General features: G+C 39.0%; 4 protein-coding genes and 1 pseudogene across 6 annotated transcripts; 2 read left to right on the top strand and 3 right to left on the bottom strand.

Annotated features, from left to right (window-relative positions):
* Positions 1–1,962: 1,962 nt before the first annotated feature.
* On the bottom strand, positions 1,963–3,440 carry LOC128094297 (olfactory receptor 51G2-like). Its single transcript, XM_052712566.1, has one exon. It carries the CDS (start codon positions 3,323–3,325, stop codon positions 2,363–2,365), a length of 963 nt encoding a protein of 320 aa, XP_052568526.1. The 5' UTR covers positions 3,326–3,440; the 3' UTR covers positions 1,963–2,362.
* Positions 3,441–16,653: 13,213 nt separating this feature from the next.
* Positions 16,654–35,762, bottom strand: LOC128094636 (olfactory receptor 51E2). 3 transcript variants are annotated; one of them, XM_052713103.1, is made up of 3 exons: positions 28,899–29,006; positions 22,136–22,226; positions 16,654–19,003 (listed from the first exon to the last, which is right to left on the bottom strand). In XM_052713103.1, the coding sequence occupies exons 2-3, from the start codon at positions 22,152–22,154 to the stop codon at positions 17,991–17,993; spliced, it is 1,032 nt and encodes a 343-aa protein (XP_052569063.1). In that variant the 5' UTR covers positions 22,155–22,226; positions 28,899–29,006; the 3' UTR covers positions 16,654–17,990. The 3 variants fall into 3 exon arrangements, with proteins under 3 accessions (XP_052569063.1, XP_052569066.1, XP_052569065.1); XM_052713106.1 differs by lacking the exons at positions 22,136–22,226; positions 28,899–29,006 and adding an exon at positions 35,614–35,762; XM_052713105.1 differs by lacking the exons at positions 22,136–22,226; positions 28,899–29,006 and adding an exon at positions 22,246–22,358.
* Positions 29,594–31,136, bottom strand: LOC128094637 (olfactory receptor 51F2-like). The gene has a single exon (XM_052713107.1). It carries the CDS (start codon positions 30,548–30,550, stop codon positions 29,606–29,608), a length of 945 nt encoding a protein of 314 aa, XP_052569067.1. The 5' UTR covers positions 30,551–31,136; the 3' UTR covers positions 29,594–29,605.
* A 9,250-nt stretch (positions 35,763–45,012) lies between the features above and the next one.
* On the top strand, positions 45,013–47,397 carry LOC128123907 (olfactory receptor 51F2-like). Its single transcript, XM_052760183.1, is given in 3 exon segments — positions 45,013–45,027; positions 46,114–46,304; positions 46,650–47,397. Coding segments are annotated over 3 exon segments (954 nt in total).
* Positions 47,398–55,087: 7,690 nt separating this feature from the next.
* LOC128123906 (olfactory receptor 51F2-like) lies at positions 55,088–57,205 on the top strand (annotated as a pseudogene).
* The last annotated feature ends 14,884 nt before the right edge of the window (positions 57,206–72,089 follow it).

The raw sequence follows: 72,089 nt of genomic DNA, 5'->3' as shown, positions 1-72,089 counted from the left end.
AATACCTGCTAGGTACATAGACACAAATTAAGAAAATCAACCTCACTGACTTAGAATTGGTTAAAGAGTGGTCACTATTATAATATAAAGCAGATGATATGAAATTCTGTATGAAGGGGCCAAGGTATTTTTAGAATCCCATTTTAATTTCAGAATGGAGCTTGACCTGGGGGCAGACCATAGTTCATGCTTAAAAACTGGTACACACGCTTGAGACAGACTGAGAGTTCTACTTATAGGAGCCCTGCTTCTAGTTCTACCTTCTGCCCCTTGACTCTTTTCTAGTCATATTTAATCACTTGTTCTCCTGTGTAGGCAGAGGACTTTCCCCTTAAGTCTCCTCCCACTTCCATTTCTCTACTTATCCAAGCGAGTTCAAAATCATCATCTACCAAATATACATTTTTCTTTTTTCAGGAGCCCAGTTAGAGCACAGAAAATTCCAAAAGTTCCAAAATATACTATTTCCCTCCTTCCAACCATAGCTAGTATCAGTAGCCCTTTGCTTGCGCCCCATTTCCTGGCTTATTCTTCCCTCTACTCCAATGGACTGTGAGATTCTCAAAGGCAAAAATGAGTTCTTTTTCATATCTGAGACCTTAGAAACTTAAAAATAGGCATAAATAAAACTTTTGCTTTAAGCCTAACTTTTTAATATGTGGGTCAGGACCCCATATGAGTTGACATAACCAAGTGTTGGGGATGTGGAAATTTTAGTGACAGTAGTTAAGTTTCTGAGTTATCAGTGAACAAAAAAAAAATTCAAAATGAAACAAATAACAAATTTGAGGAGTTTCTGAAAGCAACAGCCCATGCTGCACCACATGACTTCATGGCTGGCTTGGTTCTGAACACACCACATGTGCACCTTTTATTGCACATGCTATCATTCAACACATCCTAATGAAACAGTTTGGCTTAGTTTTGAATCTACCTTTTTTTTTTGCTGTACACACAAAATTTTCTTCTCTTACAGAAACATAATGCTTCTATTACAGAAAAGAAAACTTTTAAATATTTTTCTACCATCATTATTCATCATGAAAATATAATATTAGCATATCTTTGGACTGTATAATGATAGAATTATTTATAATACTTCTGAGTTACTGACTTCAGTTTAGTGAAAACTGTATAATGCTCTCTTGGAGTGAGGACCAAACCTTCAACAACTTCTGAAATGACTGTAAGTATACTTACTGCCATTTTATCCTATGTATTTATAAAGCAATGTTCTCAGCAGTGGTCTTACAAAACAGAGATGTCACTCAACTCTGAAATTTTTTTTTCCCCCGGACAGGGTTTCTCTGCGTAGCTTTGGCGACTTTCCTGGAACTCATTCTGTAACCCAGGCTGGCCTTGAACTCACAGAGATCTGCCTGCCTCTGCCTCCCAAGTTCTGGGATTAAAGGCGTGCTCCATCACTCCCCGGTTTCAATTCTGAAAAAATTTAAAGATACTTTACAACCTGCAGTATGAAATACTCAGTTGAAACTTAATTATGTGAAAAATATCATTAATATGCAAATTTGCTGTCAGTTTAATTATTGATAAAATTTTATGCTTAACATAGAATGTTTTAAAATAAAAATTTTCATGATTTATTTCCAATAAATATTTAGTTTCAATACTTACTTTGTATACATGCATGCCCACAATTGTGTAAAGATTTCTCAAGTGAAAAAGGGTCAGTATAGAATAAATTCAGAGAAGATTGTTGTAATAAATAAATCAATGATTATTTGCAGTTATTAGAAAGGAAAATCTTTATTGGCATTTACAACATATTGTGATAAATATTATTTAGTGTATAATAATCCTAGCAATATTGTATAACATAATTATTTACATCTAACCACAGAAAGGACACAACAATAAACAGATAAAAAACTTATTCTTCTGCTTACCCAGAACTCTGTACATACTTTAAACAATGTACCCATTATATCACATTTAATAGACTGTTTTTCTATTTAGACATTTTGGATATGTACTGAAATTTAAGGTCTACAAAGCAAAGGCAACATGTCCTTTTTTTCTGTTGCTGGAATCTAAAGTAGGGCTAGAAAACATTGACTTTAAGAAAATATGTGTGACATAAATGAGGTAACAAATGGACAAAACATATTTTCAGATCAGAGAATGTAACTCAGTGGTAGAGGGCCGGCATAACATGTTAGAAGCATTAGAAATGATCCCTAGCACCATAGAAAACAATTATAGAAATAATTTTACCACAGTCTTACACTTTTTATTGTTGATGCCCATAATGAAGCTATTGGTATGACTTGATCCACCAAGTATGTTGTTTTTGTTTCCCAACCATTTCGCAGGCTCCAAGTCCCATAAACATCCAGTGTCATCATGTCTGATCTTTTCTTCTTAGTACACTGAACATGGCCTCCCTGATGGGCTTGGACTTGACACTGTAGATGATGGGGTTGAGCACAGGAGGCACCACAAGGTACACATATGCTACAAGGGCGTGAACAATGTGGGGCAGGTGCTTACCAAAACGATGGATCATGGACACACCTATGACTGGAATGTAAAAGACCAGGACAGCCAAGATATGGGAAATACATGTATTGAGGGCTCGGACACGCTCCCTGGGAGAGGCTAGCCCCATCACTGTGTGAAGAATCAGTGCATAGGACATAACAATAAGCAAAGAGTCTACACCCACTGTGGACAGAACCACATAGAGTCCATACAGGATATTGACAGTAATGTCAGCACAGGCCAGCTTCATGACATCAGCATGGAAGCAGAATGAATGAGACAGGAGGATCTTACCAGGACAATAGTTCAGTCGCTTCAGCAAGAAGGGCACTGGGAATAGCGACAGAGTGGCTCGAGCTACAATGATAGCCCCAATCCTGATGATGACATTATTAGTGAGGACAGATGCATAGCGAAGTGGGTTGGAGATAGCCACAAAGCGGTCAAATGACATGGCCAAGAGTACTGAAGACTCCACCACAGAGAAGGAGTGTAGGAAGAACATTTGTATTAGGCAGGTGTAGAAACTGATCAAACGATAGTCAAACCAGAGCACAGCCAGGGTGGAAGGCATAGTGGACAAGCTGAGGCCCACATCACTTAGGGCCAGCATGGACAGGAAGTAGTACATGGGCTGGTGTAAGCTATGGGTCCTCTTCACAGCCAGGAGGATGAGGCAGTTTCCAGTGAGTGCCACAGTGTACATGGAGGAGAAGGGGATGGAGATCCAGCCATGGATGGCTTCTAGTCCTTGGATGCCAGTCATGAGGAAATACTGTGGCTGGAAGAAGGAGATGTTGATGAAGGACTGGGAAGGGAGCATCCTTGGAGACAGTTAAGGGCTCTAGGAAGATGTGATCTGTTCAATCTCTGAAGAAACCTAAGTAGAATGATGAAGTTAATGCAAACACTTCTGGTGTAATACCTATTGATATGGGTTCAAGCATAAACACTACAGATATGAAGCAGATTTAGAAATGTAGTGCATCTAAAAGAAAAAAAAATTCCAAAGAAGGAAAATAGGACTGGTAAGATGGCTCAGGGAGTAAAGATGCTTGTTGCCAAGCCTGATGACCTTGTCCTCAGATCCAATCTGGTGGAAGCAGAGACTAACACTGTCAATCTGACCTCTGATCTCATATCTATGCTATGGTCTACCTCTCTCACACTAAGTAAATTAATAATGTCAAATATAAGGAAACTATAAATTCAACCCAGTGAGTACCAAAGTAATAGTTTAGTGTGAGAAGCAGTATTCTCTTCACAATTGAACCTGGCAATGAAGATTGTAAGAGCCAGAACATCAGGGAGTCTGCTATTAAAGTCTCTGTTAGAAATAGCTGCATAAATAGGACAGGAACAATGGTGACAACAATGGACATGTACATGTGGAAGGGGGAAATTTCATGGGGTCCCACCTCCAGGCCAAGAACTCCAGGCAACTAGTGATTACTAGGAGAGGAAGAATGATCACCTCCGTGGATGAGCCCACTTACTGGTTGTTCAATATGAAGTGGTCAACTCTGAAACCACATGCACACAAATAATAAAAACAGACTCAGCCAGTTGTATTTAAATACTTTTGCATACTTATACACACATGCATACACGTACCAGTAATAATCAAAGAAAAGGCTATGTGAGCATTGTGAGGGATGGGTAGGATTCAAGGGAAGGCACTTGGGAGGGGCTGGAGGGAGGAAAGTGGGGAATGGAAGTCATGCAATTCTATTGTAATTAAAATCTATCAAAATTAAAAAGAAAAAAGCCATTACTCATAGGAGTCCAAAAAATATGAAAGAAAATTCTGTATTACATTTTTCTAAATAGTTTGAAAGCAAAAGAGTAGATAACATCTGACAGAGGGCTGATCTCCAAGATATATAAAAAACTCAAGAAACTAGACATCAATATAACGAACAATCCAATTAAAAATGGGATTAGAGCTAAACAGAGAATTCTCAAAGGGAGAATTTCAAATGGCCGAGAAATATTTAAGGGATTGCTCAGCATCCTTAGTCATCAGGGAGATGCAAATCAAAATGACTTTGAGATACCATCTCACACCTGTCAGAATGGCTAAGATCAAAAGCACTGCAGACAGCTTATATTGGAGAGGATGTGGAGCAAGGGGAACACTCCTCCACTGTTGGTGTGCAGCCACTTTGGAAATCAGTGTGGTGGTTTCTCAGAAATTTGGGAATCAATCTTCTTCAAGACCCAGCTATACCACTCTTAGGCACATACCCAAGGAATGCTCAATCATAACACAAAGACACATGCTCAACTATGTTCATAGCAGTATTATTCATAATAGCCAGAACCTGGAAACAACCTAGATGCCCTTCAACTAAAGAATGGATTAAGAAAATGTGGTCCATAAACACAATAGAGTACTACTCAGCAGAGAAAAACAATGACAACATGAAATTTGCAGGCAAATGGATGGAACTAGAAAGTATCAACCTGAGTGAGGTAACCAAGACTCAGAAGGACAATGTACATACATACATGGTATGTACCCAGTCATAAGTGGATACTAGATGTAAAGCAAAGGATAACCAGACAACATCCCACAACTCCAGAGAAGCTAGCTAACAAGGAAGACCCAAAGAGGGACACATGAACTTCCTTGGGAAGGGGAAATAGATGAGATCTCCATGAGTAAAATGAGGAGACTGGGTGGGCAATGGAGGATGGGGGATAGGGAATGAGACCATAAGGGAATGGGATTGTTGAGCTGGAACAGGGATGGAGTGGGAGAGCAATGAAAGAAATACCATGATAGAGGGAGACATCATGGGGATAGAGAGAAACTCGGTCCTAGGGAAGTTCCCAGGAATCCCCAAGGATGACCCCAGCTTGGACTACTAGAAATAGTGGAGAAGGAGCCTGAACTGAACTGGCTTACCCCAGTGACCAGATCGGTGAATACCCTAACTGTCATTACAGAGCTTTTCTCCAGTGACTGATGGAAGTAGATGCAGAGATCCACAGCCAAACACTAGGCAGAGCTCCAGGAATCCAGTTAGAGAGAAGAGGGATTCTATGAGCAAGAGCATCAAGATCGTGATGGGGAAACTGCAGAGATGATCAAACCAAACTAGTGGGAACTCATGAAAGTTGGATCAATGGCTGTGGAGCCTGCATGGGACTGAACTAGGCCCTCTGAATGGTGAGACAAGTGTGTAGCTTGATCTGCTTGGGGGGCCCCTGGCGGTAGGATCAAAATCCATCCCTGGTGCATGAGTGGGCTTTTTGGAGCCCACTACCTATGATGGGACATCATGCAGCTTTGAGGCAGGGGGAAGGGCTTGGACTTGCCCCTATTGGATGTGCCTCCCAATGAGAGGCCTTGTCTTCTTGTTGGGGGGACTGGGGAGTGGGTTGTGAGGGAAAGGCTGAGTGGGGCAGGAGGAGGGAAAAGGGGAATCTTTGATTGGTGTGTAAAATGAATGAAAAAATTTTCTTAATAAAGAAAAGATTAAGACAACTGTCACAAACAAAAGAGAATGGATCAGTCTGAGCTAGTAGAGTGTAAAAATAATTTGATGATAAAGAAATTTTAAAATCAAAATGGCAGATGAAAGAAAAGATTGATATAAATAGCAAAGTTGTATGAGGCCAAAAAAACTTTCTGTTAAAAAAAGCCTACAGTTAAAAGAATTAATTAAAAAAGAATAATTTAAGTTAAATTGAAATAATTAGCCTGGAGACTATACGATGCATTAAACAATGGAATTGTAAATACAATCTTTTGAACCGAATTAAGTAAAAAGGGAAAACGGAAGTGTATTTCAATGCATAATAAAATATTTTATGAAAAACTAAAAAAGGATATATGAAAGTACTTATCATGTGCCAGGAAATAAATACCAATGGAAAGGCCGATGTAGATTATACTAGGTGTGATAGATTATGTTAGAAGAATAAGAAAAAATTCTAGAGGTACCTTCTTAGTACCAGCAATCCTCCAAATGGGAAAATGTCTGACTTGAATAAGAACCCTCTCATGTCTACTAGTCTACTAGACCACATGCACCAAAGACCACTGTGCACAGAGAGCTGTGAAAATGAATGCATGCTACACATTTTAATATACGTATAATATTGCTCAGGTAGAAAAGGGAGGAAAACATGTTGAAATAAGACAGTTTTTGTTATTTCTAATATAAGCTAAAATTACAGGATACACATTTTTGGATTTGTCCAGGCCTTTGGGAGCCAAGATTTTGGAGGTAAGAAAAAAATGATAGCTGAAATGAAACAACTTATTCCAAGTAGTGTCTTAACCAGGAATGACAGAATAAATTAATGAATAGAAAACAAAAGCAAACAAGACTGACCCAATAGTGAGGAACATCCTGATGGCTGGATACATGCTTTGAAAACTGGTTGGCTTTGGAACTTACGATGAAAATATAACAAATGAATCTGGACATTGTTCAGTACTAGACAACATAGAACTAGTAAAAAAAACAACTGGGGTTATTTAACAAGGACAAAAGCAAACCAGTCATTTGCCACATAGTGTGAACTGGGTATCAGTGAGACTGAGAACTGTAATGTGTTAAATCACATTCTATGTGTGTTTTCTATGTTTCCTCACTATGGTGCTGTTGCTTATTCTGTGTCTTTTGTCCTAAAACAAAAACAATGCTTTCTCTTTATGAATGTTTCAAAACAATAGAGCTAAAGAGATTTTCTTTTTTACAAATATAGTGAAATGATGGGAAACCACTAAGGGCCAACAAAATAAAGAAAATGATATTTTGTAAAAATATTAATTCTGATTCATAATTAACTTTGAATTTGGAGAAAATAAAGGAAAGAGCAGGAAATCAGGCTTGCTAAGACAACATCAGACACAGAAAAATTTCAATTATGGCTGAACAATGACAGACTAAATTTCTCTCACAAATTAATGATAAGAAAACAGAGAAAGAATAGATGCCATCTCTTCCTTTTAATTCTATTTGTAAAGCCTGTAGAATTAAAGCAGCACGTTTTGTATAGTCAGCTAAGTAGAGTGTGTGGACCGCCCTAAGATTTTGTTTTGAGGAAACCAAACACAACAAATGAACAAACAAGTATACTTTTAAAGCAAACTTGAATCTACCAGGCTGAACTGAATCCCCAGGGGAGTCCTTGCCCTGGAGGAGATGGGAATGGGGCGTGGATGGGGGAGGGTGGGGGGTGGGTGGGAAGAGGGAGGACAGGGGAATCTGTGGCTGATATGTAAAATTAAATTAATTATATATAAAAAAAGCAAACTTGGGGTGGTGTAAATCAATCCTAGTTACATTTTATGGGGATGCTCTATTTTGGCATGGTTATAATAGTGCAGCTATGTTTTAATATAAGTAGATATTTTAAAATATAAATTGATTCCAAAATAATTGGAGGGTGAAGAGTAGCCATGAGCTTATAAAAAATACTGTAACTGGATTTGAAGATTCCTGGGGTCTCTTTCCTTAATTTAGAGTTATTTATGAACTTCCATTATACACATTACAAAACTAAACACAGTTCTGTAATTTTAAATAAAAAACGAAATGTGGAAATTTATATAAAATATTCATCTCACTTTCTCCAAAATTTCAATTAAGTGGCAATAAACTATGAAGTTATCACAGTGACAGAAGAGCAGGATGGTCTATAAGGACCATGAAAATTGTTGTTTATGGTAAAAATAGGAAGAGACTAAGAAAATGGCAGAGACAGTTTGATTTTTTTTTGAAACAGTTCACCAGATTCAAGAGAACTAAGAAGTTAGCATAGATAAAAAGAAAAGTGAGGAGATTGGCAGCAGAGTGATTATATAGGAGGATTTGCAGGCTCTGTCTTAGGTACGCCATCTTCCCTTGCAGGTAGTTCTGCAAAGAAGGTTCAGAAGACCCAGAGAGGACAGAGAAACGAGAGGACAACACTGAAAACTGGCAAGTTGAGAAGAGCTGAGACTGCCTAGTTCTCTTTCCCTCCTTGATCAGAGAGTCCTAGCAGCTAGTTTGATTCTGCATCAACCGCTAGGCATGCTGGAGGCCTTCCCAGCTGGAAGAGTATAAGCAGGAATGTCTATGGAAAAAAGCCAGTGCTGACAAGGACAGTGGAGAGGATGGATGGTAAGTGCTCAGACACACTTGTCATCCACTCCCTCTCTTCAGATAATCCTGGAAATATAGTGTGAGTTTCCAATTCACATCTGAGTTATAAACTCTAGGACTTTGGCTAATCAGTCTACCAGTTTCTACTGTTTCTAGGTCCAGAAGATTTCTCTTTCCTTGGTACCAACCCCACTTGCACTCATACCATCATATGAGGTTGAGATACAGCAGCCAACAATGTGGGAAGTGAAGAAAAAGCCATCCTGGGGCCCAGGTACTCACTCTGGCTGTTGTTCCAGGCTGTTCTGTGTACAGCAGAGAGACTGAGATTTATCTTCCTGCAGAGGCAGTTGTGGCAGCAGCCTCTGTCTCCAGGGAAGATGAGAGTCACAGAGGAGTCCTTCCACTCAGGTCCTCGGGGAGTGGGAAAGCTGGAGCTTGCATTGACATCCAGAGAAAGGGAGGGAGTTCTGGGTCATAGACTTCACAACAACCCATGAATTTGAGTTGATTTCAGAGACTAGTAGCATCCATGGCCCATTTGAATTTGAAATCCTTCCAGGATAAAATTCCTGAAGCATCCTTTGGGCCAGTACACAGGATGAGTCCTGTAGAATTTCCCTGATTTTGCATAGAGTAGGAATAAGGAACAATGGGATTGGAGCCCAGTGGTGGCCAAACCAAGGGTAAGGGCACCTGGGAAAGTTTACAGGAAGTAGACATGGACCGATTTCTAAACAGCCCAGACTGTGCTGAGCTCTCAGCTCTTATTCTAAAAGGACCAGGAGTGAGATTTTGAATCTCCTAAGTGGTTCTGCTGACATTCTTGTCTGAGGACTGACCTAATTGATAAGGAAAGTACAACAATGGCAAAATTTGGGCAATGCAGAAAGCATGACTTGAAAGCCAGTCAGGCTTGGATTTAAATGCTTCTATTTCTCACCACATATGGGCTCTCTCCCCAATCTGTCTCAGTTGTTAGAGAACTCTATGCCAGCATTACTCTAAGGTCTTTTGTAAATACACGGGGCTGTGAACTCCTTCATATAGGAATATTGGGCATATTCAGTCCTTAAAAATTTAATCCTCACAAACCATAACAAACCAAGTTAAAAAAAAAATGGGTAAGAGTCTTCACTAGACATTTCTCAGAATCCCTGCAAATGGGCAATGAGTACATGAGAGGATGCTCAGTATCACTGATCATCAGGGAAATTTAAACAACAATGAGATGATACCTCCTACCTGTTAGTTATTATAAAAATAATAAAATGATAAATTAAAGAGATGGCAAATGTCAGTGAGGAATCAGAAAGAAAGGGATTGTTGTATCTATTGGTGCAAATGTAAAATGATGCATTCATTATCGAAAACAGCATGGTGTTTTCTCCACAAATTAGAAAAAAATCCAACTATTGTATGAACTATCAATCCCACTACTGGACACGTAGCCAAAGGGAATGAGATCAGTTCCAGAAGAGTTATCTGCATGGCCATGTTCTTTACAGGGTCACTCATAATAGACATGACACTGTATGTGTCCATCAGCAGATGAATGGATTACAAAAATGTAACATTCTCTCTCTCTCTGGAATATTATTCAGCTCTAAAGTGAGAAAATGTGCCATTGGAATAGCATGGGTGATCATAGAGTGTGACATAAACAAGACATAGAAAAAACAGACACTAAAAGATCTCATTTATATGTACAATATAAAAACACTAAACTCATAGAAGTGTATGAAACTGACAACAAAATAGCAAGTTCACGCCTCCAGGATACTGAGGGCTGGAGGTGAGAGTTCAAAGGGTACAATGTTTAGACTATGTAGGATCCGTAAACTCTGTAAATGTCATCTACAATATGGTGACCATAGTTAGTTATTATGTATCATCCTCTTGAAATTGCTGGAGAGTAGACCTGAAATGTCCTTATCACAAAAATGGCAACTATGTGAGAAGACTGATGTGTTGATTGGCTCCTGCCAACCATCTCCCAATAGATCCATATATCAGAACACGGATTTTTCGCCATACACACGTATAGTTTTTGTCAGTTATTTCCCAATAAAGCTGGAAAGTACTGTTTTGTAAGCCTTATCACCTGATTTATTTTTAAACCACTTAAAATCTTGGCAATTTTCTTTCTTATTCCAGTCATTTCTGTGGGGACCAATTCTGAGCAGGCTCTGGTCACCTTAATTCACTCTTATAAGGCATCATTCCCTGTACCCCATGATTTCCACCTGTCTTCTCCTTTAATAATACAGCATGAGCGGTCCATGGAGAGTCACTGGATATTCAGGCATAGACTACTTACCAGTGCTTGGAGCTAATGTTTAGTAGGACCCAAAAGGGAAAACTATCCTCTTCCATCCACAAAGCATCATATTCTGAACCAAACTTTAGGGAGTCCTGCAAGATCTAACAATTCTTGTCTATGGAGTGAAGAACTCCAGATCACATTTTATTTAGTTCTTTCTTTTCTCTGTTTCAGTCTTGCTGTGGCTCCTCCTTGGTCACTGGAATGGACTGATGTCCACAGTGTATCAGCTTTGGCTTTGGAGAAACAGCTCATGCTCTGGCAATGAAGCCTCTCTCAGGGGCAGAATTATGTCATTGTTTTATGGCTCTCTGGTCTCCCTCTGGTTTCTCTATTTGCCTAACTTTAATCTGGCTTCAGCTTAAATATCACTGTCTCTCCACCCTCCAAACTGTTTTCCCTTTCCCTGGCGTGGCCGCTGACCTTTTAAAAGCTCATTTTAGACTCATATTATGGACTCAGTGTTCATAACTTTCATTTATACCTGATATTTACATAGTTCATTTTCATATTTCATGTTTTGGGCCATGGGATGCTGTATAAACGATTTGTGAATATTCATCTTTAATGTCATTCAAGATGTATGCAAAAAATATATCATATGTGCTTGAAAATGTTTTAATGAAACACATTATTATGTATACTGAGTATATGCTATTTTTAAAAAAGAAAAAATGAGAAATGAGTACTGGGTATGAACTATGCACAAGCTGTAAGAATTGGTGATATTGTCAGAAATAATTCCAGATATGTGATAGGAAGCTTGTATGTTATGTGTAAATCCTCTCCTCCCACAACACTAAAAATAACCCAGGGAATTCTATTCCCAGTAAGAAACACATTATTTTCACTCATTTCTAGTCAAGCCTGTCTAGGATAAATGATACAACTCAGAGATGGGGATTACATAAAATCACGGAAGGATGCGAGCTTCTCTGTCCTAAGGCAAACTTGTGTTATGGCTCTCAAGGGGACTGGCTACCTAAATGAGTGCCCTCCACTGTCAGGCCAACATAAACATGGCTGGGAACAGGGCAGTTCTTTTATGGTTATCCGTCCCTGGAGACCCTGCTTGCTGGGAAAGACACTCTCACTATAGTGACTGTTTGCTTGAGAGTCCCGGCTTCAGTGGCCTCTCACAGAAGGAACAGCCTGGGGCCACATGCCAGCGGACCAGGCTCCTCAAACGCAGAAGGCTTTCCAGGTAATGGGAACAGAAAGACAAACACTCTCCCAGGATCCTGATTTGTGCGGCTAAGCTATAGTAGTGGCCATTGTCCCTCCCTTTAATTTGCCATCTTTTGAAATGCAACCACAATTTCCTGGGACAGCTTTGGAAGCTGGCCTGCTAGCCCATCTCCAGTGAACATGTCGGGCCCTTGGACTCCTTCTCTAGCCCATTGAAATCCCATCCCCCTCACTCAGTGTGCTCTCTTCCGTTTCCCATCCTCCACCTAGTGTTTGCATGGTGCGTGAGGGGACTGGAAAAAGAGTGGGGAACGGACAGAGGAGGAGTGAGAAACAGAAGAGAGATGGAGAACTTGCAAGTCTGGTTTTTTTTAAACTTTTATTTTATAATTTGTGTGTATGAGTTTTTTGCCTATTTACTTCATGTGTACTCGTTGCCTGCAGAGGGCAGCAAAGAGCATTAGATCCTTTGGAACTGGAATTACAGACCGTTCGGAGGGGCTGTGGAAGTGCCAGGAATTGAACCTGAGTCCCCTGGAAGAGCAGGCAGTGTTCTTAACTGCTCAGCTACCTCTCCTCCCCTCAACAAGTCCTGTTTTTAAATCTGAAGCTTTCAGGCTAATATCAGCAAGTGAGTGGCACTCTGGGGGCTGAGACAGGAGGTTGGTTACGTACATAGAACTTTGCTTGCTGTGGCTCCAATGTGCGTTCTTATTCCTTTACTTCATTGTTATGCAACGAAATTTTTTACCTGTTCTCCTCCTATTATAATATGACAAGTACTGAATACCGTGTTAAGTGTTGGCCAAGGATTATTGTATTTAATTCTCATGAAAGCACTACAAGTTGAGTATGATCATCAACTCTGTAAAAAAGAAAGGAGCCAGTGCAACGACTGAATTGACCTGACGAATCACACAGCAGCTGCTCTTTCTATTGGGATCAATGTCCACTTAGAGGGCCTTTCAATGTTTCCTGTGGTGGAAAAATTCTGTTGCTGGGAGCAGTTTTGAATTTTTAGAAAGAGCCATAATTGGTAGGAACAGAATGCAGGAGATTAAGTTGAGAAATGCCATGTTTGGGCAAAGAACAGGTGCAGGCACAGGGAAAGGGTTGGCCTCTCATGTAGGCCAGAGTGCACCTTCTACGAGTGTCCTGTATTGGTGCTGGGCCCTCAGGAATTCTCTAAGGCTTGTTAATGATATTAATAGAAGAGCATGTTTGAAATGCGGCAGGAATTTAGAGATTATCCTATCCAGTTGCAGTCCTTCACTGAAGAGATACATGAATTAGGGAAGATCACTCATTCAGTGTCAGAAATGCAAAGTATAGGTCAGAGCCCCCAAATTCCTACCCATGGTTCTCTAGTACCTTTGGGGTTCAGTAAGGCTATGTTTGTGCTTTCACCACATTCTTCTTGTTCATCCTCTGATGGAACAAAATAAGAGACAGAAGAGTAGGAAGTTCTTTTTTCTGCTCTCTGTCTATGTCTCTCCATCTCTGTCTCTGTCTCTCTCTCTTTTTCGTACCGTGTCCCATATAATTTGTAGATTCATACTCAGTGTGTAATGGAGGATGACACTGGTCTCTGGGTGCTCCATCCTCCATCTCCAAAGTACTGGGATTACAGTGTGCACCACCATGACCACCTGAGTATAATTCTTCAAAACACCCCAAAGTCTGTGATTGACAATACTGTAATGCATATTTACAAGTGTCCCAGTGGTAGCTCTTATGTCAAATGCTCTTACCACAACAGGAAAACAACAGCAACAAGGAGAGCTGGGAAAAAAGTCTTGGAGGTGATGGATACATTTGTTGTATTGATTGTGATGACAATGTCTAGAGTGTGGACTGACATAAAGTTGTGCGCATTGCTGTTCCTTTTTGTGTTTTAATCATACATAAATGAGTTAGGTAAAGAGAAGGCATCTTATGTCACCATCCCTTGAAAACAGATGAAACAAAGGAGCCCTGTAGAGAGTGGGTTGACGCAGTAACCTCAGGTTAGACTGGCATCACCTTCTTATTCCCTTCCTTCCACAAGAGACACAGAATCTTTGAAAACCAATGAGCTTGCACTTGTGTCTGGATCCTCATTGAGGTTTGAAAGGCAGGTGTTATCCTGTCATGTTTCCAACAGAAAAGCAGGGGGCCAAAAGGGAAATGGCTTAACTAAAACACTTCTGGAAGAAGTCATCTCTCAGGACCCTTTATCACACACATAGGTCAGTCTATGCCTGCCTGGTCAGGCTACGGTCCTCCATTGCAGGGCCGGGAAGTGTAGAAGGGGAGGCAGGGACTTCAGAGGGATCTTGCTTTAAGCCTGGACTCCACCTTTTATTATATTGTGACTTGAGGAAGTTTGAATCACTAACCCCTTATTTTCTACTTGGAAAAATGGTCCTCTTAATTACTCTTGGATTTATTATAGTAGAGGATCATAGTAAGTCCCCAGTAAGTGCTACTTTTAAACATAATATAAAAAACCCAACTCACAGGCTTCTCAAACCTTTACCTTCTTTCCTTGACTCAGTCCTATGTGTCCCACATCACACCTCGGTCCACCTCTTACTTCACCTGTAGGTGTGACAGATACTTTCATTCATTCAATTTCTAATCTCAACTAGGCACCTTTTGGTGCTTTTCTACTTTAAGGATTCCCTCAAAGTACACACTGAAAATACCAGGGTCAGCCTTCAATAAAATAGGTGTCTCCCCAAGGCATATTCTAAAAGACAGTCAAATGCCCGTTATCCATAGTAGTGACCATGGTAACAACTATACGGAATATTCTGCCTCCAGTGTCGCTCTTTGCTCTCTCTTCTTGTTTTCTAGGACCACATCTGACTCTACTTCACTTGAGTCTATGTTTCAGATTGTTCTTTGCATACTCAGCTCAAGATACCAGGTATGTCTTACATAAGACACTGCCTCATGTGTATGTGATTCTCATATGCTTGTAGATTTTGCTGAAGACCCCAGCTAAAGACTACCAGAGCATACCCATTACACAAGTAATGTATGGAGTCACTCACTTGTGGTAGCTAAGGAGAACACATCAATGTTTTAAAAGAAGAGAGGGGATAGCATTTTTAGTGTGTGGGTTCCTATCTGTTATTCATATGGTGCTTTTAAAGGCAGAGCTTGTTCAGGAGTCACATCCTTAGAATATGTGAGTCCATGCAGCTAGAGATCAGTCTGGTAACACATGCATGGAAGGAACTAGTTTTTACAAAACTTTGAGCTTAGATAGATTGAATGCCTATTAAAAATTAGGCTGCTACAGTTAATTTCCTTTTATATTTCACATGCTAACATGTTTATGGTTTTGCTTTCAGTTTTTGGCTTTCCCTTCAGTTTAACTGCCTACAGGAATACTTTGCCTTTGTATTAGCTTTTCAGGTCTCCGTTAGGCAAGACTCTCTAGATGGGGGCTGGAGAGAGGGCTCAGCAGTAAAGAGCACTGACTACTCTTCCAGAGAACTGGGGTTCAATAACTGATACCCACATGTATCTTATCTGCAACTCCTGTTCCAGGGGATCAGACATCCTCTTCTGGTCTCTGAAGGCATTGAATATATGTGGTGCATAGGCATATATGAAGGCAAAATATCCATACACATAAAATAAAGAAATGAAAAAATCTTCAGAGATGATAATGGATGAATAGATAAAGAAAGACTGATAGACATAGACATGGAATAATGGAAAGACATAATGGAAAGAGAAAATGGGATTTATATTAGGGAATTGGCTTATGTGATTATGGCAGCTTGTCAATCCAAAATCTACAGGGTGGGCTTCTAGACTGGAAGTCCAAGAAGGAGTCAACATGACAGTTCAGGGCAGTGTATGCTACAGAGTTCCTTCTTGCCCAGGGGAGTTTAGTCTTTTTTTTATTTCAAAATTCATTGATTTAAATGTTAATATCACTCAAAAATATCACACCATCATGGAGATACCTAGAAAAATGTATGTTCAAATATCTGGAGGTCATATCTCAACAAAGCTGACATAAAATGTCAGTCATAACAATGTCAAATGATTCCTTCTCATCACATGATTGCCATTTTATTACTGTAATCAGAAAGATCTTGTCTAACTATCACACAATATTCATAGAAAGAGCAACCAAGTTCTCTTGGAATTTTTTGTTTCTGCCTTTTGACCTTGGAAATGAAGCCTATTGAAAAGTCATAGGTAGAAAAAAATGCAAAGAAAGTACATAACTTACCCAAAGGTGTGCAATGACAGAAAAATCTTGCTGCCCCTGCTGTTGGCTTCTCTTTAGGTTATCTGACCAGTTACAAGTACAAGTACTAGCTTTCCTGAGAGCTCTGAAAGGCTGTAACATGGGCCTGTTATAACCACAGCAAACTACTGGAGTTTTGGTCTTTTGGTACTTCAGACCCAACATTATCCCTTTGGAGCTATTTTTTTTTAAAACCGTAATAATATATTTTCTTTAACCTAACATAGCCAAACTTTTTAAAAATTACATTAATGATATGTAATTGACAACAAAATATTTTACAGTAATTAAAATGGTTGTTTATTGTGGCAGATACATACTACATAAATTTCATCATTTTAAGCATTAAGTGTACACTGAATATATTAACATTATTCTGTAGGTATCATTACTTTTTCTAGAACCTTTTAATCATCCCACTCAATACAAAAGGAATGTTCTACAGGAGATAAGTTCATTCAACATCTTTTCAGTTGTGCAAGCCACACCTGGCAGGCCCTTTGCACTGAAGGTAAAGAAGACTGGGGGAGCTCTCATATCTCTCAACATTACTTTCTAGGATTCTATGGACATAAAAACGGTAGGAATAACACTGAACACTTTAAGATAAATTATTATGCTGTTTGACACCTAAGTCAAGACTCAGACACCATCATATGTTACACATTCAAAAGAGTTGACAGATACAGGACACAATACAAAGAAGACAAAATCAATCATGGATATGTAAGAGACTAAAAGATTAAAAGCTCCTCCTTTCATCTGAGAAGAAGCAGGCTACTCTGCCACAGAGAACAGTTTGCTGTCCTCAACTAGGACAGGGCTAATCACTTAGCTCAAACACAAAGACATCCATGTTCGCACACAGCAGAGAGAAAACAGGATTTGTAACAAGCAGAGGAAATAGATGGCAGATGTTAAACAGGAAGCAATATAACATAGTAGTAAAGCAAATGTATTCAATTATCAAATTTAATTTAAAATCTTGGCACAGCACATACAAGAAACTTTCTTTGCTCATTAAAGCCTCTATCACATATTGTGATGGGCAAAAATGGTACCTGCTCTGGAAAAAGGATGAGATCACAGAAAGGCTGAAAAACACTTACCATGGGACCTGGAACATGTTAAGCATACATGATACATTCATAAGCATTACTGTTTAGGGCTTGGATATGTTTCTAGGTAATGAATAATAAACTTGAAGTGGATGAGGCAAGCCTTGGTTACTCTACTGTCAGCTTCATGTTCTGCATTTTAGAAGTTACACATAACTGAACAATAGCTTCACGACAAAGAGAGTAGGAATAAGACAAAGTCATATTTGAACATATTTCATCCAAGTCACAAACTTGATCAGTTAGTTTAAATCACAAATTCTATTTGCTTTATTTAATATTATCAACGTGTCTCATTTTATAGCAAAGTCTTTAAACCACACAATATTCATTGATATAGATTATTTCACATTATATCCATGATGAAGATAAACCATACTTTAGTTCACCATCCCATCCAGGGAAAAGCACTAATGTGCTTATGGGTGACTGGAATTAAGCAGGTATGATGAAATTACTATATTAAGCTATCTAGGACAAGGGTGATGGAATCGTAAGGGTCACGTGTTTCCTTCATCTTCAATGTCCTTGTCACAGCTGATCTTGAGCATAGCCAGCACCCGTGTTCTGATCTGCTTGGTCTTAGCACCATAGATGATGGGATTGATCACAGGAGGCAGCAGCAGGTAGACATCTCCCATGAGAACATGCACAATGGGGTCTAGGCTGTTTCCAAAACGGTGTACCACTGACAGGCCAATGAGTGGTACATAGAAAGCCAGAACCACACCAATGTGTGACACACAGGTCCCAAATGCCTTAGCTCGTTCTGACTTGGAAGGCAGTTGCAAAACTGTTCGTATAATCAGAAAATAGGACAAGGAGATGAACATGACATCTACACCCATGACTAGCAGAATGGCAGTTAGACCATAGACTACATTGGGCAATGTGTCTGTATAGGCCAACTTCATCACATCCTGATGGACACAATAGGAATGGGAGAGCACATTGGAGCTACAGAAGGCCAGCCGCTTGATCAGCAGTGGGAGTGGGAAAAAGAATAGGGATCCCCGGACCAGAGCCACCATGCCGATTTGGACTGTCACTGTATTGTTGAGCACAGCAGCATGACGCAGTGGGTGGCAGATGGCCACATAACGGTCAAAGGCCATGGCCAGCAGGATGGTAGATTCAACTGCCGAGAGAGCATGAATGAAGAACATCTGGGCAAGACAGGCATCAAAAGTAATCTCCCGGGAATCAAACCAAAAGAGGGCGAGGATCTTGGGCATGGTAGATGTGGACAAAGCCAGATCAATAGCTGCCAACATGCAGAGAAAAAGGTACATGGGTGCATGCAGGCTCCGCTCCGTCCTCACAATGAACACCACGATGCAGTTTCCAAACAACGCCACAGCATACATGGAAAGCAGGGGGAAGCCAAACCAAAAGTGAGCTCCCTCCAGTCCTGGGATACCAATAAGCACGAAGGTGGCATGTGTGAAGTTGCAGGAGCTCATCGCTGATACCAAGTAGGGAGGACTGGAGAGGGTGAGGTCACACTGGCAGCCTGCAAGGGCATGGAGCAGAATCAGAGAGTCCCCTGGAACTTTGTGTGTATTAGCAATCCCCCTTCTCAGTCTACCTCCAACCACACCCCAGCTCTTTCATGAGCTACACGCCTCTCTTTTCCAAGGAAAGTAGTGTGAATGCTCCAAATTCATTTATTACTCACCATTACTAATCATTTATTTCAAAATAAAGCTTTGCTAGAAAAATACTTATCCCCAAAGTCCAGATTTCCTCAGACTCTCCTTTTGTCTCTACCTGGATATTAGGCACTCTCCATTTCATAAAATTACTGCATTAACTCTCTTTTCAGATAGAGATATCATCCTTCCCTCTTCCTCCCCTTCTCTTCCCTGTTGCCCCCTCCCACTTTGCTTTCGTCTATCTTTATTTCTACTTTTCTTCCTTTGCTGTTATTCTTTTTCTGTCAATTCAAATTTCAGAAATATTTACTTGAATGGCCTGTTAAGCACAATACTATCTGTGAGATGAAGACCTGAGACTCATTCCTTTTGACCTCCACAAGGCTTGCTTGGGGTAGGAGACGGATAAATAACAAATACATTAGAGCATTGTGATAAAGCTAGCATAAGAAATTCATTGACTGCAGGGAATGACAAAGACAGAGGAGCCGTCCTAGAAAATATGGTCTTTACATTTCAGTCTTGAAGCATGAGCAGAATTAGGTAGATGGAAGAGACAACAAAGGATCTTCCAAGGTAGGGGGAATAGAAAATATTTTTCAAACAAAACAAAACAAAAACAAAAAAGAAAAAAGAAACTTATCTGGACTCATAAAACCAAAGGCACCAGCTCCCTGTAACTATCTCTTTGCAGATGGAGGTGCTGGCAACATCCATCACCTCCAGTGGACCCTAGCTACTAGATATGTTCCCTCTGACACCTTTTTCCATTGTTCCCAGTCAGTGGCCCACTCTATGCCTGGGAGTCACCACCAATGGTATCTTCTTTTGTCCCAAAGAGAGCTTGAGGGGTAAGCCTTGATTTGGGGAGCAGTATCACTGATTTTTTACCATAATATTCTGAGGATTTCCCTTGGGATCTGTGCCAATAAGTCATTCATGTCCAGGGAGGAATTTCTTCTCCTTGCTTTCTGGAGCCCCATGTTGCTGTGTTTCAATCCCATACCCCACCCAGTAACCTGAGCACTCATGTCAAACTCTTTTTCTGTCAAGCTCCCTAATGGCCTATTTTTAGAACTGGATAACTTCAGGAGTTACAGGCGAGGCTATGAGAATCAGGGGCTTTGATGCTTACAAGTAAATGATACAGGTGTCTTTGTTGACAGTATCCAGAATATCCTGATTAATTTGTTTATCTCTCCCAGGATTCTTTGCTCCTTCTAATCAAGGCCTTTAATACAGCTTGGCGATGCCCTTCAACTTCTCCTTAATGGAGAGAGTTTGGAGAACCGATGCTTTAAATCACAATAAAATAAGAACTAAGAAATTTAAAACTGGAATTTCCTGATCTTGGATGAGCAAAGGCAAACAGAGTAAGGATTCAAAGGTTATAAAACCCATATCACTGATGTCGGTTTTCTCCACCCTTAGGTCTTGGGCAGGTAAAAAAAGAACAGCATTTCCTCCCTGACAGATATCGAATTCTAAACCTAGCTACCTGATACTGTCAGAGACAATTACATTCTTCAGTGAGATAGATGCAAGAGAGTGGGATGAGTGTCCCAACAGGAGCTGTGAGCCCAGCCTGAGTTCAACACACATCATTCATCCCTCACAGGGCTCCTGTAGTCCAGATACTACTCTGCCTGAGGAGCTGCACCCCAAGCTGGGCTCTCTGGTTTATCAAGGTCTCAGTTTGTGACCTCTGATATTTTCTTGTCCTGATTTGTCTAGATCTCTGTCAAAACACCCACTCCCCATTGTCACATCTCCCTCCCAGTGTGCACAAACAGGAAAGTCCTGTGTGTTTTTATTTCCATCTTAAATCCAACCCCCATCTTTGTATCTATTATAAGCAGCTTGTGGGAGAGAATGCAAATGTCCCAACAAATGACTCTGTGTGGTATAGGGCAAAGCAGAACAACCTTCCCTGGAGAAAGACCACCTTACTTGACCACTGTACCCAAGAGAAATGGGGACAAATATGAAAAGAAGGCAGGTTGGAGATGTACCAAGGGGCAAAAAGTCACGTTTCACATTCTCAAGGGCTTCTGTGGCTCTGACATATTTAAAGGCCCTCTCACCCACAGTCAGTGCCTTCCTAATCCACCTCTCTGCATAGCACCTGTCCAGCCTTGCTGGTGCTTAAAGCACAGAACCAGTTTCTGTTCGATTTTGTGTTATTTTAAAGGAGGTAAAACTATTTTTCTAGGCTACATGACAGTAAAAAGTCTACAAAACACTAATACAAACAGTAAAATAGCAAGATTGTCGCATTGGTAGCAGTTTACAAAGCTCAATATTTCCATACAATAATAATGAAGTATCGGAAAATGCTCTTCCAAAAACCTTTTATTCATAATAGCATCAATGATTATGAATTTAATCAAAACTGGTAGAAAATTTATACATTGTGATCTACAAACTATTACTGAGAGAAATTAAATACAATATCTAACAAATGGAATGATGTACAGTGTTCGTGGATTAGAACACAAGACTGTATTGAGTACAGCTTTTCTTTAAGATGAGATGCAGACTTATATAGTTGCTACTGAAGTTTCTTTAAGCTGTTTAAACATCAGTTTTTAAAGTTAGCATACAAAGTAAAAGTGTTTACCATGACATTTTCATGGAACTATATTATTGTACATTGTTCTTATTCAGCTCTCACCACCCTCTTGCTGGTCCCCTTTACACCCTCAAATATTTCCTCCTTCTGCTTTATGTCATATGGACGACATAACCCCCTTCCCTCTTTCTTATTTTAAAATCTCCTTCCTCTTCTCTGATAGTCTCCTTTCTATTTTCTACACACACACACACACACACACACACACACACAGATTCTGCATACGACAGCAAAGTAATATTTGTCATTTTGAGTCTAGTTTACTTTACTTGACACAATGATCTCCAGTTCTATCCATTTTCCCGTAAATGGCACTATTTCACTCTTTATAGTTGAGCATTATTCTGTTATATATCACCTGCTTTCCCGTAGATCATCAGCTAAGGCACTGGGGCTTGTCTTGTAATGAAGTGTGTGGGGTCTGCAAGGTCCCTCAGGGTGCCAGACGCCTGGTAAGAGAGCACTCACCTGAGAATGGTACAGCTCAAGGAAGGCAGCTGGATCTGGCTTTCACTTTCAGGATCAGGTCTCTTTATAATGCTACTCAGTAGGCTCAGGGAACAGGGTGTGGGAATAACAGCTGATGCTCTAGGGATCTGGCAGACAGAGGAATAAAATGCTCATGTCCACTCGTGTGCTGCTCTCACAGGCTTCCTGCTTTTCCTGTCTAGGGAAACAATCTCAAAGGGCCAAGGTTACTGCCACTATTCCTGCAATGACACATGTGAGTTTCTTGACAACAAACACGTGTTTCCACTCCTCCGAGCTGATCTAATTTCCACAGTCAGCCACAAGGTTAGTGTTTCCTCGTTATCTGATCTGTTAGACACAGCAGGCAAAATGTAGGAATAGTCACGATCCTTGAACTGTTGGTGTTCACATTGACCTTAAATCCTAAGTAGGTACACTAAAGTGTAGTTCCATAACTCAAAATAGGTTCATTCATGTCTCCATAGCTCTCTCCTACTTCTCTTGCAGTTTAAACATAGCCCCTGATATAATGAAGTCACTTCTTTTTATACCTGTGACTCTTTGGTCTATATTATCATATACTGATAAAGTCAGATGCAGAATCTCATGTATTATTTATTCATTCACATTCAACAAGTGTTTGTCAAGAGCCTGTAATTTCATAAGCAAAATAGAGACAATTCCCAGGGTTATGAAGTATACTTTCTGATTAGAGTGGCTGAAATGAAATTAAACTAACGTATAAACTAAATAGAATGCTAGATAGTCATAAGGAGAAAAAAATGAAGAGGATAAAGAACATGTTAATATCAGGAGGAGGGACTTGAAGCCTCAGATGAAGCTGCCTGGAGGAGATATTGGAGAGATAAATGAGGGATACACCCACGGAATTATCTGGGGAAGAGTGTTTTGGGAAGAAGCATCAGAGATGGCAAATAAATTTCCTAAGGAACAAGTATGTCCAGCACCTAAGAACAAGGCAGGCAGTGTATTCCAGTGCAGAGAAGAGGGGGAGAGAGGGTGGAACGAAGGAAGACTCTGAACTACCTATATAGGAGCTTGTAGCACTTGACAATAAATTTACGTTCTTCCCTTAGATCTCAGTGAGCTGAAGATCCTTATACAGAGCTACATATAATCCTACAGACTAGTCTTCTCTAATTGTCTCCACCGCATGGACTTGTTTTTATTGATCCATCATTGCCCATTCTGGTCTTTCTTTCATTGTTTCTTTTTAGTGACTTCATACTTCAAGCCTTTAAAAATCTAGCTAAAGCATCATCATATTCTTCAAGAAGTGGTTTCTCTAAGCCCTCTGATATTTCTTCTCCAGTGCCATATGCCCTCCTTCATACCCATACAGGTATGTCTATCTTTGATTGACATTTATCTTGCCTTGTCTCCTATTCTTTCTAGGTTTGCCTCACAGATCAGTCTTACCTTGTTATTGTTACTCTAAAAACAGAAACATAGGGGGCTGGAGAGATGGCTCTGAGGTTAAGAGCACTGCTTGCTCTTCCAAAGGTCCTGAGTTCAATTCCCAGCAACCACATGGTGGCTCACAACCATCTGTAATGAGATCTGGTGCCCTCTTCTGGCCTGCAGGGATATGTGCAGACAGCACACTGTATACATAATAAAATAAATCTTAAAAAAAAACCAAAACAGAAACATAATTGTTGTCTTGTTAATTAAGTAGCAAGACTTATTACACACCTATAGTGAGGGATGTGCTCATTCACTTACTGTGTAAAAGCATGTTCTCTCAATACTGGTTTTTTACTGAACTTAGGTGATACAGAGATGAATATGGTCAAATCACTACCCTAAGATGCTAAAATAACATCTACACACTCTTGACATAATATGGAATAATAGCAAATACCAGTGATTTTTAATGAGGACTTGAATAGGGACATTCATTAATCAAGAGTGGGTCCAAGAAAGAGTTTTTAAAAATTCAATTTAATATGTATGGGTATTTGTCTGCATGTATGTCTTTGTGCCATGTGTCTGCAGATCCCAGAAGAGGACATCAAGTCTTCCTGGAACTAGAGTTACAGATGGTTGTAAACTGCAGTGTGGGTGCTGGGAATTAAACCTTAGTCCTTTGAAGAACATCCAGTATTCTTGCCTGTTGAGCCATCTCTCCAGCCCTCAAGAAGAGGTTTTTTAAAGCAAAGATAAATCATAGAAGGAAACAGAATTCTCTAAGTAGAGTGGTGTTTCTGGAGTGATATAAAAAGAAAAGAGAAATTGAGAAGGCAAATAGATAAGAGTTAATGATAAGCTGTGGACTCCAGGCTTCATTCTGTTGGAGTTAGGAGAAGAATGCATAGTTCATATCAAGGACATCATAACTATGTATGTATATTAAATTGCATTTGTAGAAATTGTTTGAAGGATGCATTTCAGGATTAGATTGTTTTGAATTTAAACTTTAGATGTATACTTTTCCCTCATCTCCCATAGTCAATTCTTCAACTCATCTTGTCTAATTTTCCTTCTAAATATAATACCCGTGTCACTGTAATTACTCTGGTTTCTAGGAAAGTCTCTAACTCACAGTGGAGAACCAACATGGTCAGAGCATAACATTTGCTCTGCAAATTACCCATTCTCAGTGTCAAGTTGCCCATTTATAGTTATGGAAGTTTACAAGTTTCCAGGGTGGTTGGGCAATAGGATTGTTCACAAGTTAGTGTATAGATGTAAGCAGAAGTGTTATGAAAATCTGAGTGTCTGGCTTTTAAGATTGAGATTCCTTCTTATCCCCCTAAAATTTTATTTCTCATTAGGAGATTGAAATGGAATAAATAGATAGGGATGGAGATGGGGGGAGCTGAAATGGAGGATCAAATGGAGAGGGGAAGGGGATGAGGGGATTGTGGGAAGGAGTACAGGGAGAGATACCTAAAATTAAGTGACATTTGAGGGGTAGTATGGAAACCTAATATAGTAGAAACTTCCTAAAATAGATGCATATATGAAGGTGATGTAGATGAAATTGCCAAACAATGGGGGAGACAGAGTCCCATTTGGTCACAATTAATAAAATAATAAAGAAAATATATTTATTTATTTTTTTGAGATTATAATATAATTACATCATTTCTCTCTTCAAACTCTCCCATATACTATTCCTTGCTCTCTTTCAAATTCATGGCCCTCTTTCATTAACTGTTGCATATTTCTATGTATATCTATATTTGTAAATGCATAAATCCAACCAGCTCAATCTGTACTCTGTTACTTGCTATGTATATTTTCAGGATTGATTACTCAGCATTGGCTAACCAATTGATGTGTTCTTCTCCAATTCTGTTTTTTTTTCAAGATGGGGTTTTTCTGTGTAGCCCTGGATGTTTTGTAACTAGCTCTGTAGACCAGGCTGGCCTTGAACTCAAAGGTCCACCTGCCTCTGTCTCCTGAGCGCTGGGATTAAAGGCATGTTTCACCAATGCCAGCTTCTTCAATTTTAAGACTGAATACTGTCATCTTTTGCTCCCAGCTCAAGTCATTCCTACCCAGTCTCTCATTGCTCTCCAAGTATCACACCTTATGCAGTAAAGTAGGCAAAATTCTAACATTTAAACCCACATTTTTTTAATCTTTCCATCTTCCCTTCTTGGATTTTTCTGCAGTTATTTTGGACTTTTATCTTTGTTTCATTATAGGTTCAGACTGTATGAGGAGCATGATCCATGAGGTTCAGAGAACAAAAAGAGATGGAAACAAACAGAAATGGATAGTTTATTCCAAATATAAATCATCCATGTAAATGGCTCTCTAATTTTCTTCTTTTGCTTTTAACTCATGTTTATTAAGGAATATAAAGGGAAGTTTTATGTTGGAAAGACAGAGAGAGAGAGAGAGAGAGAGAGAGAGAGAGAGAGAGAGAGAGCTGCAGGAAATTAGAGTAAGGTGGTGTTAAGCCAAATGATCAAAGGAGGACATCCCGCATAACATCCTTCAAAATGAGAAGCTTCATGAATAAATATCTTGGGAACTATGAGAATACTTATGATCTTGTGTGGCATCCAAATTCTTATACATTTTTCAAGATCTTATTTATTTATCCATCAGTTCAATTGAGGTTAAAAGATAGTATGGAACTAGGTATGCTGGAACACACCTATAATTCCAGCTACTTAGGAGGTTGAGGTAGGGCAGTGTCACCATGGGGAATTTTGTGAAACTATTTTAAAACCAAATAAAACCATCAACAAGAAAAGAAATCTAAAGACACAAGCAGCCAGATACTATTAATAGAAGTGTAAAAAAAGAACAGCAGTGAATAAGATGCAGTTCCTGGTCTTGAGAAGAGAACTCAAACCCTGCTGTGGAAAGAACACTTCTAATCCATCTAAAGAGGATCACCATGAGAAATAAGCACATGGTGATGGTGGTGTATCTGGGTGGAGTATAAGGCAGATTATGAGGGTCAGGGGTTCTTCAAATAAGTCACCTCTCTTCTAAGTGGGAGGGTGATGACTGTAGTGGTATTTGCTCTACCTATGACCTTGGGCTATAGGGCCCAAAGGAGGTGGTACTTCTTGCTGTTGACTATGACCTCTTAAAAGGAAAGGGAGAGGGGTCACATGGGTCCTTTTTTTTTTTAAATCATACACCAGATGGGCTGGGAATTGAACCTGGGTCCTGTGGAACATCAGTTAATGCTCTTAACCACTGAGCCACCTCTCCTCCCCTTCTTTGTCTTGTCTTTAGTTGGAATGTACTGCCTAACCTTATCCTGCCCTGCCATAGGCCAATGCAGCTTTATTTATCAACCAATCAGAGCAACACATATTCACAGTGTACAGAAAGACATCCCACAGCACTTTGCCTTTACTGTCTAATCTCAGTCAGTAGAGCATAAGACTCTTAATCTCAGGGTCATGGGTTCATGCCCCACGTTGGGTGCCACTTTTTAAGAACAATCCACTTGAGTCTATTTAATGGGTAATAGGGATTTATTAAGATATAAATTGAGGAAATACACTCATGAATACAAACTGAGTAAACAGCTGAAGTCATCTTCTGTTCTGACCTGGAGGTTTGATTAGCCCAGGAAGCAGGCAGTAGGCAGCAGGGGCTTGTGATCCTTCTCTCTTTCCTTTTAAGAGGTCACAGTCAACAGCAAGAAGCACCGCCTCCTTTGGGCCCTATAGCCCAAGGTCATGTGTGGAGCAAATACCACTACAGATGATAGTGAATACTACTATAGTTGGAGGTAACAGCTTGTGCAAAGGCTTGCAGTAACAGAGGATAATCAGAATAGAAGAAATGTAAGTTTCTCATCAGTCTTGGAGTACTGTACAGAAGACAAAGGATTCTTAAGACGTAAATGGAGACAGTACACTCAGTGAGAAACAAATTCCTTATCCTCAAAAACCTTATCTCATGATGGGGAAACAAGCAAAACAAAACAAAACAAAACAAAACAAAACAAAACAAAACAAAACACCTCCCCTCCCCAGTATATAATAGATTGGGTGTTTAAAAAAAAGGCAGGTAAGGATGGGGATAAATACTGTCAGGAACTGATGGAGAAGTATTGTTGTTATGATTATTATCCCTATAATTTTAGGGGTCCTACAGTAAGGTACACTGGGTAGGATTCTGCATGAAGAGAGGATGTAAGTCAGCAGTTGATCTCTGAGAGAAAAACATTACAGGCAAAAAAAATGGTGAGTATGAAGTATAATGCTGGAGTGTTCTTGATGATATAAGAAAATATCTAGAGGCTAACGTAGATTTACTAGGGTGAATCAAAGGACAGTAGGAAATGGAACTGGAATAGTGGTGGATACTCAGAACATGTAGCAGCCCTTGCACACTACTACAGTCACTGAATTTCCCCCCATTAGTCAGACAGGAGCCCATGAGAGTGTGCTAAGGAGGGAGTGATAAGACCTGTCATATGTACTAGAATAAGCATTCTTAACTGTAAAATACATGAAGGAAGATTCTCCACAAAGCTATTCATAGATGACTTCAGATTCAAGGTGATGGCTGGCATCCTGATGATAGTAGTGAAAGCAATGTAAGTGGCTGGATTCTGGGTTTGTTGACAAACAGTTAGGTGTGGAACAGGAGTAACAGCAAGGTATGAGAATTCACTGCAAGTGTTTCATCTTAGATATTTGGAAAACAGAGTTTCTGGTTATGGAAGCCTGTAGAGAGCATACATTTTTATTGATGGGACTATTAAGACATCTAAGATGATTGTGAGACATCTGGATATGAACATTAATACATGTTAGATGAGGGTGGACTACTTGTCGTTGTTCAGCATAGGGCATTTAATGTCATAATATGATATGAAATGACCAGAAAAAGAAGCATAATAGGAGGAAGAGGCCTGAGAACAAAGTTCTGGCATATTTGAACACATGTAAGTCAAGATTAGTAATAATTAAGAGAAAGGATGATGTTCCTTCCAGAAGCCATAGGTTGTAAAAATCCCAGTGCTAAGTGTAGGATTCTTCCCCTCTGGTTGTTGGTAAGAAACCTCTCAGAAAACTCAAAATAGTGCAGGCTACTTTCATTGCTCTTAGATGCCCACCAGAACTTGATGGTAAGACACTATTTCTGAAGATGCCACATGCTTTAGTAAAAGGACCTGGAGAAATAAAGCAAGTACTGACCTGGAAGCTTCCCCCATGCTGACTGCCTCCCATAGCAGCAGAAGGTGCTATCCAGGCTGCTGGGGAACAAAAGTCGTTGATTGTCTTACCCAGCTATGAACATCACAAGTTCCAATAATGATACAGCTCGCAAGATTTACTCATGGGTGAAGTTATGATAAAATGTTTTGGGGTGACCAACTGCTTTGTGATCTGGTTTAAAGAAGGCACCACAGAATTTATTTATATCTGATGTAAATCTGGCCAAGAACTCATAGTTGGAGAGATCATAGGCCCTAGGATCAACTTACTACTATTAGTTTCCTAAATGGACATAGTATCAAACTACCTTCTAAATACACATCTCTATTTACATAGAAGCTCTCAGTCTTCACCAGCGAAGTTCCTTTGAACAGTGGATGGCAGATAGTTAGAAAATGCTACCTATTTTTCTACAAAGGGATGATTTAATATGAAATTTTTAACTGCTACAATGAGGTAAGAATAAAAGGGCTGTTGACAAGGATAGAAATACTAGCTTAGAACAAAAAAAAATGGCAAGGAAAAACTCTAGACATAAAGCTATCTACTGTTATCGCTTCCTAATTATATATGAGTGTCTCCTCATCTGTGAAATAAGGGGTTAAAGTAGCTGACATTTGATGAATTCTAACATTAGCTAACTATATGGCCTGAAACAAGCCATCTAGTTCTACAGTTTTGTGAGTCTATATTTTTTTAGAATGGAGAACTTTTATCACAGCTTTACGTATCTGCTTGGTCTTCACACTGTAGATGATGGGGTTCATGACAGGAGGGATCAGCAGGTAGGTGTTAGCAATCATGGTATGGACATAGGGTGGAGCTCGTTTCCCAAATCTGTGAACAAAGGACAAACTGATCAATGGAATATAGAATATAGCTACAGCTCCTATATGGGAGATACATGTGCTGAAGGCTTTCTTCCTCTCTTCTGGGGAAGCAATGCTGAGGACGGTCCTAATAATCAGGACATAAGAAAGGAGGATGAGGACCGAGTCCACACCAACAGTAGAAATCATGGCAGTCAGTCCAACTACATTGTTGATCCTGGTGTCTGTGCATGAGAGTTTCATGACATCGGGGTGGAAGCAGTAGGAGTGGTGGAGCACATGGCTGTTGCAGAAGGTTAGTCTCTTAAGAAGTGCAACCATTGGTGTCAGCATTACAGTCCCTCTGATGACAATTGCTACTCCAATTTGAGCTATTCTGGAATCAGTTAAAATAGTGGCGTACCTAAGGGGATTAGAGATGGCCACATAACGATCAAAAGCCATGGCCAACAACACTGAGGATTCCATGACAGTGAAGAGTTTAATGAAGAACATCTGGGATAAGCAGGCATTGAAGCTGATCTCTCTGGCATTGAACCAAAATATCCCCAACATGGTGGCCAGAGTGGATATGGATAGCCCGAGGTCAGTGGTGGACAACATGGAGAGGAAATAATACATGGGCTCGTGGAGGCTGGGCTGAGTGATAATGGCGAAGAGAATCAGGCTGTTCCCTGAGAGGGCAGTTGCATAGAGAAAGCAGAAGGGGATGGAGATCCAGGAGTGGAAGGCTTCCAGCCCAGGCACACCAGTGAGCAGGAAAATGATGGAAGAAGTTGTGGTGTTCTGGAAAGTTGACATGCTAGATTAAAAGTACAGAACAGGTCTGAAACAAAAAGACTATATTTCTTTGTGTATTCTATTTATATATTTTATCCAACATTTACTTGACCAAAGGTGAGCATTGATACATTATCTGAAAATAGGAATGACACCTTTAAGTTAATAAAATTTTGTATGATTTCAACTACTGCAGCAACATTTTTTTTTTAATTTTTGAAACAATTTTCTCAGCCAACAACTTTTCCTCACTGAGGTTCTTTGCTGCTAGGTGCATTTGTACTGTGTGATCTATCTTTCACTCTTTCAGCTGCAGATGACACAGGACACTAGTACCCACTTGGTATAACACGTTACCATTGTCAACTCTTTGTGTTCTAAATTTTTGAATGACCAGTTCCCCACAATATATTCTCTGCATTTTGTGGAAAAATACTTCCTGGGAGATATAATGAAATGATTCTGCCTTGTTTTGCAGAGGAAGATGAATCTTTATTGAAAATATCATATTTTCTTCTTCCTCTGAGTAGAAAATTTAGACCAGGCAGATAGGTATGCATGAATTGTAAATGGGGATTTGGGGAAAAGCATTAAGGCTATGGTTGGAGATGGCTCAATGGGAAGTAGCCAGTTTGGGGCAGTTTCTTTGATGAGAAAGAAAGCCACTGAGTAACGGACAGCAAGCATAGGAGACGAAAGGGCACAGAGGGACACCTAAATGCTTCCAGAACACACACATGCACTCAAATAAGTTCTACTTTTGGGGTCATTCTAGGGAACCTTACTAAAAATAAATTGGGAACATAAATTGAAATTACTGGAATATCAGGGGGGAAAGGCAAAAGTAATTTGAATTTAGTGTATCTTGAGACTCTGACATTTTTAGTCATGAGTGTCCTCAGGGGAGTGATGAAATTAATGTCAGAAATGTATGATCATTATAATATAAAGAATTAAGTGTTGACATTGATGTACTATATACTTTCAAATGCTTCAAGAAGATACTTTAATTGTTACAACCACCCCCAAAATGATAACAAATTGAGGTGGTAGATATACAAATTAACTTGATTTGATCATTCCTGAATGTATACATTTAGGGAAATACCACATTGTGTTTCATAAATACACGCAATCATAGTTTGTCACTCAAAATCATTCAAAAATCCAAACAAGAATTTTAAATACCAAAGAGAGCTAAGAAAGGCAGAAGAGGATTATCAGAATGTGGTCACGCAGCAGGTTTGGAGACCAGGAGTAAGGTTTATAGAAAAAGCAGTGAAAATTTTCTGTGTACTGTCTACATTGAGATGAAGAATGCTGAGATTTTCAGAATGCCATAGGAATATTTTTCAAGTAAAAGCTTTTTTGCAGAGTTCAGTAATAAAAGCTAAAGAATAACACAAAATCTTCCCTTTAAGAGTTTGTAACCAAGTGAGGAAGAAACATCCTTGAGGCTTTTCAGTAACTCCAATATAACAATAATAATAGCTCTGGAAGGCTGTGTATCTGTCAGTTCTGGCAACCATGCCTTTTATTTGACATGTAGTGACTTATTTGTTATTTCTGCCATTGAGTTCCAGTAAATTTTACAAAGGATGACTTTAAATTACTTGAAGAATTTCCTGATTTCTTCATGATCAATAATTTACTCTATTCATGGCTAATTTTCATTCTTCTTGATAATTTCTTCCTTCTCTTTGTTGATGAAAGATGATAAAACAAAACAAACTGTACAGCACAGTTTGACCTGATCCATATTTGCTCTAGCAGCAGAGAACTCAAATTGCCTGCTTTCAGTTGGGCCATTCGTCACTCTCAAACCAGAATTTCTTATCATTTCTCTTCAACCATACTAGACCCAGAGAGGATTGCACATTCTGTTTTACAACCAGGAATTCTTTATAACCTATCATAAACCTTTAGGTCAGCTCAACAGTAAACAGATATAGGGAACTCACAGAGTCCTGTTAGCTACTAAGATGTGAAGAGAGTCTAAGGTGATTTTGTGACTGAGGAAGCCAAAGAAGTCATCATAGACAATATACCGCACTCTTAAGGTCTCAAAACATCCTCTTTAATAAGACTCCAGTGACTCTTATCAACAATAAAAATGACTGATTTTGAACATGAATGACCTATCAGATACTGTATAGGTATGGTGAGAACCATAGGGTCATAGACAAAGTGATGTACTACTAATCATAGAATGCACTAAGGTAGGAGATGTCTAAGAGATAAAACTGAGACAACACAGGGCAGCAGCCTCCAGTGTCTGGGTTCTGTATATGTGAATGGGTCTGTGTTAGGTGTTTAGGAATTAATTCTAAAAAATATTAAGAAAGTGGATGAATTGTAACTAATCTTTTGATGAGTAGATGTGAGTTTACAAGAGTGAAAATGGGAAGTGTGCTCTTGACATAGATAACATGAGAAGTGAGAAGAGAAATAGGTAACAATAAGAAAGATCACACAAAAGGATCTTAGGGTGAGTTTGAGTGCTGAGGGAGAAATAAGGAGATGAGAGCATAAGAATCTCAGGTTTCTTGGAAAGGATGTTTCAGATTTTGCATTGCAAAGTATCAAGAGCCAGGCATTTCCAAATACTTTGTGAATAAGCGAACAAGCCATTCTCTATCTCTTTTAATTTATCTCCAACAAGATTCCTTTTATTCTTCAGCATTTTGCTTGCATCGTTGGTACCTTTTCACAAGTTCCACCCCAACTCAATAATGAAAGCTTTACACATTTACTACTTTTTTTTTTTTTGAGATGAGTTTCCAAAATACTCATCTCAACTAGGACTCATTACTATCTGTCATTATTAACCACAGTGCTTAGATAGTAGAGGGATAAGTCATAAATACCATTCTTTCTTCAGTTTTCTGTTGTATAGTTTATAACAAGCAAAAAAAAGAGTCTGAAAGACAATCTGCTTTTGTTTATTTTTCCTTCACCCTTGGTAACAAGCAGAATATTTCCCCCCGCTGAGAACTCCCAGAAAATCCTTCAACTCAGTGACTAGTGAATTTCTAAATAGTCTGTATAAATTCCAGATATGCTTTCTATCCCTTACCTCAAAATTTGATTCTCTCTTTCTTGTTACTTTCCCTTTCAATTGCTTCAATGATGGTTCCTCTGATAGATTATCCCTGTCTGCCGTTTTTCAGAAAATACTGTTCTCTGTCTTATTAATTGTGGTGTTGTAGAAAGTTTGGCTTTCCCTATCCCTTCTTGCAGTCCATATCCTCTCCTTGAGATGACCTAATTATGACTACAGCTTTAAACAACACACCCATCTGACTCATATATCTACGCTTTAATGATAGCATCTCCTAATTCTGTATTTCATAAGTTAGCAGAATCGTGAAGGGTTAAACGTGAAGACAACATTGAAGTGTGGAACAGAGTAACGTGGCAAAATCTGTGTTTTAGAGACATTCTAGCCACAGTCTGTAGAACAAATAAGAGCTCTTTGCTTCCAGTGGTAATAAAAGTGAATACAAACCTGTTTCTGAGAGATAACATCTCATTCCTCAGAGACTGCAACAGAACTCATTTCCTCCCCATTCCAGACCTGACTCTTTCCCGTTTCTTTCTCTGCAAGTGGTTTCTAGTAATTGTCTAATTAAAATTTCTCACCCTTTCTCACCCTTGTCTTATATCTCTCTTGTTCCATTAAAATATTCATTTATTGTTTTTTCATTACTGACTCTAGTTCTCCAATGTCTCGATGCTAGTTGGTACTTGAGGTTATATTTCACCACATATTTTGATACATTAAAAATTCACCTGCTAATATTAGAGAATAACAGGACACTAGATTTTCCTGACATTATTCTACAATTTTATTTTTTCTCTCACTGAGGCAAGATTTTACTATGTATCCCATAGCTAGCCTGGAATTCAAGATGCTATTGCCTTGGCCTCCTAAGTGGCGCGATTACAAGTCTTCTTCATCATTTCTGCTTTCTCCAAACAACTCTTCAGTGTACCATCACTCTCAGATCTGTGAGACTCACCTTCTCCAAAAACTTCGTTCTTCCTGTGTGAACTTTCCTATTTAGACAATGTTCTTTTTCACTGCAATATTGAGAGCTGTAGATGTGCCTTTCGATGCTGATTTAGAGCATGTGGCATCATCAGAATTCTCCAAGCTGCTTCTCATGGTCTACAGTGTGTGGCAGGCTAGGACTGGATCTGTGCTCAGAAACACTAGTTTGGAAGCCTTGTACAGCAATGCAAATTATTCATACTGATATATCACATGTATCAAATCAGCAAGTGTTATTGTGCTCTAGCCTAAGGGTCATACTGTATCGACATGTAACTGGTATTAATGGATTTCCTTTAAAGTTACTTTTTAAATGAAAATAATAAAAACAGGTGTGAGAGAGGTTATGAAGCATATTCAGGGTCACATAGAGCTGGTGAGTAGCATAGCCAGTATTCTGAACCCAGTTATCTTTAATTCCACTGTTCATATTCTCAAAAAAAGCTTATTTCACTGACTGACACTTACAAGCTATGTAAACTTCCTTTAATTCAGTTTACTCAACTATAGGCCTGGATAAGAAACTAAATAGAGCTCTGCCATTCAAAAATCTCTTCAAAATAGGTATTTCACTTTAATTTCAAGCTAATTTGAAATATTCACTCATATTTTTTGATACAGAGTCTCCTTTATCAACAGGCTGACTTTGAGCTTACTATGCAGCCATCAGTCACCCTGAGCCTCCGATCCTCTTACCTCCACATCCCAAGTTACTGGTATTGCAGACATGTATCATTATGATCAACCACAAACTTTTGTTTTTTGCATGAGTCATTGGACTTAGAAATGAGTTTAACTGATCATGATAAATGCATCAAAACACTAATTAAAGCATTTGACTAAAGACAGGTTATCCAGGCCCTTAGCAGGCTGAACAAAGCGCTCATTCTCTGCAGATTTCCTAGGAATCCATAATTCAAAATTTCCAGTCTTCTACAGCCCTCTACTCCATGATCTTATCTAATTCTGCCCATCACAATGTAATTCTTCCCCACTGCTAAGACAGCACAGCTCACCCAGTTTTACTCACAGAGCCCATCCAGCAGCAATGAGTCTCTCTCAGGCTAACTCAGAAGGTGGAGGGAGCTTCAGATTCCAGAGGAGGGCTGAGCTTATGCTGAGTGTCATCCAGCTCCTTTGAGGATAAGCACAGAGTGGAGGGACCAGTTCCCTGTGGCAGAGCTAATTTACTGTGCCTCCAGGGTGTGGACGCTCCCAGAGGATTTCACTTGCCTGATACAAGCTTTTTATATCTCTTCCAGAATGTGATTATGGCTACATGCTTTATGGGCTGATGTAAAATTTTGCCCTTGTGATAGTTGGTTGGAGAGTATTTTTTAAAAACAGCTTTATTGAGATATAGTACACATACTATAAAATTGATCCATTTATAGTGTATAATTCAATAATTTTTAGAACAATCACAGAATTATGCAGTAACCATCACCACAATCCAATTTAGGGAAATTTCACCACCTTAAAAATGCCATAACCATTAGCAGGCCATTTGAGGTGGATTAAAAAGATGAAATATCATATGTTTAAAAACATCTCCTGCTATAAGGTATACTTCACTCTGTAACATTTTAACCCCTTAGAATGTGACCTTACTCACAGCAGCACTGGATCACTAGTTTCCTGGGAATGCTTTGGTGCACTAGCAACCTCTTAAGAACTCACTTATGTATCCATCCATATATTTGGTAAATATTTCCTAATGACACTGTATATTCTAACTATACTGTAAGTCCTAGAGGTTAATAAAAAGAAGAAGACAGCATAGGCCTCATTGCCCGGACTTTTTGTTTAGAAGAGAGACAGGCTAACTGACATTCACATGCTAATCAATGACAAAGTCATCTTAGAAGCATAAGGCAGGTGCTTGGTAAACACAGTGGTAAAATGTCTCAGTCCATAATTTAGCTATACAGGAAATAAATACTGTTTTGTTTATTTCTGTCTAATTTTACTTACTTCCTAGTGTGATATTGAAACTGACAATGTGGGGAACAACTGGAATAATTTTTGGGCATCTGTACTGTGTTCCAGTTATGAGACTATTTTGTTGAGGAATCAGGGCAGGTAGGTGATGTCTTTAGGCAGTGATGTCATCTAAGGTGGGCTGACTATGCCCTCCTCAGTCTTTGGCAAGCATTTCCTACAGATTGGTTATTTGCATGGCTTCTTTAGTTGCTCCTGCAGTCCCACCATTTCTGGACCACTTTTCGGTTTATAGATCTTTCAGTTATTCTTTTTAAAATATATTTTTCTTTTTTTCATTAAGAATTGTTTAATTCATTTTACATACTAATCATAGATCCTCCTCTCTTCCCTTCTCTGGCTCCCCCACCCCCCAGCTTTCCCTCATCAACCCACTACCCCATTCCCTCCTTTGACAAAGTAAGGCCTCCCATGGGGAATCAGAAAAGCCTGGTACATTCAGTTGATGCAGGTCCAAGCCCCTCCCTCCTCCATCAGACTTGTTCAAGGTATCCCACCATAAGTAATGGGCTCCAAAAAGCCAGCTCATATACCCGGGACAGATCCTGATTCTACTCCAGGGGGCCCCATAGGCAGATCAAGCTACACAACTGTGTTGCTCATACACAGGGCGTGATTACCCTGCCATCACAGAGCCTTCATCCAGTAACTGATGGAAGCAGATATGGAGATCCACAGCCAAGCACCAGGCTGAGCTCTAGGAGTCCAGTAAAAGAGAGGGAAGAGGGATTCTATGAGCAAGGGGTGGTCAAGATCATAATAAGGAAACCTACAGAGTTATTCTTGATTTCCCTCTCTTATATCCTGTATCCATTACATTGACAGAGTCTATCTATATTTGAAAATATCTGTAGAATTTGTTTCTTACTATTTCATTGGGTCTTATATGTCAAAGATACTGTGAGGAGGGTTGTGGGTGGAGTATTATTCCCCAAAGACCCCCATATCTTAATGTCTAGAATCTGAATGTGGTAATTTACATGTCAAAGGGAGTTCGAACTTTGTAGATATGATGAAAATTCAAAGCTTTGATGTAAATTTTTTTTGGGGGGATTGACCCAATCTTTTCGCATAATCCTTAAAAATGGAGAACTAAAGAGATGACTATGTGCAAAGGGCTTTTCACTCTTGTCTCTGCTTTTGGAGAGCACCAAAGGAGTCCATCAGCCAAGAACTGTGGACAGACTTGAGGAGTAGACAAAGTGTCCTACACTTGTTTTTAAAATCCCCTTACAGAGATTTCTCTCTCTCTCTCTCTCTCTCTCTCTCTCTCTCTCTCTCTCTCTCTCTCTCTCTCTCTCTCTCTCCTTCCCTCCCTCCCCCTCTGTCTGTCTTCGTTTCTGTCTCTCTGTCTCTGTTTCTCTCTCTCTATTTGTCTCAGAGACAGGCCTTACTGTGTAGCTCTGAGTGCACTGGAACTTGCTATATAAACCATACTAGCTTCAAATTCATAGAAATTCATGCTCCTTTGCCTCCCGAGTACTGAGATTAAAGGTGTGTGCCATCATGCTTGGCTAAGTAGCAGGTTTCTTTATGGCATATTTCATATATACTTATTCTTTATTTATTACAATCTCCCTGCCCTCTCCTGTCTCTCTGTTCCCATGCCTCATTAGATGTTTTCACTCCAGTCTTCCCACTCTTACTTTTACGTCACATGTGTTTTATTACCTTTGCCACCACTTTCCCTCAACAACGACCCCCTTTTCTTGGTTCTCTTTGTAGTTTCCTACATTCTATACACACTTGCTTCCACTTAAATAAAAATGCATAAAACTTGAAGCTAATATCCGCATGTGAAACAGAACATTTTTATTTGTCTTTCTGAGTCAAGGCAATCTGTCTTAAACTTCTTAATTTTATTTTTCCTGAATAAAATCACTCTATCACTGTTATCTATCACTGTATCATCTATCTATCTATCTATCTATCTATCTATCTATCTATCTATCTATCTATCTATCTATCTATCTGTCTGTCTGTCTGTCTGTCTGTCTGTCTGTCTGTCTATCTGTCTATCATCTATCACATTTTCATTATCTATCAGTTGATGGGCAGCTAGGTCAATTTCATTTCCTTGCTATTACGAATGAAGCAGCAATAAGCATGAGCGTGAAGTATCTTTGTGGTAGGATATGGAGTCCTTTGGGAATATACTCAGGAGTGGTATAGCTGAGTCACATGGTAATTTCAGTTTTAGTCTTTTGAGAATCCTCCATACTCAATTCTGTAGCATTTCATTCTATATCTTCTGTGAAAGAATGATGCTTGTTGAATCCTTGAGTTTAGTGCAGTGAGAACCACTCATATCAACCTATGCCCTGCACACCAAAGATAGTATATTTGGTGGAAAAATTCAGTATCAGTATGATTTACGCAGTTTCAAAGAATTATTCCATTTAAGTAACCTACTTAGTTCTCTCATGTAAGTATTATATATTTATACAGTGTGTGCGTGTGTGTGTGTGTGTGTGTGTGTGTGTTCACGTGTGTCCTTACAGAGAGCTTCTTGGGAACTTTGAAGGTGTTTTCTATACCAGATTGCATAGGTTCTAGAGCTCAGACTATCTTACCATGAGTCTCAGAGAGTAATTTGGAAAAATCTCCTTTATGTTTTCCATGGCTGAAATTGCTCTCCCAGAACAACAGACTTAACAACAAAGGTAACATGTGATACACATGTTTAACAACAGTGTGCATATTGGCAAAGGATATATACATAACTTGGTACTCAGACTTTAAAATAGGGCTTGTCTCTTTGTCTCATTTTCCTATCAGTATAATAAAACTGTCAATGGTAATTTTATTAAGATTTCTGAAAAATGGATCTCAAGGTTCATCAATAAAATGACAGGAAAACATTTTATTAATATATTAGCAACAATGCTGTTGAACCTGGGAAGCATGTCGGTCTGTACCATCTTTGGACTTGATAATATGTTTCTTAAGTTTGGTAACTCAAACTGGAAAGTTAGAATTCAACATGAAAAAAATGTTCCGTCTGGACCTGAGAAAAATCCCATTTACTTAGTGTCAACATTTTACTGAAGCAAACAGTAAGATATTCTTGCTTATCATATCAGTGAATTTTTTTAAACTTACAATGCATAATATTTTGTTGCTGTGCTACAGTGGGCTAAGCATTGTTTTACAGTGTTTGCATAAACTTTAAGAGAGTGGGTTTTCCAGCTGTTATTACGGTTTTAAATTTCCCATCTATTCCATTTCTAAAAATTTATTGAAAGGAAAACACAAAAAATATGCAGGCTACATTTTATGCACAGGAGCATTGAATACAGAATTATTAATTATAGTAGTCAAAGTATAAGTAAAATATCCAGTATATGGAATATATAAACTATTTCTAGTCAGTCGTCTTCCACCTTTAAACTTCATGCATGACTGATCATATAGATGCTGTGACAGATCAGGAAATAAGGATCATATCCCAAAGCTCCAAAGGCAAGTTGGACAATATAGAGTTCATGTATCTAAATTGTAGAAATAAAATGACGTCAGCAATGAAAACTGGTTACTGCAACAAAAGCTTCTCCACTTAGCCCACTATTTACAAAAATATAAGCTCAATGTCACTTCCTGGCTCCTTGTCTGAGAGCAGCACAGTCCATCTCATTTCCTCTATCTGGCCATGTTGGATAATTAGAGGATTTCCTATGCTATTGCTCTAGCCAGCAGTGACCATGCAGTTCTAGTGCATATAGAAACATACCCCACACTTCCCTCTTCCTATGAGCCTCTAGTGGTTATTCTGAATATTTCCATCTATCTCCTCTCTGTTCTCACCAAGCTTTGTGTATTTAAGGAACAAAGCTTATTTCTCATTACAGAGTTGGGTTAGCCTCTAGGAGGCCCCCAATTCTATTCCTACTGATGTACAAAATAACCTGGCCCCACCTCATATTTTAAATTGAAAAGATGTCGAGGGTATAAAAGTGAACAAAGCAGATACCTCTCCAGTGTTTCTAAGGAGATATATAGAGGTTACAAGGCCAGAATTACAAGGACTGTAGGATGACAAAGCATTGAAAACAGTCACGTACAGACCAGATTTGCCTCTCATGTGATGGTGGCTTTATCTCTTCCTGAGAGTACATATTATTTCATCTCAAAAGTTAGGGAATGCTGTATGTGGTACAGAATATGCAATGATAATTTCTTACTAAATTGGTATATTGAGAACTATAGGCACAAAATAATAGCAAACAATAATATAGTCATTAGTAACATGTTTTGAGTGAATTGAGTAGACTATGAATTAAACCTTCTCATACGTATATATTAGAACATCTTATTTATTTTTAGAAAATAAATTTATAAAACAGATATAATTATTTCCCTATATAAGAATGTAAAAGTAGAGGTGCAGATATCCTGTTAGCCCACAGTCACATGATAGATGACACAGCTAAATTTTAGATAAAAGTTTTCTGGCCCCAAATATTTTTATTAGCTTAACACACAAAATTCCCAATAACTTATTACAGTATTATTAACTTAATACAGTGTTCATGACTTACAATTTTTATCATGTATGTTCCTTGACATTTTTTTTTTTGGTTCAAGAGTATCATATACTTTGACCATATTAGCTCATTGTCCTCTCCTGCTGTCTGTCTCTCTACTACTGGTCCATCTTCATTTTTCAAATAGTTTCCCTTCTACCTTTCTATGTTCTATCTATCTATCTATCTATCTATCTATCTATCTATCTATCTATCTATCTATCTATTTATTACCTATCATCTATCTTGATAATTTGTATCTATGCATATCACTCTTGGCCCAGATTACTTCTGTGAACATGATGAAGTTCCATCCATTTTCCAGCAAATTATACAATTTCATTTTTATTTAGGACAGAATTAAGCCTCTTTGTACATACATATGAGCTGCGTTTTCCGTTTCCATTTTTCTGTTAATGGACACCCAAGTTGATTCCATAATTTGGCTTTTGTGCTTAGTGTTATGGTAATCATGAAGGAGCATCTTTCTCTGCAGTGTGTGTCCCTAGGTTACTTTGAGTGTGCCTAGAAATGATGTAGCTGGGTCATGTGCTAGCTGTATTTTTAGGTTCTTTTTGAACTTCCATACTGATTTCCATAGCTGATTAAACCTTACATCACCACTGTCAGTGTATAAAATTTTATTTTCCTCTGCATCCTTGCCACACTTACTGCTGTTTGATTTTAAGTGACAGCCATTCTGACAGTGGAGGTGGAATCTCAGTGTGGTTCTGATTTACTCTTTCCCATGGGTAAGAGTGTTGGGGGATTTGTTATGTACTGGCCATATTCAAAATACTCAAATCCTGGGACAGGCTGTTTAAATAGAGGCTTATCTTGTCAAAATGAACACTAATCACTGTGTCCTATGTCTGGGTGCCTACTCATGTTACTTCTTCAGCTACTGAATACTTTCAATCTTGTGGTTTGTACTGAAATAAATCTTGGCATTTTGATAACTATATCCCATATCCTACAACTGTGCTCTCAGGATTAGTGTGTTCAGGAGGGCAGTAAGATTTTTCACATTTATGTCTTGTAACAGTCTAGGCATCTCTTTTTAGTTCAGTATCTAGTAAGCAACTGTTTGAACTGTACATTTTTCCCATGGAGTGTCATGCATTTCTTGGCACATTTAAAAAAAGCTGGAAAAATGCCTTACCATCTGTTGAAATGCTGTCTAGGGAAGGAGTGTTTCTGTTAGTCAAATGATGCCCAAAAAGGAGAGCATATTTTCTTAGGTTCACGATGAACTAGATAAATAAAGAACATGTTTTTCCAGTCTTTCTCAGGGATCTAGACAAAAAGGGGACTTTAAGCAGGTCATTTAAGAATCTGTTTTACAGCTGCTTTAATAGAGATATTCTTCTGAATAGTAGGTGTATTTGCAAAATAATATCCTTTGTTTATAAAGTTCCTGGATTCCCAAGCTGATATTAAACATCAAAGGCTTTAATAGCAACACACAAAAACCATAAGCCACTTTTAAACAAGAGGTATCTGTCTTCATATAAGACATTCTCCATAATGGTAAATATACTAATAACAGATTAGGGCAAGTTATGAGATCATTTTTATAAACTAGCAAGTGAGCACAAGGGACTCACAGAATTTTGCTATCTTTCTTTAGTTATTTCCATTTAAGTTGTTAATTTCTGTGCCTCTGGGCACATTGTCTACAATTCCCAAGGGATACGAAATACACAGGGAAAGACTTGAACTCCTGATCAAGTAACTATACTTGCCTTCAGTAACCATAGTTATTCAGCAAATCCTCTTCCATATGCATTCTGTGTCTCAAACAGGTGAATGACAGCTGGACAAACTCATGGTCAGGCCATTAAACCATTTCTCCTAGGCTTCGGCCCTATGCAGAGCTTTGTACTATAGCTCCTTGGGACTGACATTGCTCTTGAATGAGCTTGGAAATTGTAACTCATCTACAGGGACTTTGAAGAAGTACAAGTAAAGTTAGCCCAAAAGCAAACATAATTATCAGTTTGTCATCTGGAGCACAAAGGGTTAGCAGGACACAGCTCTGCAGAGTTTTCTCCTAGGAATTCATGTTTTTCTGCTGGGTAAAGGGCTATCATCAGATAGGTTTCAGATTCCTCATAAAACCTCCCCGTTTTGAGTCTTAGAGTGTTCCTGTTGCAAGATTTTTTTCTTTTGGGTTCTTCTAGAAAAACAGAACCATTTGGAACCAGTGTCAGAAGGCAGGGCTGGGATTGATCCTCTACTCTGAATACAGAAGAACATCTTGGCCTATAAGTTTTGAGGTTAATCTCTTCTCCTCCTCTCCTCTCCTCTCCTCTCCTCTCCTCTCCTCTCCTCTCCTCTCCTCTCCTCTCCTCTCCTCTCCTCTCCAATGAGCCTTTAAAGATCAGGCAGCATGGTCAATGTTTCCCTTCTAGACCCATTCTGAAATTCTGTATATGATGTCACAGTTTGAGAGCAGTGAAGAGGTTAGAAATCCATCAGGCACTGTATATCCTTCAGATTTTTTATGACAACTATGTAGTTTAGAGGAACTAGTTAATATAAACACAGCAGTACTTAGCAACATACAACATATAGCTACTTAGTGTGTTATGTCAACTTAAAATGCAACACTCAAAATAGTTACTACAAATATAGACTATAATTGTAAATACTTACTAATTCAGCATATAATTAGAACTTTAAAGAAAAAAATGAAATCATGAATTTTCAAGAAAATGTTCTACCAATTGAAGTAACCTCAACTCAGAAAGACAAACAACCTATGTTCTCCTGCATATGTGTGTCTAGCCGCTAACATTTAAGCAGGTGATCAAGGTGGAGGTAAATTTGGGTAAAGGAGACGAAACTTGAAAGGATCCCATGTGACTGGACCAAAAAGAGACTTTAAGGGATGGAGCGGAGAAGACAATAGAGCAAAATAGAAAGGGGCATGCTCTGGACAACAGGGTGCAGTGAGGAGAGGGGACAGGACAGTGAGGGGAGATGGAATCGACCCAATGACAACCCCATACAGAAGCCTCTTACTTTTTAAAGTTTAAAAAGCATAATTAAAATAAAATAATGAAAATTAAAAAAACAATTTTTTTAATAGATAGTTGCAACACCAAGGAGTTTGGTGCCATCAAGGGCAGAGTTCGTTTTCTGGGTCTATCTACCATCAGGTTGTTGGGTGAATGTAAAAAAGTATCTGACTCTTCTCAACCACCAGAGAGAGACAGAGAGATTTGTCTTTCGACCTGAACTATTCTGTAGGGTCTCAGCTTGACGCTCATAGGAGGTGTTAGAAGCTTTAAGGGGTGGGCTGTGGCAAGAGGGATTTGTTTCTTAGTGACATGTCCTTAAGACTGATCATAGAGTATTCCTCCCCTCGTTTTCTTTTGATTCTCGCTTATTTTTCATGAAATGCTCCTACCATGTTGAGCTGCCATGGGACTAAAACAACACAGGTGCTTAGCCCTGGACTGAAACCTCTAAAACTGCCTAAGTAAACCTCGTCTCTTCATAAACCTCATGGAAAGGCAGTTATTACAATACTCAAAAGGCTTTCAGTTTTGATCATTTCCACAGAAATGTCACACCTGTAGTTGATTCTTCTGCTTAAGTCTACAGTCACACCTTTCCAACATTTTCTTTCTCAGGGTCATTTGCACGCTTTATTGCTGAGACATATCTGATTTTAACACATATCCATCACATGTATGGACACTGTAACATATGCATCAATGAATGGAATTGGCAGACATTTACATTAAAATCAAGCATGCTGAAGAAAAAAATGTGACCTTAGAAAGCTTCAGAAGCAATGTAAAGCAGTTCCTTCAATCCTTCAGATTTACATCTTTACAGAGAAAGGAGACTCCTCCTCACTCTAACATTAATACTCCTTTGAAAAGTAGAAAACCATGGCATTTGCTAAGGTGATTCTGCTTCAGTGATTTTCCACAGTCTTCCAATGAGTTGTTAGTTCTTAGTGAGGTCATCTTTAAATCATCTTTCTGCAGGCAGAATTTTCCTTAAACATAATTAGGTTTCCAATTGCTACCTGTGTAAACAAATCTTTTCCTTCTATCACCCAGGGTGGTTTGTTTGTGTAGACTTATTAGTTCTTTTCTAACATTTAGATTTTTTACATTGACAGTTATTATATATTTATTTAGTCATGATTAGGAAAATCTCTGATATTAGGAAAATCTCTGATACTGTCTTATTCTCCAATTTTTCACTGGGCGTTAATGGACTGACAAACTGTAATGGCCCCTAGGATTCTGGATCCGAAATTGAGAAGTTGTGAAAAGTGGGGAAGATTAACTTTTATTGTACAGAGATACCCTATCAGCAATGTCAACCACCATAGAACTGGAAGATACTTCTGTTACTTAGTTAAAAGTTTGTTATGTTTTTGTACTTTGAATGTATGTGTGTATTTGTGTCTGCAGGTATGCACATGCATGTGTATACTTGAACATATATAATAGATGTGGAAGAAGGTCAAATGACAACTTGCTGAAGTAGGTTATCTCCTTCTACCCTGAGGGTTCTTGGGACTGAATTTAGGTCATCAGGCTTGACTCCACTTGCCTTTACCAACAGAGCCATCTTGCCAGCCTAATTTAGTCTCTCTCTCTCTTTTTTTTTTTTCGAGACAGAATTTCTCTGTGTGTAGCTTTGGCGCCTTTTTAGAACTCACTCTGTAGCTCAGACTGGCTTTGAACTTACAGAGATCCACCTGCCCCTGCTTCCCAAGTGCTGAGAATAAAGGTATGTTCCACCATCGCCTGGCTTTAGTCTCCTTTTTAATGTCAGTACACTGACAGCCATACATAATACAATACAGATCTTCTGAAAACCTGGGTCCCTTCACAGATGTTAGTGCTGTTTCTTCTCCCACTTCCTCTGTGTTCAGTTTGACATCTAATACAATAGTAAATGGCTTTGCCTTTCAACTGAAGATGAGGGACAGGAACTGGTTTTTTAGTGTTCCTAAACTTCATGGTATGTAGTAGAGATTGGAAGCATTTCTGTTCTTGTCATTACTGGATGTGTGCCTTTCTCCCATTCCTGGTCTTGAGACCTCTCAAGCCTGAATCTCCATCCCTTTCTGCTGTCTATATGCCATCACCATCTCTGGGAACAGCATGATGCTCTTTGTCATCATCACCGAGTCAAGCCTCCATGAACCCATGTACTATTTCTTGTAGCTGGAGTTTTCTCTCCGGGTCCCGCCAAATATGTAAGTACCTTAGCCCACTTATAAAATAAACATACGGATGCTTATATTATTTAAACTGCTTGGCCATTAGCTCAGGCCTCTCATTGTCTAGTTCTTACTCTTATATTTAGCCCATTTCTATTAATCTGTACTTTGCCACATGGCTTGTGGCTTATTGGAACGTTACATTTTCCCTGTCCTGGCAGCGGCTCCAGCTCTCTCCCCCTCTGCCTTCCTGTTCCCTCAATTCTCCTCTCTGTTAGTCCTGCCTATACTTCCTGTCTGGCTACTGGCCAATCAGTGTTTATTTACACAGAGCAATATCCACAGAAATTTCTTGTCCATGCTGTCCTTCACAGACCTGGGTCTGTGCCTTTCCACATTGGTAACTGTGTTGGGCATTTTCTGGTTCAATGTTCGAGAAATTAGCTTTGATGCCTGCATTGGCCAGATGTTCTTTATCCATGGCTTTACATTCATGGAGTCTTCAGTCCTCCTGGTGATGGCCTTTGACCGCTTCATTGCCATCTGGAACCCACTGAGGTATGCTATGATCTTAACCAATTCACGGATCATTGCAGTGGGTTTTGCAATTGTAATTAGGGGAACCACAGCTCTTGTTCCTTTACTCCTGCTCCTCAAGCGTCTATCTTTTTGTTGTAGTCATGTGCTCCATCATTCCTATTGCTTCCATCCTGATGTGATGAAGCTTTCATGCTCAGACACCAAGGTCAACAGTGCCTTTGGCCTGACCCTTGTCATCTGTTATGCAAGCTTGATCCTTCTCTCTTATGTTCTGATCATCCGCTCTGTGCTCTGTATTGCATCCAAGGAGGAGCGGAAAAAGGCCTTTGGCACCTGTGTCTCCCATCTCAGTGCGGTTGCCATCTTCTTCATCCCTATGATCAGCTTGTCATTGGTGCATAGATTTGCGAGGAATGCTACTCCGTTTGTGCATGCTCTAATTACCAATGTTTATCTGCTTATCCCTCCTGTAATGAATCCCATAATCTATAGTGTGAAGACCAAACAATTTCGTAAGGCCATGCTTAAAGTATTCTTCATTAAGTCATCTTAGGAAAGTTTTAGAGTTCTTTCTTTAAAGAGGCTTTTCCATGAATTTCTGTGTTTGATTATTCACTTGTGTGATTTAACACTGTAGCTTGAAAGAGCCTGTTAATAATTACACTTTTTTTTTATTCTGATGATCTTGCAATTTCCTCATACAAAGTTTTAGACTGTGAATTCCCTAGTGGCAGAGATATCATGTTATATATTTATTATCCTATTATTACTGCTGTACCTGGTACAATATTGTAAAAGCGTGTTTATGTTCATTGCTAAATTGATTTTAGTCCTCTAGATCATGTAACTATTAATGGTTCATATAGCACAGATCCTAAGAAATACATGTTTGAATAATTTTATAATTTATATAACACTTTTAAAATGATTATCATTGCCAAACACTCATAGTTGAATAAATTGAAATGGTAGAGTCACTAAAGACTTAGTGAGAAACAAAAACTGATTGAAATGAGTATTTTTCTAGTTCTTTAAAGAAGCCTTGAGATCTCTTGGTTAAATGAACTAATATTTCAGTCTTATAAGATATGGTGATGTATTGTCTAAAATGTATCTATAGGGAAACTTTCACTGATTTGACCATCACACAATGGAGTTATACAAAGAAACTAAAGTTGTATCACATAATTTATGCAACTTTCAGCTTAATATGAAATTTAAAAATAATATTCAGGAGTTGAAAATGCTAACCTAATTTTATCACTATGCAATGAATACATACACTGAATTATCATTCTGTACACCATAATAATTTAATTAAAATGATTAATGAAAACTAAGTACTGTGATCAAGCTCTGATTTTGCTATCTGTTTCCTCACTGGGCTGTAGATTCTGTGGGAGAAAGACTGTTCTGTTCTCTGTATCACTCTAGTGAAAACTTTGGAATATGTTATATCTTTATAGTGTTTTTTGAAAGAATTTGGTCTATGGGGCAGTAATGACGACATCTTTCTGAAGTTTACAGAATCATGAACTCACAGCAGCTACCTTTCCCTGCACAAGACCTACACAAGCTCAGGACACTCAGCATTCCAGCATAGATGGGGGATTTTTACAAATGTGCTTTTATAGGATGGTTCTCAGACATGGGGAGAAAGAATTACAACACCAGTTTCTTTACAGAAACTAAAGGAGCATGCAGTGAAGCAGAGGGGAAGCCTCATCCTCTGGGGTCCACATCATCTCTATCTGGGTTTTCTAACAAAGTGATTTTAGAAAGCCTGAGACAGGTCTCTTCACATATGCTCTGTATCCTTGAGCAGAAGCCCTCTCCTCCAGAGACACCCAAAAAACAACCTGTGTCTTTTAAGTAAAGCTGTTGCACTCAGGAAAAGAATATGCTTTTCTCTGTGGTTTCTTATAAGAATTAAAAGATTCTATTAACTTCATGGAGGTCTTCTTGATTCCTAAGGAAATACAGGAAAATCGGAAATTTGTACCTTTGGTCCATCTATTCTAAGTGAGTTTAGTTGCACTATGTTACAATTGTCTTGTTGCATACAGGTAAATGCTCTCTTACAATTTGGAGTTTTCTGGGTGGTTTTGGAACATTCAAAAGGGAATCTGATGTCAGCAGCCACTCTGCCCTATACCCACTGCTCCCATCACTGCCATCTTCCTTTGCCTTTATCACACACCTCCCATATTCTGTTGCTTGCTATCACATTGATTCTTTACAAATGCTGCCATTTTTAACCCCCACGTACCATTGCTGACCTACCAAACTTCATAAAAGTGGAATGTCGTGTACTCATTTGGAAAACTCAGTGTAGTTGATGGCGGAAGTTTCATGGGATCTAGAACTGCTCAGAATTCTAACAGTTTTGGTGAATCATTAGCCAGGGAGGAGACAACTCAAGATAGCTCAGCATAGAACCTTTAATACTGCGTTATAGTTTAGATGGGATACCATCATCTTAATGTAGGTAGATCAGTGTCAACAAATGATTGAGCAGAGAGGAGATTATTATGTAGTAACAAACCAGGGTCATTCATAAACAATCCCAAATCTCTCTCTGTCTCTCTGTCTCTCTGTCTCTGTCTCTGTCTCTCTCTCTGTCTCTGTCTCTCTCTCTCTCTCTCTCACACACACACACACACACACACACACACACACACAAAACACACATACACAGGGGTGGGGTGGGGGAGAGGGAGAGAGGGAGATTTGATAGTGTTTTGGAGACCATGAATGAACTCCATAAATCATAGTTAAAATATCTGGTCTAAGGCATGGGGATATATCATCTCAGTTGGCAGCATGCACAAAGCCCTGGCTTTGACCCACAACTCTGAGTAAATGAGATGTGGTGGTAAAATTGGATGAGATGGCATATCCTTGCAATTCCAATACTCTAGAATTGGAGGCAGGAAAATCAGAAATTCAAGGATATTCTTGGTTACATGGAGTATTTGAGGCCTGCCTGAAATATATGACACTTAGTTCCATTTTATGGGAGGGACTTGGGGAGATACCTCCGTGTGTAAGAAATGTTGCTATGCAAGTATGTTAACTGAAGTTTGCACCTCCAGTACCCATGTAAAAAGTCAACAGTATGGAGGACGGATAGGGGGTTTGTTGAGGCTTGCTAGCTGCCAGCCTTGCCCCAGGCTCAGTAAGAGACCTTGTTTGAAGAGAATGAAGTGAAGGGCGATAGAGAATACCCTTGAAGTCCTCCTCTGTCACATGTATGTGCATGTACAGGCACACCTCCTCAAGCATGTGACTATATTAACACACACAGACACAGACACACAGACACACAGACACAGACACAGACACACACACACACAGACACACACACAAACACAGACACACACAGACACACACACAGACACACACACACACACACCTCAAACTTTATTTTTCCAAGCTATGTAACCTGAGTAAGAATTTTTGAAGTACAGGAGAGGGGAAGTGCTGAAGGCCATATAGTGAGGTCCTGAGGTAAGTTCAGAATATTGGTCAGTTGCTTTCATTTGTTATAATATGATGGAAGATATAAATGAAAAATGATGAGAATCTGGAGAGATGGCTTAGTGGTTAAGAGGACATAACTGTGACTGAGAGCCCAAGTTTAGTTTACAGTATCCATGGTGAGGGGCCCACAGTAGGTTGTAACTCCAAATCCAGGAGGACCCAATGGCTGTGGCCTCTGTGGACACCTGCACTTGCATGGACAACCCCACCTCCTACACACATCCATATTCCACATAATTATAAATAAGATGTATCCTTTGAAAAGCACATAATGATTAATAAGCAAATGTCCACCTAACCACCTCATGTTATTTACAGAGGCATATTTTCAGATAACATGATTAAGCAATAGAATAATCATCAGTCTGTGTGTATGAATCTAAAAAAACACACATAACTCCAGAGGAAGAAGTGTTTTTTTATGATTTGTCCTAGTGATTTTTATGATTTGTCACTGAGTGTTTCCATAAATAGAAATTTATGTTAAATTTATCAATAACTATGGATCAGATAGAGAGTCCAAAGAGCTTAGTCTCACTCAGAAAAGAGAGTTGTATGGTTTAAATAAATTATACCAGTGAGAGGGACCTTGCTATACTGTGTGGTTAGTCAAGTAAGGAAAACCTCAGGTTGAGTCTGTCAGAAGTTTTTTTTTTTTTTTAAATAGGTGTTTGCCAGTTTGGGAAAACTGCTTATTTTTAGTGATGAGATACTGAGTTTGACTTCATGCTGGAGGCAGTGAAGAGTGCTGGACAAGCAAAAGTATACAGGTGTGTTTTTCAGAGCTCTGACTGGCATCCATGGGGAGAAAGTCTGGAAACTGGGAACACAACGCAAAGAAACCACTTACAGTAATATTTCTGTGCTTCTTGCAAAACTGACACAAGTGTTATATAAAGTGGTGATCAGGAACTAGAGGAAAAGGATACTCAATCAATGGTCATTATATAAATATACATACACATATGTGCAGATAACAACAATTAATGAAAAAAGGAGACCCTGAATTTGAAAGTGAGCCAGATGGTGTATATGAGAGAGTTTGGATGGAATAAAGGGAAAGGTGGAATGATATAATTATGTTATAATCTCAAAAATAAAAGAAATAATAAAAAAGGTTTGGACATTTGGTGGCTCGGTTAATTGTGGTATATAGAATTCTCAGAGGGCCCTAAAGTTTACTGTTCACCCCAGATTATTTGTTCTGTATGAGAACAACCCCTTGGTCCTCTGTGTGTGAGCAAGGCATGCTAATGTAATGGCTAACCACTCTAGTGATCAGGTACATTAGACTACAGTTGAGTATTAATGCAGACAAGGTCTTTGGTTGCTTTACATCAAGTTAATCTAAGCATTGATTGTCCCAGCCCAGTGTCCTAATCACAGGAGCTTTTGGAGGCAAGATGAAGCTACAGAGGGGTTCTTGTTTTGGATTTGAAGAGGTACAACATCATGGTGTGAGGACCACATGCATGAGATTGAAGGTGGGGTTGAGGATGCAGGAGTCTCTTCCTCCCCTCACCAGCCAGCATGGAACTGGAGACCTCAAATAAGTACCACAAAGATTTGATTTCTGCTGATAACCTGAATAATCTGAGAAGAGGACTCCGAGCTCCAGGTGATGGTTGTCTGGGCTGAGATCTCAGACTCTGCTTAGTGAGACCTTTAGTTGAGAATCTTGTTTTGTTACAGTCTAAGACAGAATTGTAAGGAATGTGCCTTGTTTCAAACCATGCAAGTCTTCATATTTTCAGATGTAGGCAGACAGACCTCATGCAGCAGAATGTTACATGTCAGTCAATGCTAAATGCCAGATTTCCACAGTATGTATGAACCATTGCTGTAGAGAATGAAGACAGGCAACATGTTGTGAGTCCTAAAGGAGAGGACTTAGAAGAAGCAGGGGAACAGAGGGAAGAGACAAGTATTTTAAAATTGATTTTAGGTTGCCAAGGAAATCGGCATTATTGTGTAGTTTTTTGTTATGACATGGTTCTCTGTCTCTCTCTCCTTTTCTCTCCCTCTCTCCCTCCCTCCCTCTCTCTCTATCTCTGATGCTGGGATAGGACCCAGAGCTTCACACCTAGGAGGTATGTGTTCTACCGATGAGTACAGGCCTTCCTTACCCTTTGACTGTGGTGAGGTAATCACAAACTTCATCTCTTATATACTGCCCTTGAGGCACATTGTATCTCTTACACTCTAAGGGTATTTAAAACCATCTAAATGGCCACTGTCTCTGAAATTTAATCTATCAGCTTCTGTACAAATATTTTCTTTTACTCAGTGAAGCCTTTTGATGCTTCTTCAGAAACTTTCTCTCGTCTACAACTACTGAGTTCATAACGCATTCCCATCACCCTATGCACCCTTGCATTTTATTTGTTTGCATATACATTCGCTTATAACCTAACCCAATTTTTCCTGTCTTTCAGGGCAGGTTCAGCATGTGATTAACTTTTTTATTCTTATATGAATTACAGATTACATTCTTTCATATTTGCTGTCAAACTAAACCCACATTCGAAGCTGATTGGAGATAGACAGCAGTGCTCTCTGCAAAGAGGCAACAGTTCTTTGATTGATTTTAAAGATATGCTTATAGAACATTGGGTATCATTGTGATGTTTTCATATGTGATTATCATTTCATTGTACTTTGCTCATATTCATTGGTTCCCTTTTTGTATCTCAGACAGCTTCTTTCATATATATATATATATATATATATATATATATATATATATATATATATATATATATATATATATGCCAAGGCAGTGGTGATACTCATCTTTAATCCTGGCACTTGGGAGGCAGGTAGATCTCTGAGTTTGAGGTCAACCTAGTCTACATAGTGAGTTTCAGGACAGCTACACAGAAAACCCTTTGTGTAACACACACACACACACACACACACACACACACACACACACACACACATATACAAACAAATCCAACAAAAGTAAACAAGAAAAAATCATATGTGTATATATTTTGCATATATTTCAAGTGTAAGAGAAAATGTGATTTTTGCCTTTCTGAACTTGTCTTATTTTCTAACATGATAATTTCCAATTGTAACCATTTCCCTAAAAATAACATAATTATGTTCTTTGTGGCTGAAGAAAACTCCTTTGTGGTGCTGGAGAGATGGCTCAGCAGTTACAGGCATACACTGCTTTGCAGAGAATCTGATTTAGTTCTCAGCTCCAATGTTGTGTGGCTCACTGGCCTGTTACTCCAGCTCTTAGGGAATCTGCCACCACAGACTTCAGTGGCCATCTGTACTCAAGTACTCAAACCCACCCTCTGACACACGCATGTGCATGCACACACACACACACACACATCTAAACAACACACTAGCTATCAAAAACCCAATAAATAATGCATATATGCTGTAGTAGCAGGGGCTTGGACTATGTGTCTGGAAACTCACAGAAAGAACTTGTGGATTAAAAAGAGCTTAAATGGGGAAGAAACTCATGGGTAAACATTGCCTAGTCTTACTTAGACAATATTCCCATCTGTTGCTCATTTGTCTGCTAGGAAGGTAAGTAGGTAGTTATGTAGAAACACATAAGGTATGACACAGAAAAAGAATTGCACAATTTTAAACTTTGTTATTTAATTGCAAACAACTCTTATCAGCAGAACTCTGCTGAGATTTCTATAGACATTGGCTAGCTTGTTACAGAATCTCCATGGATTAGGTGTAACTGTCCTGTTTGAGATGACGAAATTGAGGTACAGTGCAGGGCAGTCATTTTTACATGGCAAATGTCGGAGCATTTGAACCCACTCAAAGTTTACAATATGCAATTAGAAGAATTTGGCTTGCAATGCAGCATAAAAATTCAAAATATAAAATTTCCTAATAATTATACTGAGCATGCTCCATATTCCATTATGGTTGTATGTTTTAATTCTTCATACATACATTATGTTTGAAACTGCTCAGGTTCAGATGAACATTTAACATTGTAAATAAACCATCTCTAATTATTTGATATACTGTTTTACTATTCATATGAAATTCCATAACCATTTGCACTTATTTCAAATTTCAATATTGATTTTACTTTCATTCAGGAAGAAATAAGCAAACATCTCAGTTATTATCAAATTTGTGAATATAAATAATATGGAATCCTCTTATTGTTTTTACATTATTATTCGTATTATTTCTATAAAACAGAGGCTTTCAGTATGGTATTGTCATTCAGGAATACAGAGTATTTTGATTATATTCTCTCTTTATCTGTTCTTATCCATTTTGCTGGTGCACTAGTCACACTTTCCTAAAATACACAGCCTTATGCTCCTTCTTATGCTTTCATATGCATCTAAAAATGATTCCACAAGGGAAAGAAAACATGTGGCTTACATCTTTCTGAGTTTGGCTTAATTCACTTTATCTATCTATCTATCTATCTATCTATCTATCTATCTATCTATCTATTATAAAGTATCATCCTAATGTAATTCTTCATTTCATGACTTTGGTCCCTTAAGGGAATATTCTTAGTTGATCCCTCATTTTTTTAATCCATTTTTTTTACAAGCTATTTTAACAGCTATTGACTTTCAGAAATGTTTACTAGGGAAGTGACGCACTTTGGGCTGAGTGCATCACATATAAATATGTATATATCATTGCAGAACACTCTGTTGAAAATATTGAAGTTTGAATTCACTATGTCAACTTTTCAGAACACCACAACTTCTTCCATCATTGTAGTGGTATTTGCTCCACCCATGACCCTGGGCTATACAGCCCAAAGGAGGCGGTGCTTCCTGTAGTTGAATGTGACCTCTGATTAGGAGTTGGAGAAGGGTCACAGGCCTCTTCTCCTGGCTCCTGGCTGCAAGGTGGATTCGTTCCTGGTCAGATCAGAGGACAACTTCTGCTGTCTACTCTGTTCTGTAATTGTGAGCATTTCCTCAATTTATACCTTAATAAATTCTGTTACCCATTTAATAGACTCACATGGATTGATCTTAATACATCATTTTCCTGCTCACTGGTGTGCCCGGGCTGGAAGCCTTCCACACCTGGATCTCCATCCCTTTCTGCTTTCTCTACACAACTGCCCTCTCAGGGAACAGCCTGATTCTCTTCGCCATTATCACTCAGCCCAGCCTCCACGAGCCCATGTATTATTTCCTCTCCATGCTGTCCACCACTGACCTCGGGCTGTCCATATCCACTCTGGCCACCATGTTGGGGATATTCTGGTTCAATGCCAGAGAGATCAGCTTCAATGCCTGCTTGTCCCAGATGTTCTTCATTCAACTCTTCACTGTCATGGAATCCTCAGTGCTGTTGGCCATGGCTTTTGATAGTTATGTGGCCATCTCTAATCCCCTTAGATATGCTTCTGTCTTAACTGATGTTAAAACAGTAGTGATTGGAGTAGCAATCGTTACCTGGGGAACCCTGATCCAGACTCCCCTGGCAGTGCTCCTGAAAAGATTGTCCTACTGCAGCAGCCGTGTGCTCCACCACTCCTACTGCTTCCACCCCGATGTCATGAAGCTCTCATGCACAGACACCAGGATCAACAGTGCATTTGGGCTCACTGCCCTGATCTCCACTGCTGGAGTGGACTCTGTATGGTGATATTTTATTTGTGCTCTAACAAATAAAGCTTGCCTGGGGATCAGAGGAAAAAGCCAGCCACTATGTTAAACATAGAGGTCAGGCAGTGGTAGCATACGCCTTTAATCTTAGCATTCGGGAGGCAGAGATTCATCTGCATCTCTGTGAGTTCAAGGCCACACTTGGAAGAGAGCCAGGCGTGGTGGCACACACCTTTAATCCCAGCACTAGTTAGCCATAGAGGTCTGGAGGTCTGTATAGACATTAAGTGATAGAGCTGGGTGGAAAGAGGAAGTGATGTACCTGGGCGGAGAGAGTAAGTAAGATGGCAGGGCACAAAAAGGTATACAAGACATGATTATACAGGAAGTAGCTCTTTTGGGCTGAGGATTTCCTAGCAGTAAGAATTTATGGCTGGCTTGTTCTATCCCTTTGATGTTTCAGCTTTCACCCCAATATCTGGCCTTGGGTTGTTTATTAATAAAGCCGTTTAGCAATTTGTGTTACAACTCTCTCTTCATCATCCTTTCCTATGTCTTGATCATTAGAACTGTCCTCAGCATTGCTTCCCAAGAAGGGAGGAAGAAAACCTTCAGCATGTGTATCTCCCACATTGGGGCTGTGGCTGTGTTCTATATTCTGTTCTTAATGATGGCACTTTGAACTTTTCTCGTGTGCTGCTCATAGACACTGGAGTATACACATGCATGGCAACCAATGTGGCAGGCAACTCCAATGCCTCGGCCTACCTCAATGTGAGCCTGGCTCAGCAACACCTCCAACTTCAATTTCTTCACCACAGTAACAGTGGAGACCACAGAGGTCTCACCAGAGGACAACATGAAAGTACAAGCCTGTTCCCATCACATCCACTGGTTACCAGCCAGCATATTTTACCTCTACCACAGTGCTCATTCAGACCACCCATGCATCCAAGCAGATGCCAGTACCCTCAAAAGATACCACTGGAAAGATGCAGACTAGCCTTGAAGAAGTCTCAAAGACCACCAAGACTATCACTGGCTGCTTTCACAGCTCAGTCTGTCCTTTGTCCACCAATTTGGGAAATGAGCTCCCCCATATGTCCATACTCTGATTGCCAGTGCCTACCTGATGATCCCTCCTGTCATGAGCCCCATCATCTACAGTGTGAAGACCAAGCAAATCACAAGGCCTTGTTGAAAATTCTTCATTCCAGCTTGTCAAATTGCTAGATAGTCATTTCACACATGCTTTCTGTTCTTTGTCACTCTGTGGATGAGGAAAGTGACCTTTAAGAAGGTTACAATGTTCAGAGCCATGCTTGGGTTGAAAGTTACCAAAGTGATAGGTTTTATTTGAAAGAAAGATTGTATGGTCCAAGAGAGACTAAAGTAAACTGCAGATTTTCAAATATTTGAGTGTTCCCTGAAATATCATGATAGTAGTGCCATTTCCTGATTTAGAATAGAAGACTTCAATAATGTTGATAACCAAGTCTCAATAAAGATTTCCAATGTGGATTTATCCCTTCTTTTTTTTTAATTACAATATCTGTTACATGGATAGTATATAACTAGATATTTTAGAAGTTTTACAAATCAAGGCAATTTTTATCTATGTAATTTATATCCTCATGAGAACTTGATGATTAGTATACATACATACGAATGCTCTTATTCATACAAAGGTGAACAGATAAAAGCAAAACACTAGGAAAGGCAGATGCTGAGAAGGCAGTGTTGAATTTCACTGGAAGAGATTATGTAAATTTAATGAAGATATTTAAAGATGAGTCATAAAACTGTAGAACTTCAATGTGGAAAGTGGTGAAAGATTGGAGTGGACAGTAAAGTTCACCACCAGGAAAGGTACAATAATCTAAAGGAATAATTAGACTAATTTTGTTATACTCTTGAGACTGTGAGGCATGCATTAGAATTAAGAGGAAGTTGAAACAGATTATAGAAGTCATTAGCTTATTCAGTTTGTATATAGGAAATAAACCCAAGAGATACGTTTACTTCTCTTTTTAAATTGCTTTCCTGTTGCGTACTTGGAAAATTAATTAAAGACATCTGCAATCGATACTTGCTGGGAAAGAGAAAGACAGTTTGCCAATGGAGTGTCACTGGGTATATAACTACACTCCTCTCCTCCATAGATCTCTGAACCCTGATCAGTGGGTTTTAATGAGGACATCCCATTTAGGACTGACTAGTCCAAAGTCTCCTACCCTATGCTACTATCCATTTGTGGATCTCTGTATTATTACCATTTATAGCATTAGGAATCCTCTCTGGCATTGGCTGAGTGAGACACAGATCTATGAATACAGCAGAATATCATCGAGTCATTTTATTGCTATGTTTCTTTAGCACAGTGGCTCTCAACCATCCTGATGCTGCAGCCCTTTAATATAGCTCCTCATGCTGTGGTGACCCCCAATCATAAAATTATTTTGTTGCTACTTCATAACTGTAATTTTGCTAATGTTATGAATCATAATGTAAATATATGCTATGCCAGATATCTGATATGCAACCCCCATGAAAGGGTCATTTAACTCCAAAAGGGTCATGTCCCACTGGTTGAGAATCACTGCTTTAGCAGAATAGTAGTATTTGGTTTTCACCTAGGTCCATGGCCTATCTTATGGCCGCATTTAGGAGAACATGCTCCAAGACTGCACCCAGGGTATGCAAAAAAAAAAAAAAAAATCATGACTGTAGGTGAGGGCTAAACTTTTCTATCTGAGGGGTATTAGGAGAGGAAGACATGCATTCTTATGGTAACTTTCTCTTTTACTTCATCTTGAAAAAATCTCTTCTGACAATCTCTATGTCTCTCCAGTTACATCTTTCTCTAACAGAAAACCTCTGGACCATATATGAGTTACATTTTGAGGGTCAGAGCCATTCTGATAACACATGAGAAAACACACAGCTTCTCTTGGACTTGGAATGTTTATGCTGACCAGTGAGTGAGTAACCATGGCAATGCTTGGCTGTCAGCCAGACTCCCTGTAAAGCTAGGGTGGGAGGCATGAAGCACCCAGTGCTCAGCATTTCCTAATGGGGAGTGTCATTGAAATTCAGTACCTAAACAATAAACAGTTAGTTGACTGAACCTTGAGTGGTTAGGAGCTTGTGCAGAGTCAGTTGCTGAGAGAATTTGTACAGGGAGTTATGTCTTTAATGTTATCAGCCAGACTTTTGCAAGCAAAGAACTGGCACTAAAGTTGCTTTATGCCTGACCTTGGTTCAACAACCAGACACCTGGGATTCTATCCCTGTGCAATTCATTTGCAGGAGCAGCTAGTCTATTTTGAATTTGCCCTGAGGTCTTTAAATCAGCTAATTGTATAAAAAGTTATCTTTGTAGCTGAGAATACTGGTATTTTCTTATATCAGCCTGAGCTATGTAAAATATCCTAGTCTAAGATCAAAATTATACAGCTTAAGAAGAAATCATCTTCCTAACCATCCACAGATATATGTGTGTCCAGTAGATGGAATATATTCATGAGATAAACACACAGGCAGTGGGAAAATATCCATAGCTGTTTTTAGGGAAGAAATGTAGTGGTGCCTGAGAAAAATTACATAAAGAAGCAAACAGTCATCCATAGGCAGTGGCTCTGTAAGCCTTGCTTGATGAGGTTCCTCCATAAGAGAGTTATTCATCTGGTGGATGGACCTTATGAATATCAGTTGACACCTGCTGTAATATGCTATGGACTGTGGCACTATCTAGTCTCAAGTTCCTGGGCATTCCTGTATTTTGAAAAATAAATTTAGTTTAAAAATAAACTTAGACTTAGAAAAGAAGTTTAGAGACAATGAGAGTTCCTACTACTCAACACCCATTTCCTTGACCATTAGTGTTTTTGTATCAGTGAAGGACACTTTACACATTAAGAAGGCAAGACAAACTCATTAGTGCTTATAACTCAGATTTCTGTGTGTATGTGTGTGTGTGTGTGTGTGTGTGTGTGTGTTTAATGAGTACACCCTTTTTATTTGAGAATTACATCCAGGCAATGGTAGTACATTTAATTGCCATGTTGTGTTTCAATTCTTTTGGTTAAGACTTTTCCATGTTCTCTTGCTTTGTTAATGATTGTACAGTTTTTTGTTGTTTATCTTTTGTTTTTAAAATCATTTCTTTTGTTTTTTGAGATTATAAAATAATCACACAATTCCCCCTTCTCTCACCTCCCTTCAAACCATCTGATATACCTACCCTTTATTTCTTTCAAATTCATGAGCACTATTTTTCATTAATTGTTGTTACATACATTTTATATTCATAAATACATAAATATAACCTTCTCAGTCTGTATAATGTTACCTGTATGTATGTTTTTCAAGTTTGACCATTCTGTGTTGATTTTTAAAACAGGGACTTATGTAGTCCAGCCTAGCCTCAGATTTGCTATGTAGCTAAGGATGGTCTTGAACTCTGATCCTTCTGCCTCTACCTCCCAAGTGCTAGGATTCCAGGAATATACCATCATAGCCAGCCATTTTGAGGAGTACCATATAAGTCTTTTGTACAATATCACTCTTTTGCAATTTGAAAAACACCTTTCTGTTTGACCATTTATCATATTGAAATCTAACCTAATTCTTCTTCATTTACAGATTACCATCAATGAAGATTACAAGTGAACTTTAACTCACATGCAACTTTCTTGGTATTATACATGGACCATCCTGTAGTACCACTTCTTGTCTGTTACAAGCACTGACAATGCTGATATTTAAATATTTGTTGAATAAATAGAAGCAGCAATGATTCCACTTTAAATGGACATATATTAAAAACAAGCATTCTTTTTGTAGATAAAAATTAAGTCAACAAATTCAAGACAAGAACCAACATCAAGAAATTTCTTCAATACTGAGTTTTTTTTTTAAACTTGGATGTGTTCATCTACAAAAACAAGAGGGAGATCCATCTGCTAGTCAATTAAATATTACTCAACCTTTCCAAAATGTGTAGATAATTCTGCTCCAGTGATTTTTTCCCCCATCAACTTCAATGAGTTGCTTTGTTCTTGTTGAGGTAGTTTTTCAAGTCATCTTTCTGAAGGCAGAATTTCCCTTCAACAGAATCAGGTTCTTAACCACTACCTGTTATAAACAAAACTTTGCCTTTTATTAATTGGTGTGGTCTATTTTCAGAGACTTAGTGTTGTATGATATTTTGTTTGTATTCTGACAAATAAAGCTTGCCTGGAGATCAGAGAGCAGAACTAACCACTAGTTAACCAGAGAAGCCAGGCAGTGGTGGCACACACCTTTAATCCCAGCATTTGGGATAAGGAAGCAGGAAGATCAGGAGTTAAAGGACACCCTTGCCTACACTAGATTGAACCAGTCTAAAAAGAAATAGAGCTGGGTGGTGGTGGTGCACACCTTTAATCTCAGACTTGGTGATCTCATACCTTTGATCCCAGCACTTGGGAGGCTCAAGCCTTTAATCCCAGCACTATGGTGGTGGAGACAGGAACATAAGGAGGGTGGAGACAGGATCTGCTTCCTATTCAGCCTGAGAATTTGTAGAGACAGGATCCCCCCATTCAGTCTGAGACAGAATTGCTCATTCAGTAAGAGATTTTGTATAGATAAGACGTCTCTAAGTGGCTGCTGCTTTGCTTCTCTGATCTTTCAGCTTTCACCCTAATATCTGACTCCAGGTTTTTTTTTAAATAAGACTAATTAGGGTCACACTTCAACTTAGTTTCTTCTTAATATTTACATTTTTTTCTACTCAGTAGTTTCCATGTATTTGTTCAACCATAAGCATTTACTTTATATTATTTTATTCACCTGTTTTCATTTACACAAGAACTTATAAATAACAATGATTAAGGATTTTTGGTCTCAGAAGTTTAGAAGTAGTAAAAAGCAGGGCAAATTATCTTACGTGCTGGCTTATTGTTGCCCAGAAATATCCTGTCTTCTGTGCCAATTATCATAGAACTGGATGATATTTTCCATTGCCTATTTAATCTCTTCTTTTAAGTGTGTTCATGTAAATACACAGAGGCCTACATAGAATACACTGTGGATCTTCTGAAAGCATGTGACACTTCACAGAGGTCACTTTTGTTTCTTTCCCTAGTTTATCTGTCATGACACAGCAGAAAAACCATGCAAAGTCCATGCATTTCTGTTGAAGAACAGGGCAGCATCTAGTTCATTAATGATCCTAAATTGTGAGGTATGTAGCAGAGATTGGAAGCATTGCTGTTCTCTCTTGTTGCAGGATGTGTACCTTTCCCCTAAGGGCATCTGCTTCCTTCCATCACTATGCCATCCTTCAACTAGAGCACTGTCTGCCCACCACCCTACATTCTTCTCCCTCACTGGCATTCCTGGTCTCGAGACTTCTCACTCCTGAATATTTATACTTTTTGTCTATATATATGCCATCACCATTTCTTTGTCATCTTCACCAAGTCAAGCCTCCATGAACCCGTGTACTATTTCCTGCCCAAATCCTTCACAAACCTGGATTTGTGCTGTGTTAATCATTATTCCAGCTGTCATCTGGTTTGAGGCTTGAGAAATTATCCTTTTAAAAACAGTATTTAATTTTTTGGAAAATTTGTATATTTATACAATGTCCTTTGATCATATCCATCTAGTACCACCACCTCCTTCCAAGTGCTCCACTTCCTCCTAGCTTTGGAAAGAATGTAAGAGCTGGCTGATGCGGATGAATGCTATGAATGATGAATTCTGGACAGGACGTGGCTGTCACGCACACCAACTTATAGGAACTATGGTTACTTGCACAAAACTTGCATAATATCAAGCAAGTCAAACTTACAACATGAATGGGAAAGGAGCCCCAAGGAAGAGAAGTCAGCTTTGATGCCTGCATTGTCCAAACATTCTTATCCATGTCTTCATATTCATGGAATCTTCAGTTCTCTTACTGATAGTCTTTGACTAGTCTTTGACCACTTCACTGTCATCTGCAACTCACTGAGGTATGCCATGATCTTAACCACCTCAGATCATCACAGTGGGCTTTGCACATGTCATCATGAGGACCATAGCTCTTGTTCCTTTACTGCTGCTCTTCAATCATCTGTCTTCTTGCCAGAGTCACGTGCTTCATCATTCTTATGTTCTGATCGTCCACCCTATGCTCTGCATTGCATCCAGAGAGAGATGGGAAAAGGTACTTGGTACTCGCATCTCCCATCTCAGAGCTGCTGCCATCTTCTACATCTGCATCATCTCTTTGTCTCTGGTGCAGAGATTTGGGGAGCATGATGCTCCCTTTTTGTACATTTTCATTGTTTGATGTCTGTCTCGTATCTATCTTTCATGTAATGAAACTTATAATTTACACCATGATAGACTTGAAAATCAAAGACTATGCTAAAAATTCCCTTCACAAGATATTTCAGAAAGTGTTAGGTCATTCGTCTTTAGGTGTTCCCTGGCTCAAATTTGGTTATTCACTAGTGTGAATAGTATACTATAGATTTTTTTATACTTTGCTAATATGTGTTTTCTCTCTCTTTTGATGATTTAGTAACTTACTATCTTTATAGTCTTAGGTTGGATTTCTTTTTAAATTAATTAAAATATATTTTATTAGTTCTTTGAGAATTTTGTACAATGTGTCTTGTTCACATTCATATCCCTCCACCAATCTCTTCCAGATAAGATACAACCCTTACTTGGTACAATCACGAGGCCAAGAATAAATGGATAGACAGGTCATAGGCCCTAGGGGAGGACCCACTATTTTATTCTGTTAAAGGGATACAGTAGTAAACTGACTCTAAATCACTCATTGTTATGCCCAAGATTACTGATGTATCTTTCAACCCAAATCAGAGAATCTTCTGTTTGCAGTAGCTGATGATTAATGCAGAGACTCCCCAAGGGGCCCAGGTGCAGGGAATGAGAGACTATAGGACGATTCTCTCTAGACAGAAACACCTTGTGCAGTTTATTCCCTCTGATGAATCTGCGCCTGGTATAATATAGACCTCTGTCCCTTCAGCATGAAAAAATTAAATCACTCTTTGTAGTCCTGGGCACCTTATTGACTCTAGAACATAATATAATATCCCTCTGATGTTTAATGTGGTTACATCCCTGGGTAAAGTCTAAGTTTTATTAATTCATAATTTTTGATGGAATTATTTATTATTACAAATATAAATTATTTATAGTTGAATTGGGAATAAACTTAATAAATAAATTATGTTGTGAACAAAAGAATACATTTCTAATTGTTAAAGGTCACTGAGGTCAGTACTTGTACGAATATGTGTCTAAAGGGGAAAATTACCCTAAATGGACCTAAGTTTAACAGGGGTGTTTATTGAAATTGACCCTGTAACATAAACATATATAATTATTATAAGATATTAGAATAAAATGCACTATATAAATATACAGAATTATGACATGGAATCTTACAGGTACATGCATGGACAATAAGTAGTAAAAGTATGTCTGTCTATTGTAATGCCTGTGTTTGATAATCTGCTTGCCCTCTGGGTTTTTAACCTGATGGGCAGGAGACGGTTTGTTTTCTATATTATCAAACGTGTTTTGTTTTTGTATTATCAGGGCTCTGTATTACCAGGACTCTTATTAACAATTAAAATTGACTGATTTTGAATATGAATGGCATATCAGATACTGTATAGGTGTGGTGAGAACCATAGGGTCATAGACAAAGAGATGTACTACTAATTGTAGAATGCACTAAGGTAGGAGATGTCTAGGAGATAAACATGAGTAAGCACAGGGCAGTAGCCTCCCAGTGTCTGGGTTCTGTATATGTGAATAGGTCTGTGTCAGGTGTTTAGGAATTAATTCTAAGGAATATCAGGAAAGTAGATGAATTGTAACTAAACTTTTGATGAGTAGATGTGAGTTTACAAGAGTGAAAACAGGAGAAGTGTGCTCTTGACATAGATAACATGAGAAGTGAGAAGAGAAATAGATAACAATAAGAAAGATCACACAACAGGGTTTTAGCATGAGTCTGGGTGCTGAGGGAAAAATAAGTAGAGAGAGCATAAGAATCTCGGGTTTCTTGGAAAAGATAATGTGTTAGATTTTGCATTGCAAAGCATCAAGAACCAGGAATTTCCAAATATTTTGTGAATAAGCAAACAAGCCATTCTCTATCTCTTTTAATTTATCTCCAACAAGATTCCTTTCCTTCTTTAGCATTTTGCTGGACATCATTGGTTCCTTTTCACAAGTTCCACCCCAACTCAATAATGAAAGCTTTACACATTTTACTGAGGATGTTTCCAAAATACTCATCTCAACTAGGACTCATTACTATCTGTCATTATTAACCACAGTGCTTAGATAGTAGAGGGATTAGTCATAAATACCATTCTTTCTTCAGTTTTCTATTGCATAGTTTATAATGAACCAAGAAAAAGAGTCTGAAGAACAATCTGCTTTTGTTTATTTTTCCTTCACCCTTGGTAACAAGCAGGGTATTTCCCCCGCTGAGAACTATCAGAAAATCCTTTAACTCAGTGACTAGTGAATTTCTAAATAGTCTGTATAAATTCCAGATATGCTTTCTATCCCTTACCTCAAAATTTGATTCTCTCTTCCTTGTTACTTTCCCTTTCAATTGCTTCAATGATGGTTCCTCTGATAGATTATCCCTGTCTGCCGTTTTTCAGAAAATACTGTTCTCTGCCTTATTAATTGTGGTGTTGTAGAAAGTTTGGCTTTCCCTATCCCTTCTTGCAGTCCATATCCTCTCCTTGAGATGACCTAGTTATGACTACAGCTTTAAACAACACACATTCATCTGAATCATATATCTACTCTTTAATGATAGCATCTCCTAATTCTGTATTTCGAAAGTTAGCAGAATCATGGAAGGGTTAAACATGAAGGCAACATTGAAATGTGGAACAGAGTAACGTGGCAAAATCTGTGTTTTAGAGACACCCAAGCCAGAGTTTGGAGAACAAATAAGAGCTCTTTGCTTCCAGTGGTAATAAAAGTGAATACAAACCTGTTTCTGAGAGATAACATCTCATTCCTCAGAGACTGCAACAGAACTCATTTCCTTCCCATTCCAGACCTGGTTCTTCCCTGTTTCTTTCTCTTATCTGCAAGTGGTTTGTAGTAATTGTCTAAAATTTATCACCCTCTCTCATCCTTGTCTTATATCTCTCTTTTTCCACCCAAATATTCATTTATGGACTCTTCAAGAGGTGGTATTCAGGGCTTGGAAGGTGGAGGTCAGCCGGAGTCACAGTTCACACTTGGGGAGGTGGAGAGTGTGAGCCCAGCAATGGGAGGTCATGCATGTACATGCTTTTGTGTTTGCTCAGATGACCAGCACCAGGCAGGAGCTGAACATTCTTTTGAGCTTTGCCTACTCCCGGGCAAGTCCAAGGTTTTGACTCCATGCTGACATGTTCCAGTTCCATATCTAGAAAACCTCAACCACTCAAGTGAGGGGGTTGGTGGTGGGAGACTAATGTAGATTTTTATTCTACCCATTATTTCAGATTCAGCCTCCAGGTCCCAGTTAATTCTTCCTTCCAGGAAGTTAATATCTTCTCTCTCCTTCCAGACTGCCCTGTGGATTCCAGGCTTCATCCACAGTCACATATGTTGTGCCAGCACACTAAAATTTATTGAGTTCAAATCTCTAAGATCTAAAAAAACAGTTCTACTTCTCTGATAAAATACTGGTTGACATAGGACTTTAACAAAAACATGTTTTATACAGTAGCTACATTTTTCATTTTGATAGATTAAAATTTTATGAACTTTTGGGAACATTTTCTCTTTGGGCCTCTATAAATTGTGAATAATTTTTATTTATTTATCTATTTGTTTTTTACATCTTAGTGACACTTGGGATCCTGTTTGGATTTACTAACTGCTGGGAAGTGCCTATGGAGGGGACTGGGAGGACAAAAAGGGCCACTGAACAATGTCTAACTTTCTAGGCACAGCTGGCCTCAGTTAGTTGGATAACTGTGAATAAATTCGTGTTTTAAATACTTCTTTTGTAATGCTACGAATCAATTACGTAATTTCAACAAAATTAAAGTTATTTTTTTCTTTTTTTCTACAAAAAATTCATTTATTGTTTATTCATTATTGACTTTAGTTCTCCAATGTCTCTCAGATGCTAGTACTCACTGAGGCAAGACTTTTCTATGTAACCTATATATAGCTAGCCTGGAATTCAAGATGCTATTGCCTTGGCCTCCTAAGTGGCGAGATTACAAGTCTTCTTCATCATTTCTGCTTCCTCCAAACAACTCTTCAGTGTGCCATCACTTTCAGATCTGTGAGACTCACCTTCTCCAACAACTTCATTCTTCCTTGCGTGAACTTTCCTATTTAGACAATGTTCTTTTTTTTTTTAATTTATTTTAATTTATTTTGCAATACAATTCAGTTCTACATATCAGCCACGGATTCCCTTGTTCTCCCCCCTCCCGTCCCCCTCACCTTCCTCCCAACCCCCACCCCATTCCCATCTCCTCCAGGGCAAAGCCTTCCCCACAGACTGAGGTCAACCTGGTAGACTCAGTCCAGGTAGGTCTAGTCCCCTCCTCCCAGGCCGAGCCAAATAATCCTGCATAGGCCCCACGTTTCAAACAGCCAACTCATGCAATGAGCACAAGATCTGGTCCCACTGCCTGGATGCCTCCCAAACAGATCAAGCCAATCAACTGTCTCACCCATTCGGAGGGCCTGATCCAGTGGGGACCCCTCATCCATTGGTTCACAGTTCATGTGTTTCCATTCATTTGGCTATTTGTCCCTGTGCTTTATCCAACTTTGGTCTCAACAATTCTCGCTCATATAAACCCTCCTCATTCTCGCTAATTGGACTCCCAGAGATCCACCCGGGGCCTAGTCATGGATCTCTGCATCCAGATCCCTCAGTAGTTGGATGAGGTTTCTAGCACAACAATTAGGGTGTTTGGCCATCCCATCACCAGAGTAGGTCAGTTCGGGCTGTCTCTCGACCATTGCCAGCAGTCTGTTGTGTGGTTATCTTTGTGGAATCCGCACACCTATGAACATATAATTTTTGACAAAGAAGCCAAAAGTGCACAATGGAAAAAAGAAAGCATCTTCAACAAATGGTGCTGGCAAAACTGGATATCAACATGTAGAAGGCTGCAAATAGATCCATATCTATCACCGTGCACAAAACTTAAGTCCAAGTGGATCAAGGACCTCAACATAAATCCAGCTACTCTGAACCTGCTAGAAGAGAAAGTAGGAAGTAGTCTTGAACTCATTGGCATAGGAGACTACTTCCTAAATAGAACACCAGTAGCACAGACTCTGAGAGAAACAATCAATCAATGGGACCTCTTGAAACTGAGAAGCTTTTGTAGAGCAAAGGATACGGTCAACAAGGCAAAGCGACAGCCTACAGAATGGGAAAAGATCTTCACCAACCCCACATCTGACAGAGGACTGATATCCAGAATATATAAGGAATTCAAGAAATTAGACATCAAAATGCCCAACAGTCCAATTAAGAAATGGGCTATAGAACTAAACAGAGAATTCTCAACAGAGGAAACTCAAATGGCCGAAAGACATTTAAGGAATTGCTCAACATCCCTAATCATCAGGGAAATGCAAATCAAAACAACTCTGAGATACCTACCACCTTACGCCTGTCAGAATGGCTAAGATCAAAAACACTGAAGACACCTTATGCTGGAGAGGATGTGGAGCTAGGGGAACTCTCCTCCACTGCTGGTGGGAATGCAAGCTTGTACAACCACTTTGGAAATCAATATGGCGCTTTCTTAGAAAATTGGGAATCCATCTCCCCCAAGATCCAGCTATACCACTCTTGGGCATATACCCAAGAAATGCTCAACCACACCATAAGAGCACTTGTTCAGTTATGTTCATATCAGCATTGTTTGTAATAGCCAGAATATGGAAACAACCCAGATGCCCTTCAACTGAAGAATGGATAAACAAAATGTGGTACATATACACAATGGAATACTACTCAGCAGAGAAAAACAATGGCATCATGAGGTTTGCAGACAAATGGATGGATCTAGAAAAATCATCCTGAGTGAGGTAACCCAGACTCAGAAAGACAAACATGGTATGTACTCACTCATAGCAGGATACTAGACATGAAACAAGGATGACTTGTCTGCTACTCACATCACCAGGGAGGCTACCTGGAAAACAGGACCCCAAGAAAGACACAGGGATCACCCAATGACAGAGAAATGGAATGAGATCTACATGAACAGCCTGGACATGAGTGGGGGTAATGAAAGGCGAGGGTTGAGGGAAAGAGAGCTTGGGGGAGCGGGAGATCCCAGCTGGATCAACAACAGAGAGGGAGAACAAGGAATAGGAGACCATGGTAAATGAAGACCACATGAGAATAGGAAGAAGCAAAGTGCTAGAGAGGCCCACAGAAATTGACAATGTTCTTTTTACTGCAATATTGAGAGCTGTAGATGTGCCTTTAGGTGCTGATTTAGACCAGGTGGCATCATCAGTATTTTCCAAACTGTTGCTCATGGTCTATAGCGTGTGGTGGGCCAGGGCTTGATCTGTGCTCAGAAACACTAGTTTGGAAGTTTGTACAGCAGTACAAATTATTCATATTGATATAGCACATAGATCAGATCAGCAAGAGTTATTGTGTTCTTACTGTAACAAGTAACAGGTATTAACAGATTTACTTTAAAGTTATTTTTTAACAAAAATATTAAAAACAAGTGTGAGAGAGGTTATGAAGCATATTCAAGGTCACATAGAGCTGATGAGTACCATAGCCGATATTTTGAACCCAGTTATCTTTAATTCCACTGCTCATATTCTCAAAAAAGGCTTATTTCACGGAAAACTATAAACTATGTAAACTTCCTTTAATCCAGTTTACTCAACTATAGGGCTGGATAAGAAACTACTTAATAGAGCTCTGCCATTCAAAAATCTCTTCAAAACAAATATTTCACTTTTATTTTAAATTAAATTTGATTTATTCACTCACATTTTTTGATACAGAGTCTCCTGTATCACAGGCTGACTTTGAGCTTAGTATGCAGCCATTGGTCACCTTCTTACCTCCACATCCCAAGTACTGGCATTACAGACATGTATCACTATGACCAACTACAAGCTTTTACTTTTTGCATGAGTCATTGGACTTAGAAATGAGTTTAACTGACATGATAAATGCATCAAAACACTAATTAAAGCATTTGACTAAAGACAGGTTATCCAGGCCCTTAGCAGGCAGAACAAAGTGCTCATTCTCTGCAGATTTCCTAGGAACCCATAATTCAAAATTTCCAGTCTTCTACAGCCCTCTACTCCATGATCTTATCTAATTCTGCCCATCACAATGTAATTCTTCCCCACTGCTAAGACAGCACAGCTCACCCAGTTTTACTCACAGAGCCCATCCAGCAGCAATGAGTCTCTCTCAGGCTAACTCAGAAGGTGGAGGGAGCTTCAGATTCCAGAGGAGGGCTGAGCTTATGCTGAGTGTCATCCAGCTTCTTTGAGGATAAGCACAGAGTGGAGGGACCAGTTCCCTGTGGCAGAGCTAATTTACTGTGCCTCCAGGGTGTGGACACTCCCAGAGGATTTCACTTGCCTGATACAAGCTTTTTATATCTCTTCCAGAATGTGATTATGGCTACATGCTTTATGGGCTGATGTAAAATTTTGCCCCTGTGATAGTTCATTGGAGAGTTTTTTTTTAAACAGCTTTATTGAGATATAGTACACATACTATAAAATTGACCCATTTATAGTGTATAATTCAATAATTTTTAGAACAATCACAGAATTATGCAGTAACCATCATCACAATCCAATTTAGGAAAATTTCATCACCTCAAAAATGCCATAACCATTAGCAGGCCATTTGAGGTGGATTAAAAAATGAAATATTGTATGTTTAAAAACATCTCCTGCTGTAAGTTATACTTCACTCTGTAACATTTTAACCCCTTAGAATGTGCCCTTACTCACGGCAGCACTGGATCATTAGTTTACTGGGAATGCATTGGTGCACTAGCAACCTCTTAAGCATCCATCCAAATATTTGGTAAATATTTCCTAATGACACTGTATATTCTAACTATACTGTACGTCCTAGAGGTTAATAAAAAGAAGAAGACAGCATAGGCCTCACTGCCCAGACTTTTAGTTTTTTAGGAGAGAGACAGGCTAACTGACATTCACATGCTAATCAATGACAAAGTCATCTTAGAAGCATAAGGCAGGTGCTTGGTAAACACAGTGGTAAAATGTCTCAGTCCATAATTTAGCTATACAGGAAATAAATACTGTTTTGTTTATTTTTGTCTAATTTTACTTACTTCCTAGTGTGATATTGAAACTGACAATGTGGTGAAAAACGGGAATAATTTTTGGGCATCTGTACTGTGTTCCAGTTATGAGACTATTTTGTTGAGGAATCAGGGCAGGTAGGTGATGTCTTTAGGCAGTGATGTCATCTAAGGTGGGCTGACTATGCCCTCCTCAGTCTTTGGTAAGCATTTCCTACAGATTGGTTATATACATGGCTTTTTTAGTTACCTCTGCAGTCCCACCATTTCTGGATCACTTTTTGGTTTATTGATATTTCAATTATTCTTGGTTTCTGTCTCTTATATACTGTGTCCATTATATTTACAGAATCTATCTATATTTGAAAATGTCTGTAGAACTTGTTTCTTACTTATCATCTCCACAGTTGCCACCTTTACCAAGTCTCATTTTGTACTCACTAGCCTAACTTCAGCAGCTTCTTCACCCTTTTCTATTCTTGCCTTCCACCAAATATTTTCACCACCAATATATCTTATCCTGGGATATTGTATTTTTTATAAATTTATTAAAACAATATTAACTACACTCTTTCACTGGGTCTTACTTTTCAAAGATATGTGGCTAGTGTTTGTGGATGGAGTAATGTTCCCTGAAGATGCCCATATCTTAATGCCTAGAATCTTATTGTGATAGTTTACATGTCAAAGGGATTTGAGCTTTGTAGATTGTGATGAAAGTTAAAAGTTTGGGGTGAGGTCATTTGGGTTGACCTAATCTATTTGTA

Source organism: Peromyscus californicus, unplaced genomic scaffold, assembly GCF_007827085.1.
Source record: "Peromyscus californicus insignis strain IS unplaced genomic scaffold, ASM782708v3 Scaffold_4__1_contigs__length_199733344, whole genome shotgun sequence".
Classification (NCBI taxonomy): Eukaryota; Metazoa; Chordata; class Mammalia; order Rodentia; family Cricetidae; genus Peromyscus; species Peromyscus californicus.
The sequence above is the reverse complement of the archived record's forward strand: the minus strand, read 5'-3'. Positions and strand labels throughout refer to the sequence as shown.

Excerpts from the sequence above, each read along its gene's own strand:
- LOC128094297 (XM_052712566.1), bottom strand. The coding sequence starts at position 3,325 with ATGCTCCCTTCCCAGTCCTTCATCAACATCTCCTTCTTCCAGCCACAG.
- LOC128094637 (XM_052713107.1), bottom strand. The coding sequence starts at position 30,550 with ATGTCAACTTTCCAGAACACCACAACTTCTTCCATCATTTTCCTGCTC.